This window comes from Sylvia atricapilla, chromosome 1 (genome assembly GCF_009819655.1).
Source record: "Sylvia atricapilla isolate bSylAtr1 chromosome 1, bSylAtr1.pri, whole genome shotgun sequence".
NCBI classification, from domain to species: domain Eukaryota; kingdom Metazoa; phylum Chordata; class Aves; order Passeriformes; family Sylviidae; genus Sylvia; species Sylvia atricapilla.
In genome coordinates, this window is record NC_089140.1 from 5,147,065 (window position 1) to 5,219,153 (window position 72,089).

A 72,089-nucleotide genomic window follows, 5' to 3' on the forward strand; every position below is an offset into this window, starting at 1 on the left:
CAAAAATGCCAATTAGCCACTTTATGCCATTTAAGACTTCGCTATCATGTGGGTCACAAAATGGCTCCAGCTATTCTTTTAAAGCAAAGTAGCAATGTGATATGTGATAAAAGCTATTCTAATCTCTGTGCAGTAAACAGCCTTCATAAATCACTAAAAGCTCTCTGCAGCAGCATTCCCTCAGTTTCACAGTGGGCCACAAATCCCACACGTGTTTGATACTCATCCCATAAACTGCAATTTATGAGGATTTCCCCTCTTGGCCAGGAGGTCTCAGTTTCTCTTGTGTTATAAAAAATCTCCAAACACTGAAAAGCTTCAACACACAGAGGTGGACATAACTCCTGAGCTGACAGGCAACATTTGGGAGGTGAGTTTTCACACCATAATTTCATTAACCAAATAAAATCAACAATACAGCCGCAAAAAATGGGAAATTTATTATATAAACCTCATCCTAGTAAGGGGGAGAAAAAAGGCATAAGGTGAGCATAAGATTCTTTATCTTATCTGTGTAAAACTATGTCAGCGAAGCAATTCTAAATTTACCATAACTTTTATACTGAAATGTTGCTTGCATCAAAGTTGCAAAATAATTTGTTCCAGTCTGTGCTGATTGGCATTAGAAATTACAATGCTTTCAGTTGAAAAGCTGTAATTTATTATTTGGGTTAGAGGGGTGCTTTTCAGAATGTGTAAGATTCCTTTTGATCAAGGACTATATAATTCTGCATTGCATATCCCAAACAGTCAACAGGGAAGGAAAGGCATCACAACACTGATCTTTTTCCTTTTTCAGATGAAGAATTCAGATCTGTTTTTACAAACTAGACACTTACACTTCCTATTTGCTTTTTGTCTCCTTTCTCCCACATCATGAATTTGAAATGGTTCTGATTAATGAATCCCTATGCCATGAAAAATGAGGATCAGTTACCAAACAAAACCCCACACTGTACCTTAAAAGAAGGGGAGAGTGAAATGCAAAAGGATTTTACAGCTGAGATATTTTAGATTATATCTAATTTCTCAGGGAAAGCCAGAACTTAATCTTTACCAAATCTGGGGATGTTGTGAGAGTTCAGAAATATATTGAAAAGGGATTGCACTCATGAAACTCATCCTCTTTCTCCCAATTAAAGCTGCCATTGTATTCACCATTGTTTCTGCTACTATAATGATCAAATCTATGCAGAAACCTGGAGAGATACTGATTGCTGCATTTCATATATAATTTTTCACAATCTACCTTCCATTCCTTACTTCCTAAAGGGCCACAAAATAGTGCCATTTATCATAACAGATGGGTCTGCACACACATATCAATTACAGCATCATCAGGAATCACAAAGAAAGAAGCTGGGCGCTATTTTTAAAAGAACCAAGGAATGAAATGATTTTGTATTTGTTTTAAATAAACCATTCCCTACCTCAAAGCTGTTGCTAAGTTGTGGAGGGTAAAACTGAAGGGCAATTTGACTCTTACTGAAAGCTGACCAGCTTTATTTTAGATTAAACAGCTTGATGAATATTCTTCTTTTCTAATAGCAAACATACATCACATAAATGTTTCACTTGTCTTTAAGTGTTAATTTTTCTTAAGTTCACATATCCATTACTATCAAATATTTGCCTTCTTCCATTAAGACATTTATGTATCATTTGTGAATGCAGATATCTCTCAGCTTTTTAAATACCTCTCCATATTTTCCCTCCAAACACCTTGAATTTTAGGGGCTATTTCCATATTTATTCTTTATAAATGGGGAATCCTTTTTGGTTTTCTTCTTCATTTAGCAAGGTTTAGATTTTGTGATGGCAGCATTTTACATTTCTACTTTTTAAAGTTTCTTTTAGCTTCAGGTTTATTTCCCTCCAGCTGCTCTCTGGACTTGAATTTGCTGGGGGTGGAGATCCCTTACTTTTCCTTCTGATGGGGTAGAAGGGACACAAACAGCTTTGCTCTGAGTCCAGTGGGAAAAAAATAAGGATTTAATTTTAGACAGGGAAGAGTGAGGAGCCTTTAGCATTGACTTTTCCTTCCCTGTCCAGCAGGGATTGTCCATTTTCTCCCCACACATTTTAAAAGAAGATGGGACACATTTAAATCCCAGTTTATTCCCAAGGGAGATTTCATCAGCACAGCCAGAGGAGCCCAGAACGCTGCTTCTTTCACCTTCAACTAAACTGTTTTCAGCTATTGCAATTCAACAGTTCTGCATTTTTCATGCATTTGCTGCCCCTTTGCAGGGAGCTGTGACCCAAAGCTACTTTGCCTCATGGAGAACACAAAACACCTGCTTTTTCAAGCAACCACTGGGATAAACCAGGCTGGCTGCCAGAAAGGATTTGGTGACCTCCTTCCCAGGAGCAGGCAGTGGGCTTGGGTGGCTCAGTGCACACGAGGATGTACCTGGAAAGAAAACTGTAGAAGAAAATTCCCTTTGGAAACACCCTGGGATGTTTTTAATGACTGAGAGCTCAGATGAGCTCTGATTCAGTCTGGGCCATCTCAAGGTTAGCACAGGGACCTGGGGAAGCCAGAGAGAACCATGGGATGCCTTCCTGCTTTCTTCATCCATGGGTGACAATAATTATAATTTCTTGCCTCTAGAAAGTGCAGCTCCTATTTCCCCCTTAAGTACAAGAGAATAACTCACAGGGAGGAGGCCAAAGACCAGCTGCTGCTTCCAGTCTGCTATTCATCTCTAACTCTGGACGAAATGTGAGGAACTTTGGGTGAAATCTCTAAATTTAGGTTAAATGAAACTTGAAATTAGCACTGGAGATGGATAGGGAAGCTGTCTATGTGACTGGTGCTAGAGACCATTATGGTGCTATTCTTAAGAGTGTTTAGGAGCTTAAGTCAAATTGATTGCAATGCCATTCTCACTGAAAATCCTATTTGACATCTATATATTTCTTTGGGGGGCATAATTATATTTAAAAATCTACCCTTATTATTTGTTTGTTCTTTTCCTGTGAATGCAAGGTGCAGATACTTGTACAAAGGAGGTGAACTTTACCCACCTTCATTGATATCTGAGTTTCAAATAGCTCACACTTCATAAAATTGATGGTTTAAAATCTGTATTGGACCTATGACAGATAGCTTGGAGGGAACAAGGGATGATATGAATTAAATTTGTTCTGTACCTGATATTACTTTGAAGTGGGATAGTGGTGACAATTCTGAAGTCGTAAGGATTAATAAATCTTAGATCTTTTTCACCTGCCATGAAATTCCCTAATTTCATTTGTGGATGAAATCAATCTTCCAATGAAATCAAACTTTCTGTGCAGTGCCCTGTCCAAAGCAGAGTTTAACTTTCTATGGCAACACTCATTAAATTTAGAGCCTAATGAAGCAAAGCTCTGGACAAAACCCAGCAATTTTCCACCAACACATCAAAGCCAGAGATCTGGTGCTCCACCATGAGTTCTTTCCCCCATTCCTCACAGCCCTGCATGTTTTGAAAGAAAGTAACTAAAGATAGGAGGAGATTGGCAGCAAACTGGAATTCAACAGAAAACAAAATAGAAATTTTCTCAGGATATTGCAGAACTACTTCCCCTGAAAGTTCCTCTTCTACCTCAACCTCTACTTCAAAGCTGCCAAGGATTGAATTGGAAAGGATTAACAAATTATTTCATTGATCCTGAGAATATTTGTTATAGGCAAGGTTCCAGCACCGTGATCTTCTTTGTCAAAACTGTGCTCACATTTTTAATTCATTCTCTTGCTGGAGAGGCACCATCTCAAATTCCACCCAGAGGTCAGCTGGCTTTCCTTGGATTCATCTCATTTTCTCTAGTGCTGACACCCTGAAAGCAAAGTATTATCTGTAATGATTGTATAATTTTTAGCTTCTCTCTTTAGTGTCTAATAATTAATCCTTTTTCTTGTGCAGCCAGTGCTTAATGCAAAGACGACATCTTCTTTCTGTCTTAAAAGTTCATCAGCCAGGGTAATTCAGAAATCCTCTGGACCAGACTAATCATAAGATCATACTTATAATCATAAGATCATACTCTCTGTCCCTAAGCAAACCACCTGGAGAAATGAGAAGAGAAATCTGTTTCCCCTCCAGGAGAGGAAGAATCCTCTAAAATTGCAGGAGCTCCTCTTCGAGAGGTGAGATCTTGCTTTCCCTCCCTATTTTTGAAGGATAAGAAAACTTAGTTTTATGAGCAGAAGCTGACCATGCTTTAGCTTCAGGCCAAGGAAATGAGCCCTGTCCCATTTTTCTAGACACAGTTGTAAAGACAAAGATCTCTCCCATCCTACCCAACAGTGGCTTCAGCCAGGGAGGAGCTGCAGGTCTCAGAGTGAGTGAATTCTCCCGGGCTTCTGACCTGCTTCTTGTTTATATCATCATCTGTATTAAATTAATATAAATCCCAGAATCACAGAATGGTTTGGGTTGGAAGGGAAAATACTCAATTTCAAGCTCCTGACATGGGCAGGGAGAGAGGGACACCTTTCACTGGACCAGGTTGCTCAGAGCTCCATCCAGCTGGCCTTGAACACTTCCAGGGATGGGGCAGCCACAGCGTCTCTGGATAATCTGTAATCCTTATCACCCTCACAGTAAAGAATTTCATCCTAATATCTCACCTAAACCTGCCCCTTCTCAGCGTGGAGCCATTTCCCCTTGTCCCATCTCTCCATGCCCTTGTCCCAAGTCCCTCTCCAGCCCTCTTTAGGCTCTGGGAGAGGCACTAAATCTCCTTGGAGTCTTCTCCAGGCTGAGCAACCCCAGAACAACCCCATAGACCCTGAGCAACCATATATATGAATCTTACCTATACACTGACATTTTATTTATATATATATATATATATGTGCATGTCCATGCACATTAATTTACAGACACACACACAGAGGTAAGAGCCACCGGTTTTCCAGTCTCTCATTCAGCTTCAGTCATAGTTTTTTAGTTCATTTTATAGATCCACTCTTGGTTTTTTGTTTTGTTTTGTTTTGTTTTGTTTTGTTTTGTTTTGGTCTGTACTAAAGCAAAGAACTGAAACTGAGATAATCAAAGAGAATATAAAGCCCGACACCTTTTATAGACAATCTGTTGGAGCACAGGCATCTCCCACTGTGATGTTGACACAAACACATTTTCCTCCGTGTTTCCCGGGCACTTTGTCCAGCCTCACCCCTGATTTTCTGCGAAAGACTCTCAGAAATCCAGGGATGAAACAAGATCAGGGAGAAATGCTCAGCTTGGAGCCTCCCCAGCTGAGGTTTCTGCCTCTCCCAGGAGAGGCTGTGTAATCACTTCAGCTCCTTCCATGGCTCACACAGACACCTCCCTCAACACCCCCAGGTACAAATAGCTCAGCTCCTGGAGGAACAGCATCTCCAGAGTGGTGAGGGATTGCTGGAAGGGGACACAGGGATGATAAAAGCAGTGAGGAGGTTTTTCCGACTATTTCTTGGGAGACAACTGGGCTGAGATAATGCTTCTCTTGCACAGAAAGAAGTGACTCCTTGAACCTTCACTTAGAGGGATGGAAAATAATGTAAGTCCTGTGGTTTACTGCACTTTCTCTGCTTAGGAAAAAAAAAATAAAAAAGGTGGTTTGTGGTAGACTCTTCTATAGGATTCAGTGACCTTTTATTTGCCTAAAAATCATTAAAATACCTGAGCAGCAGATTTTTTCTTCCTGAGTGGCATGAAAAAAAGTGGAAGTGGGGAGGAGTGAGTGTTTATTTATTCTTTTGCACAGAAGCTTCTCCAGTTTTTTTTGACTTGGTTTTTTTTTGCTGAAATAAGTTAACTAGGGCCAAAAAAAAAAAAAAAATCCTAGAGAAGTGAGTAGGCATAGAAAGAAGTTTTTTCTTTTTTTTCTGAGCATGAAAATTGCATATATATATATTATCTACAAACTTCAGGTTTTCTAGTTATAATATTTATTTCAAAGCAAAGACAGAAAAAACCTCAATAACCTTCAGTTTTATAAAACTACTCCCTCTTTCACAGGTTTATGCTTAGTGATATTGTTCTGATACAGACTAACATTTGGGTTTTGAGAAATAAGAATGGATCTTATTTTGAATAGATTTGTGTGTGTGTGGGAATAAGGGAGAATTGTTTTAATTGTGGAATGTGTTGTACTGTGGCTGGTGAATGCTTTTATCACGATAAACTGTGGGGCAAAATAAACTGAGACATGGGAAAACTCAATGCTCTGAAGGTTCTTCCTGTGGTACAGATGCTGCTCCTTTTCTATGTCTCAAATGTTTTAAATTTTTTGTTGTACTACATTTTGGGTTTCTTTGTAATTATGTGACTTGATCTGAGATTATTTTCCACATCCACAAAAAAAAAAAAGTATTTTGAAATTTGAGTTTTCAAAATTAGAAAAGGGCAAAAAGTGAATTTAATAAAGAAAAATGAGGAACCTTATGACATGATGTATGTCCTTATTAAGTGACACTATTAAATGACATACCTAAAGGAAATGGTTTGTTCAGAACTAATTTCTGATTAAATACATTTTCATGTATTTAGAAAACTGTGTCAGACAAAAGACCATGTAATTTGAAAATCTCATTCAATTATGGAACTACTAAAACTTAAAATCCAAGTTAAAATTGAGATTGTGCATTAAAGTTAATTTTTTTAAAAACGTATAGTTAAAAGGGTTTTTTTTTTTCCCACTGTGTTTTACTGACAAGTGAGGGGTTTTCTTTCAGGTTTTCTTTCATGGACCAGCTGAATTTTGTTACGGTTTTGGGAAAAATATTTCTCACATTTTGTCCTAAGTTTTTTCCTCTGTATATTAAGCTGCTGAGAGACCTTTCTGTATCAAAACATACACAATGAAAGGAACCTTCAGAATGACAAAATGTCAACTCTATGATACTTTTGGTGCATTTAGTACTTTCTGTTAATGGTAACAGTCCAAAATCCAAACCATGGATTTGGATTTCTACAGCTTTTGTTTGTTGTAATCAAGTCTTGTTAATATGAATTACAAGTTTATAGAACCACTGATTATATTAACCACTATTGAAACATTGCTTACATGTGCAAAGTCAAAAAAATTTGACATATTGTCAGTGTGACCTTTAAAAACCTAAATCTCAAATTAAAAAAAAGAAAACCAACAACAAGTTAACCACTGCAGCAATTCTTATATGAGTTTTTAAGCTCTTGGATATTAGAGGCAGTGAGAGTATAGTTCTCATTCCTTACTGGTGAAGAAAACTCAGATTCCCCTTGTTTGCTTCAAAGCCTGGGTATCCATAAAATGTGCAGGTGGTTCAGTACAGCACTGTAGGAAATATATATATATATATATATATATATATATATAAATCACAGCTTGTCCCTCTCCTGGCAGCCAAGTGTAACCTGAAACATGTCCTCCTTCCTTGTGCAGGACCCTGCCTGCCAAGCTTGGTGAGATGAATGAATTTCCCTTTCTCCTTCTTGTTTTCCTCCTCCTCTTCCCCACTTCAGAGTGATGAAAATGAGGGATTTACACTGTCTGGCCACATTTCTTAAATGTGCCCCCAGACCTGTGGATATTTCGTGGTATGGCACTGCTAAATCAAGATATGTTCCATTTCTTATTGAAGTTAGGAGAGGGCTGGGTCCTCACCTGTTTCTTCTCTTTGTTTGTAAAACAACAAATAAACCTCACACCTGAGGTTTATTTCCCTGTCATCTGACCAGCATCTGACCAGTTTCCTTGAAAACAGCAGAGCAAAGAGACCATAATCTCAATTCTTTGTGCAGTTGCCACCATATAAAGCCACAGTGTGGCGGATCAGTGGATTCAGATATTAACACACTTTAATCACAAATATATGCAATTTTATAAGTTGATTTTCCTGTAAGACAGCTCCAACCATAATCCTGAGCTGTGGAGGTTCCTTGGGGTCTTCTCCACGCCCTGGGCTGCTCAGAGGTTGGAGAGATAATTCCAGATCTTGTTGCTCCTCATGGACTTTCCAGCCAGTCTTTCCATGTCTTTTGGTTACACCCATTATCCTGAGGGACAAGGTCCTCCTGGAACAGGGATTGCCTGGATGATGATGACTCAGTTCAAACCACATTGTCACATTTGCTGGCAGCTTTTACAATCTTGCTCTGGTCACTTTCGGAGGCTTTTTTGTGCTTCTTGATGACCAACAGGTTGTTTCCACGCTTTGGCTATTTCTTTGGGGGACACCAAATTTTACCAGTTAAAAAAGTTCATGGGCTGATGTCAATGACCAGGAGATTACACCTAATTCATCCTAACTCCTGCAGCAATGGACTCATCCATGGTCATTCACAACTTTTCAACTCTTTTCCCTCAGGTTCATTCCTGTGCTGCCACAGAGTTTTCTGTGCTTCCTCAGTGCTTGCAACTGGCCACTTGACAACTTGTCAATTGGCTGCTCAAGCACTTACAGAAAGTGATCTCTGAGCAGATTTAAATTATTTATGATGACAAAGTAGCTGAAAATTAGTGCCCCCTTACCAAGCAAAAGAAAATGTGACTTAAGGCTTCACTAATTGCTGAGAAGGCTTGTGCTGGAAGTAGTCATTAAGGAGACAATTCAGTATTGGGCAATCACAGAATTTTTATGTGTTCACAGTCTGCTGGTGACTAATGATGTTTGCCCAGTCCCACCTCGGACTGCAGAATCACCAATCTTTGGAAGTTCAGCAGCTGTAGTAAGGGCAGTGAGAAGAGTAGATGTAATGCATGCAAAGATTTGAACTTATCTAGTCTCACTTGAAACATCTCAGGTCATCAATTGTAGTCAACTGGCATTTCTTTCCTGAAATAAATATGAAAAGGGGTCTCAAGCAGGCAGTGGGGGAGCTCGTGGAGGTGTAGCTGTGTAATTCCAACATGTCTGCACTGAGGTGCAATGAATCCCACCCCAGAGGAGCTTTCTGGATGAATGCTAACTGGCTTTATCAGGTGAATTATTTTGTGAATCTCCACACTGTTTGCTACCTTCATTTCCTAGCACTGAGTCATCTGTAAAGCCCAGTTTCAAGAGTGGGGATTTATCTCACTCTAGTGAGAAAAAATCTGTTGCCTTTTCAATTTTTTTTTCTGTACTCCGCATGTGTCTATGTTAATCTCTGTTTTTGGTCATCATTAACTGCTCTGAATGCACAGTTTTGGTGATTGCAAGGAGGGTGTAGGGTCTGCATCCCCTGGCAATCTCGGTGGAGCTGCACAGGGTGGTGGTAATCTGACCTGGGAGAAGTTCCTTGTAGCTGCAATAGAGGAGTAACTAAATGGGCTGCAAAAGGGATAAGATGTGCTCTCCTTATAGAGAGGCATTTTGGGGTTTGGGCTTTTACCTTTCAAATAAAAGACAGGCTGAAAGAGCTGAGGCTGTTCAGCCTGGAAAAGGCTCCGGGGAGAACTTCGAGCCCTTTCCAGTGCCTGAAGGGGCTCCAGGAGACCTGGAGAGGGACTTGGGACAAGAGAATGGAGTGACAGGACAATGGATTTAAACTGACAGAGGGGAGATTTAAACTGGATATTAGAGAGAAATCCTTTCCTATTGGGGTGGAGAGGCCCTGACACAGATTGCCCAGGGAAGCTGTGGCTGCCCCATCCCTGGAAGTGTCCCAGGCCAGACTGGACAGGGCTTGGAGCAACCTGGGATAGTGGAAGGTGACCCTGCCCATGGCAGGGAGATTGGAACTGGATGATCTTAAGGATCCCTTCCAACCCAACCCATTCCATTATTCTATGAATGCAGCATTTTCTTTCTTTTTTATTGTGACAGTCTTGTACAGGGGGAAGACAAGATGCATAAATTAAAACAAGGGGGATCCAAATGAGTTGAGACAGTCAAATTTTGGAACAGGTCACTCAGAGAGGTTGTAGCAGCTCTGTTCTTGGAGATTTGTCTGAAGAAAGCCCTGAGCTCATGACTTACCCATTCTGAGGAATCTCCAAAGTGTCCTTTATTATTCTCCGTACCTAAATTATTCTCTGATTAAAAAGTTGCACATGTTAATATACAAGTGTTATTTTAATATGTATCTTAAAGAGCCATTAAGAAAATGTCAGTTTGGTTTGATTAAATCATCTGCCTCAAAACACAGAAACTTTTTTTGGGGAAAGAGTAGAACAGTTCTACAGAAACTTTGATCTGCTATTACTTAACATCTTTTTTTTATTCGGTCCTAGAAAAATTTGACTTCTCCTCTGGAAATCCAGGTGTAGAAATATGCAACACAGCCCAAGTGAAGCATAGTAGCAATCTTCCTAGCTCAAGAAACAAACCAAAACAAAACAACAACAAAAAAATAGGGCTCTGGCCACTCCGATCATACTAATTACTTTGGTCATGCTGAACACAGGAATAGTCAACATTTTTCACCTCTCTTTATAACAGATGACAAAGCCATAAAAACAAATAATTAAGAACAGTTTTATTCATTAACTGGGATGGAATTGGGGTGATTGTTACGGCAATAAAAGCAGCGAAAATATCTTTAACAATAACCTTGTTTCCCGATGTTTTTGGAAGAAGGCATCCTTACTTTGGAAATATATCCAGCTACACGTTTTGGTATTTGAGAATTAATTCAGAGAAAGTATGCTTGACAGCTGATAGAACAACTCATAAATGATTTTTGTTTGTTTCTTTGTGGTTTTTTATTTAAATAATTATTCTTTGATCATGGTGATTTCATTATTGATGTTTGGTCTTCAGGAATTCTGAGGATAAGAAAAATTTTAATTTTTAAGACGTATTAAATATCACACTGTTTTGGAGGTATTTCAAGTCTGGAGAAAAGGCCAAAATGGTATTTTGTTTCTTCTGTGACATAAAGGGGAAAAGTGGTTTTGCATTAACATTTTTTCCTTCTTTAGGTCAAATTGCTCCATTGATGCCTGACCACCTGAAAACTAAATACATCTCAACTGTCTTTTTGTGTGCTACCCTCTCTGAGAGTAACAAATTATTTTGGGGATATTTTTAAAGACACTTGAATGAATCAAGGACATTTTTCCGCCAATTACTCAATTTCGAATAATTCTTAGATTTTATTCAGCATTAGGCTGATTAACTCAGAATTTCCCATGGATGAAAAGTGTAGTTTTAGCCTTTTGCTCCATGGCTTGCAGCAGTTTCAAAACGGAAATTTTGCTGCTGACATGTGAGACAACAAGCTCAAGGCTTGACTTCCTTCCCTTAATGTTTGAAAAATTAAATTTTTTTTCGTAATTGTTTGAAGCAATTTATAAAACCACCAGGAAAGATATTCCTTCCTACTCTCCAGCTCTGGCAAAGGGCTCCAGGCTCTCTGTGCCCTCATGCTTCCTTCTAATTCCACATCTTTGGCTTTAGCCAGAAACCTCGTGTTTTCCTAGAATCTCCTCTGCCCTGGAATAGTCTTGAGGGGAAATGGTGTGAGAATCAAAGTTTCTTTTCTGGAAGGTTACAAGATGGTTTCTTGGAAGGGAAGACATAAAACTGCAAAAGAATCTGCAAAAAACAGAATTTTAATGGTGAACTTTTGAGATCAGGTAAACTTTTATGGAAGTGGAGGGATGGGTATGTTTGGAAAATTTGGCACAAAGCCTAATAAAGTAATTATTGTATTCCCTCCGTGCATTGCAGAGAAATTGCATCTTTTCATGTATCATTCACAGCTCCCATTACCGATACCACAACATCTAAATTACTCTGAACATCAACAAAACAAACACCACTTTGTCCAGATGAAGACTTGAAATCTTGCAAGTGGGTGTTGTAGTTTTTACTGTAATACTACACACACAGCTTCCAGACTGTTACCCTGATATTGAAAAGTATAAAATAATGAGTATCCTTGCCTGACTGTCCTATTTCTTTTCCAGAAATGATGCTAATTTGTGCTGGGAGCAAGGGCTACTTCTCATATCTGTAATTTCATGTGCTGCTTTAATGGGAGAGGCAGGCAGACTGCAAAAATGGAGCAATTTCACTGCAGTTAGTTTGTCACTGGCCTCCAGCTGTTGTTCTCACAGCAATGGTTTCCTACAGCTCAGCAATGTGAGGTCAGCTGAAATCATGTTGTATCTGGGGAGAAATGAAAAGGCATTGTATGGCAGAGGAAGATACAGGCAGTCAGAACACACACACACACACAAAAAGTGTTAACAAAATAAAGCCTCTTGGTTCAGGCTGTGTCTTCCTGGGGTGTTCCATGCAGTGTCTGGAGAGGAAAGGTGGAAGAACAGGCTGTCAGGCAGCAGGACCTAAACTTCAGGATTAAGCTCTCATTGCTCCTTTTGGAGTCAAATTTGAAGCACACTTGAAGGGGTAGTGGCAGCTTCTGAATGAAAAAACCTGACTGTGTGCCTCTAAGGTGATTTTCTGTGCCTGCTCAGCCCTGATCCACCCCAGGGAAAGGCCTGGACCAAGTGGCATCATTGCACAGTTTGTGCAGATGGGGCTGCACTGGCTCAGGAGTTCCCTGACCCTTTACTGAATTAACAGTGTCTTCCCAGAGGTCATAATCAAAGGAAAAGTTTTAGAGAAATCTCCTTGCAGAGCATCCACTCAGGTTGTGTTTGGTGGATGGATTCTATCCAAAACCTGGCCAGATTTCTTAATTAAAAATGCAAAGTGCTTTTCTAGTCCATTCTCACTTTTTTTGTTTTTGTTTTTGTTTTTGTTTTTGTTTTTTTGTTCTGAGAGGAAGGCATGAAATACAAACTTTGTCAGATCAAGCATTTCTGTGCTCCATGTCAGCCAGTACTGACTCTGTGGGTCCCAAATGAAATCCTCTTGGATGCTGCTCACTCCTGTGCTGGTTCCACCAGGATGGACTTTCCATCTGAGTATTCCCATCTGCATTAGTTAATTCAATACTTGCTCCTTCTGTTGCTGACAGCTTCCACAGATTTGATGTTGCAGTTTGATGGGTTTTACTGTCCAATTTCCAAATATTGTCCTGAAGCAGAAGAGGAGGGTGGGTTTTTTTGTTTTGTTTTGGAGATTGGTTTGTTTTTTGGGTTGTTTTTTTTTTTTGAGGGGGAGTGTTTGTTGTTGGTTTTGTTGTTGTTGTTTTGGTGGGTTCTGTTTGCTTTAGTTTTGTTTTTTTGTTTGTTTGGCTGGTTTTTTTTTTCTTTTTTCTGAGCAGCTCAGGTGCATTTAGGATGATGTTCATCTTAAATGAGGTGCTCCAAATACACTCTTAAATTTATAGAGTTTTGCTCATATCCTATCTATGCATATAATTAGAAAAAATACTGAACAGACTGAACTCTGAAAAAGGTGTTGACCATATATTTTCTTCTTTTGTTTTCTTCTTTGCAGCAGCTGATGGCTTAGAAAGTTGATGTCCTTAGCCATGCAAGGGCAAACCGTTGTTTCATTTCCATAACTGTCCTGTTTTGCCTTCCTTTCTCCTTGTTTCTATTGTTTGGACAGAATTAGTGACAGGAAGAGAAGCATGAAAAATGGCTGAGTTCTTGCTGCCTGGTGCCAACAACTTCCGTCGCTTCACTCAGGAATCCTTGGCAGAGATCAAAAAGAGAATTGCTGCTGAAAAGATTCATCGAAAGAATGCCACAGAGGAGAAACCTGAGGAGAAACCACGTCCTCAGCTTGACCTAAAAGCTTTCCAGAAGTTGCCAGCTCTCTATGGAAACCCTCCTCCAGAGCTCATTGGGGAACCACTGGAGGATCTTGACCCGTACTATAAAGATCATAAGGTTCGAGCCAACTAAGATACTTGGATTTTATTTTTAATTAATTTAATTCAATTGATTGTGTATTGCCAAAATTTTCTGTGGGTGACCTATCAAAGAGTTTTGTTTACATCCCTTTATGCAAACTCTCATCCACTTCTAGGTTAAACAATGCATGCAGCTGGCACAGATGAGTGATGTGCTGTAATATTTTTTTAAAAAAAAGCTTAACTTTTAATTTTAAGAATGAAATATTCCGAAATCAATTAACATTTGATTCAGAATAGAAGCAGGAAAATAAACTGGATAAAGGAAGAAAGGGGGGGAGGTGGTTTGGGAAATAAATTATAATAATTAGAAGTTATAGTAATTTTGTACCTTTTGTTCATAATTTTGTACATTTTCATAAATTCCATAGTTTTGAACAATGTGTTTCACTCCACCTCAATGGGCTTGTTTCACTTACACATACAATAAATTATACTTAAGCATAAAAACTATTTTAAAACAATTGCTGATGAATCCTCACAACCTCCTGGCTCCATATTCCAGTTGTGACATACTGAAGAACATGATTTTCAATAACAAACAGAGAAAAGGAAACTAATCCATTGGGAATTATGCTTTTTGCTTGAGAGGAAGTTAAACATTGAACTAATTTCTACAAGAAAGAGCTAGGGGATCACTCAACAGTAGCAAATAATGAAAAAGGCTGCAGTTCTTCCTTGCACCTCTTGTATATCTTGACTCAGTGAGGGGTTCATTCTATTTTAAGAGAATAATCATAAGCAAGATCAGTTCTGTGCATGGCTCTTTGCAAATCACAAGGTTGAAAAAAGAAGTTTGTGCGAAGGAATATTTTGCAGCCTGAGAGTTCAAGTTTCTGATGAAAGGACAAAAAATTTATACAGCCTTTCCAGTTAACCAGGCTAAAGTGAAATTCAAGCTCTTGCTCATGACTGACACAACAGGGCATAGCACAAAAATGTGTTCTGTGTTCACCTTCCTGACAAATTCTTGTTTGTTTATTTTTAAAAGGTTTTCATAGTGCTAAACAAGCAGAAAACAATCTACAGATTTACTGCTACACGTGCCCTGTGGATCTTCAGTCCCTTCCATCCAATACGAAGAAGAGCAATTAAAATTTTAGTACATTCATATCCTTTTATTGGCTTTATTCACTCTTTTTGAATTTTAAACCTTACATAACCCTGTGCTTTTGTGTTTTAGAGCATTGAGTTAATCTGGTCTTTTCCTCACTACAGACAGATTCTAATTATGAATCACCTTAGGTATTATTAGTGTTGTGGTGCTCTTGTGATACTTAGAAATAAATTTTGTGAGTGTTTGGCTTATTTAGCTTGATTTTCTACAGATTTGTGTTTTCAGCTCTGATATTGATTTCCTGATGTGTCATAAACAAGTATCTCATTCTGAAGCTTTTCACAGCAAGAGATTGATGAAATCTCTATCTTCTTTTTCATCTTCTGCTTACCCAAATGTGGGAATTAAATTCAACTTGTGCACCAAAGCTGATCGACCATTGGCCAGTTTTGAGAGAAAAGGTTGAGACAGGCAAGTGTACACAGGAAAACACACAGAAAAAAAACCCACGTAAATTTAGTTTCTTTGGGAAATAAGATTCAAAAACTGTACATGGGGTTTATGAAAGTAAGTATTTCCAGAAATGCTGTTGCAGGGAATACCCTGGGAATACAAATGTGATAGAGATCCCCTCTCATATATCAAATTTAGAGGGTGAGAATCACAAGTGTATTGCTCCAGTTTGGCACTGGGGAAGGACACCTGAGCTGTTGCTTGGGGCTGAAGCAGACCCCGAGTGGAGCCTGTGATGTCCCTGGATTTCAGATTTCCAGTCATCTCCTGGCTCCCTGGTGTGAGGTGACGTCAGTGACTCGAGGTTGTCATTATAGCAGTGTGCAGACATCCCTGGAAGAGTGATACCTCTCACCTGGGGCGTTCCCTGGGCAGAGGTTGGCTGACACTGGCATTTCCACATCAGGGGCCCAGCTCCTCCTGACAGCTGGACCATGCCTGCAGCTAAAGCCAGGAATCTTTTTTGGTGGGGATGGAGAGGATGGATAAGGGCAAAGATAGATGTCTTTCCCATATTCTTCTACCCTACAACAAGGCATGAGATCCAGCTCCAGAGTCATGTCCTTGAGCTTAGCTCTCAACATATGAAGTGTCTGCCCAAGCTCCTGTTCTCTGGGCCAGCAGGTGCCAGATGGCACCTGGGAAGCACCTACAGTTGGCTGAATGTGGGCACCACGTTTTAAAAACCCCATTAATCTGTTAGAGAGCATCCAAAGGGAGGCCATGAAGATGGTGAATGGTCTGCAGGAGAAGCTGTGGGAGCAGTGGCTGAGGGCACTTGGTCTGTGCAGCCTGGAGGAGACTGAGGGGAGACTTCACTGCAGGTACAGCTTCTATGTGAGGGGAAGAGAAGGGGCAGGACTGGCCTCTTTGATCTGGTGACCAGTGACAGGACTCAAGGGAACAGCTGAAGCTAAGCCAAGGGAGGTTTAGGTTAAATATCAGGACAAGGCTTTTCACCCAGGGGTGGTTGGGCACTGAACAGAGTCCCCAAGAGAGTGGTCACAACACCAAACCTGGCAGAGTTCAAGAAACACTAAAACAATGCTCTCAAGCACACAATGTGACTCTTGGGATGTCCTGGAAAGGGCCAGGAGTTGGCCTTGATGATCCTGATGGGTCCCTTCAAACTCAGCATATCCTGTGATTCTGTGATCTAGGGTTGTTTGAGACTCCTGCAATCACCTTGTCAGGTTTCGTGTTGTCCTTTGGAAGAGAAGAGCTTTGCCAGGTCAGAGGCAGGTTTGGGCTCTAGCTGTGTGATTTGAGCAAGTGTTTAATTTGAATGCCTTAAAATGAAACTAAAATTGCATCCTTCCACCCAGTCCTAGAGTGGGTGAGGGTCCTTTTTCCAGGCTTGCAATGCTTAGAGCAGCAGATCTGTAGTCAATACAGAAGCAATGAATAACAACTGCAGTGTGTTGTCATCTAACATGGCTCAGAATCAGTGAATACCGGTGCATGCTGTTCTTACATGTGCTTTAAACAAAAAGCCAGCTAATATGCCAAAGCCTGATGCAATATTTAGTTACATTTCTGAATCTATGTCGTATTCTTTGCCTTCACTCCCATGCCTTACATTGTTCACCTGGTTTATCATGTGCACCATTTTAACTAATTGTGTATTCATGGCTCTGACTGAGTCATCTAAGTCTTCATCATCTTCATGGCACAAAAATGTTGAGTAAGTATCTGAGGATACGTTTATTTTGTATTTATGTAGTTGTATTTGGTTATTGAGGCTTGCCACTTTCACTGGAGGTAGTTTGTGGGAGATTTAAAAAGAAAGTTGCTCGTCTTAAGGGGATTTTTAAATTTAGATCTTATTTGAGGAAGTATTTTTGTCTTTAAACCTAAAGTATATGATAATTTTGGTGTTATAGGAGAGAGTAAGTGTAGATTAAGTTCCACTGTAGAACTGGCTTCATGTCTGTTCTGCTGCTCCAGTTTCCCCACTTTCTGAAGTTACTCAGTAATTATTTGCTCTCTATCAAGATGTATTTCCTGTTTTTACTGATGCAGGTTGAGCACGTGGGAGTTGCTGTCTTTCAAACTTCTGGCTAATTATATTGAAATGCTGAGTTTTTTCTCTAATAAAATGTTCTGTCAGAAGCACTTGGCTTGCAAGGTGCTGTTAGAATGTAAAGCTTTTATCTTCAGTGCTGCCAACACCTGCAATGTTAAATCACAATAAATCTATGATTTGTAGTCAGTCCTGAAATGTATAATGACAGGGTTTGTTTTTTAAGAGACTATTTCAGGTGTCACTTTTCCACTTTGGCAAAAATGCTAGAATCTGAATACTGGTAATTCTAACACCTAATACAAAGGAGAAGATTCCCAAATACTTAGTATTAAAAACAGGTTTAAAATTATTTTTTACTTATCATGTGAAATGACACTGAAACAGCTTAGAATGGCAAACTCTCATGCAAGCAGGAACAAAACTCTGCATGGTATTAAAATATACATCTCCAGAAGATGCTGAGGTGCTTCTCTGCCTATGAGAGAGTTAAAGGCTGGATCAGAGTTGTATCTGCTGTTGGCATCAACTACCATTCGAATGCATTTCAAGAATAATTTCAGAATACTGCTTTCCAAATCAAAAGGGAAGCACTGCATCCATATAATTTCTCAGTGCATTTGCTGACTACCAAATGAAAGCCTTTTGAATTCTGTAGGGATATCACTGCCTTCTTGAAATTATAAGTGCACTCAGTTAAGTCCAGAAGAGCTTTTACTGATAATTTTCCATTAATAAGAATAATTGCCATCTTAAATTGAAAACCCTCTACTCTTGTATTCCTCTAAGTGTTTTCAATATTCTGCACAGAATGGTTGCTGTGTGCCCAAAGGAAATAGCACAGCACATCACACTCTCACTTGGCCACTTGAAACTGGAGGAAGATACAAATTTGGATCTTTATTTTAGCTAATAACTGGTAATTTGGTGTTTCTGAAATTATGGGGACTCACATGAAAGAATTTGGAAAGAATGGTTGAATGCCAAGATGTGTGTCAGGGGTTGCACATTAACAGTCATATCCAGGTTGCAATCAGCTACTGCCTCCAGCTCCATGTGAACCAGATACTGGTGGAATACACTGAAACCCAACAGAAATCTGTTTGTTCTCTCCAGCATTGTCTCACTTTACTGGCCCAGACGTTAAATAGTCTGACTGTGCCTCTTCCATTGAGTGCTAACACTGCTCTCTCCCTTTGGCTCTTTTCTCCCCTCTTTAGATACACTTTCACTGGCATTTACACTTTTGAATCATTGATAAAAATACTGGCAACAGGATTCTGTCTCAATGAATTCACTTTCCTTCGGGATCCGTGGAACTGGCTGGATTTCACTGTTATCGTCATGGCGTGAGTGGGAACAAATAAGCTATAGATTACAAATAATAATTGAACAAATAAATTATGGATTTCTATGGAACATATAAAATATGCGCTGGGAGTTCTCATTGCTGGGGTGCAAAAGGCTGTCTGTGGTTTAAAAACCAGCCCATGGCTCCTAATTGCCCCTAAAACTATCTAGAACGTTGACTTTTCCCCTGGTTTAGCACTCACCCTATTACAATAATGTTTTAGTCTTTCAGAAAGGGAATAATAGAACTGTGCAGAGCAAGATATTCCCAGTGGTGGGTATATGTGAATGGATGTGTTTAGATTGGTGAAATGTAAGAGCTGGGCATAAATACAGACTTGCTGACCCCATGAATGAAAGCATAATTTTGCAGTTAGGGTGATGGACACCAGGATAGTGGATTAAATTATGGCTCTATCTCCAAAAATCATAGTTAAAGCCTAATTTCCTGGTAATTAGCAAGCTTCTATATACTGGTTAAAACCAGCTCAGCCAGAATTTGTAAATTCATAATTTTGAGTGATATCTTTGTACTTTAAATGAATGGTGTTTAAAGATGCTCACACAAAAGCAGATGTGCACAGGCCAGGAGCTGCCTCAAAAGGAAGCTCCAATAATGAAGAAATGCATTTCTATTTTATAAGTCTTCAGACAAATCCTTGTTATGTAGTTTTTTTAAAATACACTGGGAAAAATTGACAGCTGAGAATGACCACTGTAAATAACTGCCCTTTTAACTCTGTTCAACCACTTGGTATTTCACATCTGCTCTTTACAGGTATGTGGGAGCATTTAGTAAGCTGGGGAGTGTGTCAGTCCTCCGGACTTTCAGGGTTCTCAGAGCTTTAAAAACCATTTCAGTAGTCCCAGGTAAGAAATCTTACGTGTTGAGCATTTTCTCCTACTTAAAATTCATTCTTTGCTTCATTCAAAATGTTGGCTTTTGCCTTTTTTTCCCCACCCTGTATGTTTCACAAGTTGCAGGCACAGCTGAATTTGTGGACACAAAAATCTCAGCTCACCTGTTCCAGTCAGAATTAATCAAATGTTAGAAAGAATATTGAATGTATTTTATTTTCATTATGCTTTTAAAGGTACTGTTCACAGTTTATAGTTCTTTTGGCTGATGTGTGTGTTATGGTTCCACAGAAACAATTCTGGATATTGAAGGGATTTTGCCACTAATGATCTTACATCATCAATCCATGCCAAGAGAGGTTCAGACTGGATATTATCTTCACAAATTACCAATGTTGGAAGTATCATTTGAATCATGCATTTTACTTTTCATGGATAAATAAAACTAGACTCTCTCTGGTTCATCATTTTTGAGTGACTATTTTTCAGGGATTAAAGGAACATCTTAAAACTGTAGGGTCAAAGAAAGAAGGAAAAAAAAATTTCTCTCATATTAATCATCCTAAATATAATTGTATTGCATACATATTTGCCAGATATTATCCTGTAATTCTTATACTTTGGCTTTTATACACTGTTTTAACTCTAATCAAGTATGATATTTGAATCTCAGTTTTTCATCCTCTTTTTCCTTTTTATCTTGTCTTTTTAGGCCTCAAGATCATTGTAGGGGCACTTATCCAGTCTGTTAAGAAACTTGCTGATGTGATGATCCTGACTGTTTTCTGCCTGAGTGTTTTTGCCCTCATAGGCCTCCAGATTTTTAAGGGCAATCTCAGGCAAAAGTGCATCAGGAACACTACAGAGTCTTGTAATAGAACATGGGAAAGTTACGAAAAATTTCTTAATGATTCAGGTAATTTTTTTCTCCTCAATTCTTCTTTAGATGATGCTATAGACACCTGTGCACCCATGTACAATCAGTGCTGTGAATGATGTTGATGTTCTGACTGATATTTTGATAAGTAACTACCTGATAATGGCCTTCTGATTGCCAGAGCAGCTCGCAGGCATCCAGGAATGCACTCCTTCCCTTCATCATAAGAAATAGCACTCCCAAATTTCCCAGTAACATCCAGATCTGTTTCCCTGAATGATATGACAGTAATTGAAACATGCATTAGCTCGTTCTCTGTTGTAATTCCCCAAAGTTCACCTTTTACTACAGGTTGAAGAGCCCATGCATCTTCATTTTCCTGCTCAGTGAGAACTGCTCCTCAGCTTAAAACAGAAGGATTTGTTGAAAAGTCAAATTGCTTACTTCTTGACATCAAATATAACTTATTTTATATCTCGTATAAGATATATACAATATATATGTTTCATGTTCACACCTTGGCTGAGGCTGGAGATGGAACCATGGAGCAGAGATCTGAAAATGCATCAAAGCACTCTCAGAGGAACAACTGTAAGATGCAACTCAGAACAGCAAAGCAAAGCCTTGTGTTAAAGGAGAAGCCTCAATATATGTGAAAAAACCCAGACTTAAAATAATTGAAGTCTGTGCCAGAAACATGAAGAAAGCTTCATCACTGAAGAAAATCTCTCCCAGTCAGTTCAGACATAGCAGAGAATAATTTTCCCAGGGGAACTCTGAAAATACATGAAAATTCACCCAGAATTGCTGCTTGTCCACACTCTGTGTGGGAGATTTTTTCAGACAGGATTTCTTCAATAACTTCAAAGTCCAGGAGAAGAAAGTGTAGAAAAGATTTTTGAGGAAAATCTTTGGGTTTTTTTCTTGTTCCTATCAAAATACAACACATAAGAAGCTGGTAATTTACGTGTACAGAATGCTGTAAAAATCATATTTGAAAGCAAACTTGAAAAGGAACAAATCAGTGACTAGAACACTGTAGCAGAGACCATGGATGTGACAAAGTTGGGCTAAAAATACTGATTTTCTGTAGGCAAGGATTTATATCTTAGTGTATGCAGAACACTGAAGCTGTATAAAGACAGTGGTGTGGAGAAAACAGATCTCAAGAAATATAAAATCTGTGTTTCTTTGCAACCTTTGTGTTGTTCAAATCCTATGCCAAAAGGAAAATCCCCAGACAGGTTTAATACAAGGAAGATGACTTCCTTATAGGATTTAGGAAGTACAGCCCTACAAGCCTAGTTTTCTATAAAACTATTTATATATATATATTTTTGGACTGCCTTTATCCTGTTTTTGTGGGAATTTCCCATCTCCCACATGGAGAACTACGTTACTATGATTCTCTGAAGTTCAGTCACTGAATCTTCTTAAAAAAACCTTTTTTTTTTTCCCAGTTTGCAAGACTGGAGCTGAGCAAAATTTCAGGGGAAAGAAGCCCAGATAGGGATTAATTCCTTTATTGGTTATTTATATGGTATGGCAGAGCTGATATCAAAGGTTCCTGGTGGCTCTGAATCATGCTGACTGATCTGATGAGCACAGGAGAGGTTTGAGAAGCATCAGGGAGACATGAGACCTGCCTAACCTCTAGGATAATAAATCCAGATCTTAATGGAGATAATTAGCTATTAGCTAAAGCTTTTACTTTGATTCTGCTGATAACAGAGTAACTAATGCTAAGAGAAACAGGGGAGGACTTCAAAAAGGGCACAGCTCCAGCATCCTAATGGATAAATCTACATTTCTCAGCTGAGTGAGGTTAGGAGCTGCTGTTTGGCTCAGCAGTGGATATTCACACAACCAAATTTCTCTTCCTTCCCCCTATGAACCAGACTTTGTTCTTATTGCTCATTGATAACAGAATTGGTCTATTCTATTCCTAGAAATGTTTGCACACATTCTTGGAGAGGAGTGATTGCTACAGGCCAGAACTCTGCCAGTTTGTGCCAACATTTATCAAATACTGGATTGGTTTAACATTTAGATTAGATGTTAGGGAGAAATTCTTTATTCAGAGAGTGGTGAGGCCCTGGCACAGGGTACCCAGAGAAGCTGTGGCTGCTCCTGGATCCCTGGAGGTGCACCAGGCCAGGTTGGATGGGGCTTGGATAGTGGAAAGTGTCCGTGCCCATGGCAGGTGGTTGGAATGAGATGAGCTTTACAGTCCCTTCCAACCCAAACCACTCTGGGACTCTGTGACCGTGTTTGATGCCTTCCAATTCTTAATTTCCTTTATACAGACATAGCCAAAGTGATAATATCTTTAGAAATTCTGCATTAAAGGACTGCCTTCAGTTTGAAATTTGTGCATACACCACATGCATGCTTATAAATGAGGCCAGGGCATCCTGCAATCTGGTGCAGTCACTGTGAGCATGGGAAACCTGTGCACTGGCTCTTACAGGTCACTGGTTACTCATCACTATTCATATTAAATGATAGAGGATTCGGGCTAGAAAGTGCTCAGGGTTTAATTTTTCCCCCTCTTTTTTATTTTTTTTTTTTCTTCTTAATAGATGACTTTGCTAAGAAAAATGGTACTGTGGATATTTTGCTGTGTGGTCCTGATGCTGGGTGAGTGCACTTAAGACTATTTCTTCTTTGGAAGTTTTTTCTGCCCCAATGCTCCTATGTTTGCTCAGTCATGTGACACAAAAGCAGAAATTCCAAGCTTTCCTTGAATGCAGAAACAGGAACACAGAACACAAAGTATAGCAAACAGTCAGATAACTTAAGACTTGTAGGGAATGGAGTATGAACTTGCAGTTGGCTTATTCAGGTCTAATAAGTCTTTAAGACTTCCCTGAAGTGTTGTCTTCCTCTTTCCCATGGATGTATGAGACAACCAAAAATGTGAAAGATCTGGGATATAGCACAGGACAGACACTCCTCTCTGTGAAGGCTCATGAGAATTAACTGGAAAAACAAAATGGAAATTTTGGAGGGCAAGTTTGGGCAAGGAGGGAGATGTGGCTGCTTTGCAATGAGGGGCAGGGGATGAGGACTGCTGATGAGGGGGCAGTCCTGGGATGGTGGTCCACTCCAGTCTGTGTTCTCCCTTTGCTTCTGGATTGTGGGTGCTGCTTTTTCCATCCCTCCTTCCAACCAATACTACCTGGAGTAGAAAACTGTTTTGCAATCTGATGAACTATAGAGCTGAAACTTAACCAGAACTCTTACAGAAAGCTGAATATTCCTTGAAATCCGCATATTTATAAGGGCTACACTTTTTGTTATTAATTCTAGAGTTTGTCCTCCTGGCTATAAATGCTGTAAAATTGGGCCAAATCCTGATTATGGTTTCACCAGCTTTGACACATTTGGCTGGGCTTTTCTTTCCTTATTCCGCCTGATGACCCAGGACTACTGGGAGCGTCTGTACCAACAGGTACCACTTTTGTGCATGGTTCAGAACTGATCTTCATTTATTGAAGCAGAAAATGTGTAGAGAGGACAAGAAACCTCAAATGAAAACAATAGCTGCAAGTCATCAAGCCCACATCTTCCCTTCTGCATATGACTCCTAGAGAAGGGATGCTGAAGTGCCTCCCAGCCCTTTCCCCCTGCTCTTGGAAAAAAAGTCCTAAAAGGGCTCTGTCCTGTCCTTCCAAAATGTAAAAATGTCTCCTCGATTGTCTTCATGGGATGTACAATCAATGATTCACATGTGAGGGTATAGGGGGAGGAAGAAAGACAGGGAAGAACAGAAAAGAAATTTCTAATTCCATTTAAGCACTGGGTCTGGGAAGCTCAGCACTTTTCAAGAATTTCAGAGACACCTTGAAAGCTTACTTGGTACGTTTTGTGGTAATGTTTATCTCTGGGGTGTGTTGCTTGCAGACCCTCAGAGCTTCTGGGAAGGCGTATGTAGTCTTCTTCATGATGGTCATCTTTCTGGGCTCATTTTATCTAGTCAACTTGATTCTGGCTGTAGTAACAATGGCATATGAGGACCAGAACAAGGCCACCATTGCTGAAACCGAGGCAAAGGAAAGGATATTTCGGGAAGCCATGGAATTACTGCAGAAGGATCAAGAGGTACGTAAATGATTTGCTTGCCAGTGTTTGTCTCATCGTGATAGTCTTGGTCACGTAGCATTGTTTAGGTTGGAAGGGACCTTAAAGGTAAAGATCATCTCATTCCAAGCCCCTGCCATGGCCAGGGACATCTTCCACTAGACCAGGCCGCTTAGAGCCCCATCCAGACATAAGGAAAAGCATCACTCCCTGTGTACAGCTGTATATAAAAACCACTCCTGGAAACAGGGGCGAGTGATATTATTGGAATTAGTGTTTCCTGGAGTTGCAGAACAACTCCTTGTTCAGCTATGTATGTTTCCTGTGAAACAATGACTTATATTCGGGATAAAAAAGCATTAAATGTTGATGTTACTTTAAGAAAAGCTGTATTTTTAAAGCTGGAAAACATAAAATTCCATCAACCAGCAGCTTCCAAGAGAAAATGTAATTGTTTTCAAATTCTTTTTGATTCTATTTTGGGCTGCTGAGCAAAGAAACATACAATAATTCTGCTGGATTAACATCTGAGCCAAAACCTATTGTTGACTGAAAAGTCTCTTGGTAGCTTAAATAGCATAGAAGTTTCTGGAAAAAGATACACCTGTGTTTTTAAAATCCCACCCTACATTCAGCATGGGAAGGAAAATCATCCACACTGTGAAAATAGTTCCAAGGATCCCCAATGGAAAGAAAGAATTTTATTACGGTTTGAACATTTATTTTGGGGAAAGGATATATTCTACTGCATTATTTTCAAACTGAGCATTTTTATTTTACGCAAATTTGCCATATGGAGGAGTAAGAGCTATAATGTGATTATTTTGCCTCTGGCAGGCCCAGTACATGTGATCATATAACACTCTGCAAATAGCAAATTGTTCAGTGCTCCATATGTTGGGGAAACTCTCTCCTCTTTCTTTTAGCATTATCATATATTTGAACATTTCTAACGAGTTTTGTGAAACACAAATTGTTATCAGGAAATAATAACATAGAGCACAGAAGTGCTTTCTTTCTGCTTTTATTCAAAGCACCCAGAAAAATATCATGCATGTTTTTCTTTTAATTTCAGTTGCTGGGTATTAAAGAGATTGATATCCCATCACTTAGCTCCTCTGAAGCCCCTTCTCTGTCACCCAAAGAAGTCAAAGAAAGGAGCAACAGGAAAAAGAGAAATAAGTCATTGGGGAGAGAAGATAATGAAGAAGAAGAAGAACTCCCCAAGTCACAGCTCCCAGACAGTCAACGAAAGTTGGTAATCTATTATCTGAATCTGAGATCCTTATAGCTTTTCTAGCTTTAATTTAAAATTAATCGCTTGAAAGCATAAACAAAATGCCATTACAAATGCAGATAATTTTAAAGTCTTTAAAAGAAACAAATTCGGGGATAAAGAAGAATTAGATGGAGAAATTATTTTGAAAAGGAAGTATTATAAATGAAGGACGAAAGCAAAGTTAAAATAGTTAAATAAATTTTCTGTAACAACGAGCAATAAAAAGAAGTGAATGACTGTCAGAACTTAGCTTTTATACCATCATTCTCTGTGAAAAATTTCATACTTAAAATTTCGTACTTAAAAAGTTCATACATAAACTTTTATACTTCAGTATAAAGCTTATCTCAAAAATAGCTGGTACAGCTCATAAAGTTTTATTATCTGCCGGAGAGAATCTAAACATAATCCTTCCCCAAAAAATCTAAATCAAATAAGAGTTTTGGACTTGCGGTGGTTGACCGTAAACCTTATGAAGCTCTAATAATTTACAGCTTCCCCAGATTTTCTCTATGATATTTTGCTGTTCCCTCTGTTTTGTTTTCCCTGGGCTTCCAGTCTTTCCTGTACGGCCCCAGCGCCGGCCATGCCACGCGCCGGCTGAGCCACGGGAGCGTGTTCAACTTCCAAATCCCCGCCGTAGAGCCTGGCTCCAGAGGGGATTTTGGTGACAAGGACATCCGCAAACCCCGGTGCCGGTCCCTGTCGGGAGCACAGATGGGAAGAAGGCCCAGCCTGCAAAGCCAACGGGGCCACAGCTCCCATCCTGCCACCCCAAACTGCGCGCGGAGCGGAAAAGGCGACAACGCGGACCAACACCTCGGGGTGGGTTTGGGGGTGGCAGGAGGGAGCAGCAGGGTGCACAGCCAAGATACCATGTCCTCTGAAGGAGCCATGCTCCCACCAGTCATGGAAGGCTCGGGAAAGGGGGATCTGGTAAGGAAAAATGTAGTATTTTCAATATATGCTTTATGCTGTGGTTTGCAGATCAGTGGCAGGGTTGGGTTTTTTTGTTGTTTTGAGTTTCGCCTTAAAAGGTTCACATCACTGTTTGATGTGAACCTAAGCATACTGATGTGGGAATTTTTCAGTTGTCTGGAGAAACTGGTTTTTAATAGCCTGATACTCCCTGAAAATTAGATTTTGGCCTTCTTGTAAACCTTATGTTTCTGCTATTCATTAATTGCACTAAAATAGTTTGAAAGGTTCCTAGTGCTGAAATTACAAGTCACTCAATAGTCTTTTCATCCTAAATGCTGCCCAGGGGTGTAAATTTCAATAATATCTATGGGGATTTTTTTTTGTTTGTTTTAGTTTGGTTTTTTTTAATAGCCCCTTTAGCATCGTGCAGCAGTTTTACCTGTAAATTCTCCAATTTGCCCCATTTGGCCTTCACCTCTCTCCTATTCCATTATCTCTTGAATAATTCCTAGGCCTATTTCCCCTCATACATTCATTTCCAAGGCTGTGATTGCCCCATGTTACATGCCTGCAGCATTCACTCTCTGCAGCCCCATGACAGAGTAGGACCTTCAATCTCACCAACTATTACACCTTGTAAAAACATACATTTATTTGGCTGCATGTCATCGTTCCTATTAACTCTCACAGTTACCCATCATCACATCCTGGCTCATTTCACTCCCGTGATATCTCCCTAATCGTGTTTACTTCTCTGAGCAGCCAGCTGTGCATGATGAGAACAGCATGATGCATTTATCTCCTCATCTGTCAGTGGAGTACTTTAATGAGGCTCTTCAGAGAAAAAGGGCAGCAAGTGTAGTCAGCATAATTACCAGTGTCTTGGAGGGTAAGTGGTTCCTCATTAAGTTTATTTCAACCCTAAAGTAGTGCTACCATGAAAGAGCTAAACATATTTCTTAAAGGTTAGCAGAGATTTGTTGGCGTGTAGTTAGGAATCTCATTGTTAATTTGGACTTCTTTTAGAAAAAAAGGGGTTACGCATTCTCTACGTACTGGAACACATCCTTTGCCTATTGTAAAAGCTCATTTTGTTTTGTAGGACAGGGAGTGAAGGGGGTTGGGATGAGAGTGAGTGGAAGATATTTCTGATCATCTGACCTGCAGGACTGGGACAGTTTTCTCCTCCTGGTCCTCTGATTTCTGTTGTGTCAGTGGCAGAATTCAGAGGATTCTCAGGCATGCAGAATTCAACAATTAATAAGATTATGCAACTAAAATTAGTTGTGGCAATTCTTGGATATTGAATACTTAATGTCACATTTGTATTCCTTTAATTTACCTTCCCATGGGAATTTTTGGTGGGAGTTAATCAGTGACAGTTATTTTGATGACTGATAGCTAGCTTTGTTGCTGTTAGATCTTGCTGAAAAATTTCAGTCCAACTTATTCAGGATGATGAATTTTGGGGTTTTTTTTGGTCCTGTTAAGGAGCTCTACCACCAGTTCTTGGACCACAAGTATGGGATTGAACAGAGGGGTACCTGTGGCAGGAAAGTCCCTTTTCTTAATTTTTAAAAATATTTTTTTCCTGGGAGAATCACGGTTTCAACACATCCAGTTGAGCTTTGCCTTGCAGTGTAATTCTTCAGAGATCTGGGTTTTGTTGCACAGTTTCAGCTGTGAACTGGGTTGGACCAGGACCTGTGGCTCTAGTGGAAGACAAGAGCTAGACTTGGAATGAAAATTGAGTTAAAGTGATCACTGTGGAATAAGTGGTGTACAGTGCAGGTGTAGGTGTTGAGCCTGGGGGAGAAGAAATTGAAATTAAAAAGAGGGAAGAAATAAGGACAGGCCCAATTAAGAAAAGGATATGAGTCAGATCCAGCTCATCTCTTTTTGAAAAGCTTTCAGGTCCCTGAAAGCCAGATGAATAATTTCTACTGTGCTTGTACTTAAAGCTAGCTCCAGTTGGTCATTGAATTTGAACAGGACTTAAGCTGGGTCTAAAGTATTTTGAAAGGCTCATTAATATTAATGGTGAAAAAAGAAAATCTATGAGATTTAGATTTGATTAAAAAGATGAAAATGAGAAAGACAAAACGGCTTCTGTCCCAAGTTCTACTTGTGGAAAATGGAGATGGGTTGAACTTGCATCAGCTGGGAAATGATGGGTGTGACCTTTGCCGTAGTAAAGGCCAAAGGCCAAATTTCAAGCAATTTGGATTTGCCAGAGTAAGAATTCCCATGTCTACCATTGACTCCTTCAGCTGCCTTGAGAGTCAAGAGAGACAAAAACTCGTTGGGTGTGACACAGCCATTGTCCCAGACACCTTTGGGAGGACAAGGTGGGAAGGGCAGTAGCTGCTCTGTTGTCTGCAAGACCATGAGAAGCTGTGGTGGGGCCTCTGCATCACAAATATCTGCATAGTCAGATGATTGTAGTACTAGTCTGAGACGAATAAAACCCTTTCCAAAGGCTTTTGAAGGAAGTGCTCACGAAAGAATTTGGAATCCAATTTTCTCTGAATTTTTATTTTCACGTTTATCAGCTCATGTAAGAACCACATGAATGGTAAAAAGTGCAGGGAGGCTCTGTGAGAGATTTCCTTTATCATCCCTGGTCTTTTGAATGCTTGAAGTTGTTATTTCACCATCTTGTTCAGTGATAACCAATGACCGAAGGATTTTCTTTCTCATTTAGAACGTGAAGAAGCTCAGCAGAAATGCCCACCACGCCTGAAGAACTTTGCTTTAAAGTATCTAATTTGGAACTGTTGCCCACTTTGGTTGAGGATCAAGGAAAAAGTGTCTGCTTTCATAAAGGATCCTTTTTTCGATCTCACCATCACGGTTTGCATTGTGATGAACACTTTGTTCATGGCACTGGAGCACAATAATATGTCATCTGCTTTTAAATTCACGCTTAAAATAGGCAACCTGGTAAGCAAATTCTCAGCTACGTGGCTTTTTATGGGATTAATTAATTAGTTGATGTTTGTTTTGACTCGAAACATAAAAAGTAATAGGAAAAATCAAAAATTAGCACGCTTTGCATTTATAAACTTCATTTCTAACATAGAAGATTCCCAGATTTTTTTATACACTTTGGCATGCTCCTGAGAAGGCAGAAAACAATCTTCCTATTTTAATTGTGTATTGGGACTTCATAAACATGAGTTTTATTAACCTGTCTGTGAATTTGAGGGAACATGACCTAGAGGTAAGATAAATTCATGTCTGCTTTCAGCCTGATGCTACTGTTTCTTTGTCACAGGTTTTTACAGGAATCTTCACTGCAGAAATGATTTTAAAAATCATCGCACTAGATCCCTACTACTATTTTCAGCAGCCCTGGAATATTTTTGACAGTGTCATTGTCACACTGAGTTTAGTTGAGCTGGGTTTCCCCAGACGCAGAAGTGGGAAAGAAAAGGGAAAAGGAGGAACCCTGTCGGTTTTACGATCCTTCAGGCTGGTAATGCTTCATGCATGCTCAGTTGTATGAAACTTTATCTTGTGAATTTAACAGAGAATACTTCTGTAGTTAGGAGACAAAAAAAGATTTTTTTTTTACTCCAATTGTTTTTATTTCCTTATCCTGGCTTTAAGAAATGCACTCAAACTCCTTGTGATGTTAGAATCAGAGTTTAAGAAGTATGTTTCTTTTGAATTCGCTGAGAAATATTCAAAACAAAAAATATTGCAGAATAAACATGTTACAAAACTGATCCAAATAATTAAAAATTAGCATGCAAAATTAGGAAACAAGTGTCAGAGTGCAAACAGAAATAAACAATATTTAAAGAGAGATGTGAAATTATATTAAGGTATCTACTTCATATATTGAGGACTGATTCAAGTTGCTTTATTAAAATATAGACTCTTCTTGTGGTGTTACAGCAGCAGTCCTTTTGGTCCTTTGTTTTACATGTAAATAGGCACCATAATCAACATCAAGAGCATTGCATGGACACCTGCCTGTGTGGGCCAAGCATTTATCAGTCTCAATTAATTTGGTCCTTTACAAGGTGATTAGTTTATGTTGCCCAGTCAAAAGAAAAAAAAAAATCTATAAATACTTTAAAAATGTGCCACAAATGTTGCATTGCTGGAATAGTTGAGAATATCAGTAATTTGGTTGTTGTAAGTTTTGCATGGTGCAAAGATGAGTTATCTCTACCGATGTCTAACACTATGTTTTATGTTGCTACACAGCTGAGGGTCTTCAAACTGGCAAAGTCCTGGCCAACTTTAAACACTCTAATTAAAATAATTTGTAACTCCCTGGGAGCACTGAGTAATCTGACCCTCGTCCTGGCAATCATCATTTTCATTTTTGCTATAGTAGGGGTGCAACTTTTTGGGAGAAATTATGCGCATAACTGCACTAAACTAAGCAAAGGCTGCGGGGTACGCTGGCACATGAAGGACTTTTTCCATTCATTCCTCGTCGTTTTCCGAATTCTGTGTGGAGAATGGATTGAGACCATGTGGGACTGCATGGTGGTTGCTGAACCATCACTGTGCCTTGTTGTCTTTCTGCTGGTCATGGTGATTGGAAACTTAGTGGTAAGTTTCGCTATGTGTTCTTCTCTTCATCCTGTCTGCGGTGGACTCCAGTTAATGGCTGTTCTGACAACAAAAAAAACCTGTGCCCTAAAAACAGGTGCAAAAGTTACCTATGTGTGTTACAGTCCGCAAAATCCTCTTTTTCCTTTCACCTTTGAGCCACTGTCTGTATTTTCCCATTTTGTGAACTTTGCACACAGCATCACTTGACCTTTTCGTGTGGCAATGTGACAAGAAATACCTTTGTAGTAAATATGCTACAGGCAGCTATGTTTCTTCACATCTTGGGATTTGGATGCAAATAATCAGTGGGGCTTACGGCTTACCTGCTTGAATTAATTAGGCCAAGTGCTTAAGTCCCTCTCTAAATCAATTTTTTTTTTTTATGACCTCATGCAAGTACTGAATTCTTTAGCAGCAAATGGCTGAATCTACAGTGCTACCACAGAAATCCGGATTATTTTTAGCCATCTCAAAGTACATTTATATCCAAGAGCTAGGTTTTGCAATGGCATAACCTAAACAGCCTCAAGACCCTCTGCTGGGACATAAGAGACAGCTTGCCTTCCTTGGTCCTGCGCCATCCTTTCATGATGCCCAAATCATAAATATCTTCTTTAAGTAACTTTGTTCCTCATGTTCTTCATCTATATGCCAAGCTTCTCTTAACTATAAAAAAAAAATATCTGAACATACTTAACTCTAGACAGACTTTTATGGGAAATCTCTGCTCTGTGGTTGGATCCTAAATATGTATTTAATGTCCTGCCTGTTCCACAGTGCAAGAATTGATGTCAGTGATGAAATGCTGTGAGTGAATTTCATATCACACAATGTTAACCGTCAAGTAATGAAATGTTTAGCCCTCACTTTTTGTCCAGGCTTTCTTATGGTCCAAGAAAGCAGAGAGAGATATCTGGGACTGAGATTTATTCTAGCCTGAAGTCAATAACTAAAACAAAATGGGATGAATTGCTCTCTGGAGAGCTGATATTCTCCACTGCCTGTGGCCCATGGATGGCTCAGGGGTGTTATCTGCCCAGTTCTACCATGATAAAAGATACATGGATCCCATTAGAAACCAAAATACTAGTGAAAAATTTAAATTCTCACATTCCCTTAAAAGCAAACAAACCAAAAGCAAATGGAGGTTTAAAAATTGTTTGAAGGTTTCTCATTTTAAAAATGGGAAATTCGAGCTTCTCTTGCTTTTGATTTTTGTGATAATGTGGCAGATTTGAGGAAATTTCTGGGCCCTGAATCTGAGCTCACAGAATTTTGGAAGTAACTCCACAGAGGCCAGATTTAATTCTAATTTGAAAAATGAAGAGACAATTATTAAACTGACAGGATGTGAGTCTGTGTTACTACTTAAACCTTTGAAAAGTTGCTTTCACCAAATAATGCATTTGGCACACAGATCTGTTTCCTCTTGTAGTTTAAATTACAGTTTTTGAGAAGAGAGGAATGGGAACATTGAAATTTCTGATAGAGAAGTTGATTTAATCAACCACAATATGATCAGTCACTGTTATTTCCTTATCACCTTGTTTTGGTTTGCTCAGGAGAGACTGAACTTCGGTAGCACCTGTGCTCTTCCAAGTTAGAATTCAGATTTTCAAATGCCAGTCTCCAGACTTTAAATTTTTTTATTATTGTTATTTCAATTGCTTTCAGGTTCTCAACCTTTTCATTGCCCTGCTGCTGAGTTCTTTTAGTGCTGACAGTCTGCAGACAGCAGAGGATGATGGAGAGATGAACAATCTTCGGATTGCCGTCGCTCGGATACGCAAGGGATTCCACCTTGTCAAGAGTGTGACGTGGGATGCCTGCTGTAGGAAGCTCAGGCAGATAAAGAAAGTGCACAAGAAGAAAATCAAATTGACTGCACAGAACTCACTTGGGTTCAAGAGTGAAGAGACAAAAAGTTGTAAAGAGAATTACAATAATGAATGGGTTGAGAAAAACGGGGACAAACGCCGAGGTCTTGAAGATTTTGTTAGAAACCCCAATGTATTTGTTTGTGTCCCTATTGCTGAGGCAGAGAATACAAGTGAGGGTTTCGAAGATGATGATAAACTGAGCACATTTACTGACACAGAATGCAACAAACAGGTAATGGATTTCTTTATTTGTGTTGGAACAGTGGAACTGTGGAGAGAGATGAAGGAAGGGAGGGATGTGTGGAAGAAGATGGTCTCCAGCAGAACAGGGTGGGATATGTTGATCAATTTCCAGAGTGTTACAAAGTTCTGAGGTAGAACCAAAAGTAAAAATATTTTCATCAAGGGTAAAATAATCACTTGGAGCCTTTTAAAATCAAGATTCTTTCATTCATGGTTTTAAAAGAAAATTTTTGCAGGAATTCTGGCTGACATGCTGTGGTGCACACAGGTAAATGTGGCAGTCCTTGTTTTTTATGTAAATGCTTATAAATAATGCCAGCTGTTTTGGTATTATTTGCACAAAAGAGCAAAAATACATGTTCTGCATACAGAACATTATCATGGATTCAGAATATGAATTGATAACTCTGATCCTTTGTGTTTTTCCTTGCTGTGTGTACTATGGAGTAATTATTAGAAGTGGATGGGATTAAGTATGGAGTGGCTCTACTAAGGACATATTTTTGATATTACATCATATATTTACCCTATTTCTTTGTGTTCTATGTGTTTTTCAGTTCTGTTTCAATCACAATTGTCATTCATGTATCACAATTTCCCATCCTAAATTTCCCTCTTAATTCCTATGTAAGATTTCTCATTTAAGTTTTGAATAGATTACTAAAATGCCTTCATTTGTTGGTGTCTGTTGGGGAAAAGTTCTACCCTTAGGTAAAATCAGAGACTCAAAATTATCCTTTCTTATAACTCTTGTCTGGAGAGTCCCACTTTGAATAAAATTTATAGCTGATTGGTTTTTCCCCTCTGACTTGTACGCCCCCTAAAAAGGCAAAAGAAAGCCCCTCTAATCCGCAGATTAATTTCAGGATGAAAATCACCTGAGGCAAAGGGGAGACAGAGCAAAAAATTCAGGCAGCTGGAGTAAAGGATCAGGATTTTCTTCTGAAGAATTAAGTGTGCTCTATCTAGGGAAGGACAGGAGGGGTGAACTCTCATCATCAGAAGAAAAAGAAGTAAGTTTGGTTTTTTTTTTCAATGATGTTGACTTTCCAATTCTGGTCAAACACAAGCATATTCCTGTTCAGGGGTTTAAAAGAAGCAGCTCTGAACTTGCAATACCTGGTCTGGCAGGACAAGAGCCAATATTAGAACTGAAATTCTGGGAGCAAAATCAAAGAGTTTCTAGGTATTTATTTCAAAGAGAAATATAGGTACAGGAAAGAGAGCATGTAGAAATGGAAAAACTACTATATGATTTTGGTAGTAATTATGAATAATTTATAAAATAATCTCTGAAACCTTCCATTTATTAAATTCTGACTCCACAAAAAAGGAGGATTAAAAAAAAAAAAAAAAGAATTAAAGAGAGATAAGCTTCCATGGGGGAAATTCCATCAAGTCTGCCTGTGTCCTAAGTATCTTGGATTCAAGAAACATAACGCTTGAAATGAGTTTCTCTCTATGCCATTAAAGATCTTTGTAACCATTTTAAAATACTTTTTAAATAATTTTCGATGGATTTGTATTTAAATAATTTTGATTTTACATTCAAAGAAGTAAAAAAAACCAGCATTATGGAAACATGAAAGAACAAAAATATAGAGTAAGTAATTGCTAACAAACTGCTGACTCATAACACAGCCTTTGGTTTAATGGGCAAAAAGCTTTGTAACTGAAGAATACAGGGTATGATTCCAATTTCTGCTTCCTAAATACATGGGTGCTCAGTTCCTGGCCTGATAATGGATATATTTATCTGTGTGTCCTGTGTGAATGTATCTTCCCATGATTTCATGGTTTTAACCCAAGTAATTTCTCCTATTTTGAGAACTACATTCACTAATATACAATTTAAAAGCTCTTCAATTTCTCAGCTGATTAGGCAGTTACACCTGGTTTACATAGATAGATATTGGAATTATAGAGCTTTGGCCTCTATTTGAATGCACATATTGGTACCTCTAAGCTTACATCTTTTAAAATCAAAAAGTATATTCTATTACCAACAATACTTGTAATATCAGTACATTACAAAGCTTTAATTTTGAGTTTTATTTGTTCATGGATTAATTTATTCATTTGGACCTGAATTAGAAAGAATGAATAATTGATATTACTGTGCTGGGTAGTTGGACAGTGTCAGCTCTTCTGCAGTCAGCACAGTGGATCTGGCAAATCCCGAAGATGTTTTAAAACAGATTTCAGAATTTTCTGAAGACTTCAAGACTCCAGAACAATGTTTTCCAGAAGGTAAGACTCTCATGGTTTCACTATTATGGGAAGTGAGAAGAGTGAACATTCAACTTGTTTTTCTAGTAATGCTGAGTCAGTAGGATCAGATTATTTTCACTTAATTTTAGTTATCTGAAAAAAGGCTAAATAGTTGCCCCTATCTAGTCAACACAGAGACACCTGAAAAATAAAACCCTTTCCCCTAAAAGCCAATTGCTTCCAAATGGGACATGGGCAACGCCATTAACCCCATTCTGAAAAACAGGATTGTAAGGTGAGCTGAATTTCACTCAGTTCAACAGCAACCAAGTCACTCTGGGGGTTTAACATAAAAAAAGTGTGTGGAATCAAGTCTCACTTGATGGCAATGGTCACTTGGCACATCAGATTTATCAATACTTTGCGGCAGTAAAGGTATTCCTTGAATAACATTTCATGAATAATCTCAAACAAAGGAGTGAAATAAGCAAAAGAAGCTGCAAAGATTATTTGAATTTCTATAGAGTAATGGTGAGAGAATTGCAGAATGGCTTGGGTCAGAAAGGACCTTAAATATCATCCAGTAATATGAGGACTCTTTTCGAATCATCAGACAATATCTAGCTTTGCAAGTTGTTCTAGTATGTATTCAGTACTTTTATGATTTCTCCCTACCCTAATATGTAACAACTCTGGCTTTCATAATATCAATCCTGACAAATTTGGTGGCTTTCTATGCTGGGGTTACAGCATCTCATCTCTGCTTTCCAAAGAGTGGACAGAAATTGAGTATGGCTTTTGTAACATCAAGACTCTTCTTCCCGTGGCCTTGAAGTTTTTGTGCCCAAACAGCAGGTCAGTGAGAGCCTGTCCAGTGTCTCAGAGATATCTTGAAATAATGGAAAGTTGTCCAAAGGGGCACTTCACCTATTTATATGCACCTACTGTATATATAAATGGGAGCTACACCGGAAATTAAACTAGATGTATCCCAATTTTTTTTTTCTTGGTAAAACACAGAAAACCACCGCCAACGATGCAGTAACTGTGACCTTTGACTTTTTCTTATTCCCAGAAGTTTCCTGGCCATGCCTACACATCCATGTGCATTTCTTCCCTGCACTCACTGCTGTCTCTCACTTTCAGGATGTGCTCGGTACTTTCACTGTTGCCTGAGTAGTGCTGAAAAGTTTGGAGGAGAAATCTGGTGGAATCTGAGGAAAACCTGCTACCATATTGTTGAACATTCTTGGTTTGAATCCTTTATCGTGTTCATGATTCTTCTGAGCAGTGGAGCCCTGGTTGGTGTAGCACAGTTTCATGTATTCATGAAGGATTTTTGGCTGTAAATTGCACCCAGAGAAGTTCTTAGTAACAAAGTGACTATCTTTGAACTCACAATGAGGGAAAAGAAGAGTCTTCATATAGCAGTCTTTTATTCACCATTCTAATTATTGCAAATCTATTATTGATATTATTAAAAATTATAAGAGAGCATGAGCTAAGCTAAGAATATATGACTCACAGAAGCTGTTTCTCTTCTGGCTATATACTGGATTTTTCTCAGGAAGTTACGTCACAATTGTGAAATATTAAGGAGATTTTATGCCACTAAAATGAACAAGTTGGAAAAAAATTACTTAGTTCTCCTCAGTATATAAAATTTATGATACAAATTTCTAAAAATATATACAGTCCTCCTAGGATTTCATTGTGCAGGAAGGATGCATCCACAGGGCTATATTATATAGAGAAAAAGAAAGAGAAGGCACACGGAGAATAATACTTTTATCAGCTGGCACAGATTTGAGTAACAAACGGTGTTCAGATCTGTATTAAATCAAATTGAATGATAAAAGGGTCTCAGTGTTGCTTGACTTTAGTTGTACAAGGTTAATTTCTGATTTTTGCCATTTATCTATATCTTTTATGATTTCAGGCATTTGATGACATTCATCTAAATAGGAGAAAAAGAATCCGAGAAATACTGGGATTTCTTGATATAATGTTCACTTTCATCTTTGTTCTGGAGATGCTCCTGAAGTGGGTGGCTTATGGCTTCAAAAGATATTTCAGCAATGCCTGGTGCTGGCTGGACTTCCTCATTGTAGATGTGAGTTCTGCCTTTGCTGTTGCTACACAGCATTAGCAGCAGAATCCCCAATTATTTTCTGGATGTAAATTTCAGATAGTGCCCTTAACCCTGTAGCAGTGGTGTCAGGATACTGTACTCCAGGCACCTGTCTTGGTTTGGAAAGACAGGTGTTTGCCAGGGAAAGCTGGAGCTTCCCTTGGAATGGAAAATGTAAACCCCCTCCAACCAAATTATTAAAATTATTATAATTTTGCAATCAAGGGAGCTTTCAGGCAAAGATCCGGGAATAGGAATAACAGTTCTTTACTAGGGATATTAAAAAATACAAATGAAGTAGTACAAAAACCCAAGCAAACAAAAGATTCCTGGAAACACTGACAGAGACAGAACACGACCTGACACCCTGTTCGTCAGGGTGCTGGGAGCAGCCCAATTAAGTCCTCCTGGAGTGACAGATGTGGTTCTGTTGGAGCAGAGATGATCCTGCTGAAGGGAGTAGTTTTCCCCTGAAGGTCCAGTGGTGGTAAGATGGGTCCAGTCTTCCTCTGGGAATCCAGTGCAGACAGGCTGTGCTGGTGTTCTGAATCCCAGGTTTTATCCAGGTAGGAATGCTTGGCTCCTCCCCCTGGGTGGAGCCTCTCCCAATGGGATGATGTAATTGTCTCAGCTCTGCAGTGAGCCTGGATGGCCCATGAACAGCAGATATCCCCTGGAGGGAGGATGGGTGGTGGGAGAGATAAAGAACACTGCCCCAGCTGGTTTTATCAGCTGCCCATTAACAGAAGACACCCACCTCCTACCCCCAGAGTTATGAGGAATGGGTTATACAGGAGATAAAGAAAAACACCTTTCCGACCAGTTTCGACAGATGGCAAATAGAATACATATTTTTGGTTACAAATTGCAACTCAAGACAACACTGAAAGCATGATTTTGTTTGTTGGTTGAGTTTTGCTTTTTTAACAGAAATAAAGGAAACAGATGACAGGACATTGCTAATACTTTTCCTTTGTCTTCCCACTCAGATCTCTTTGATAAACCTCTTTGGCAGTAAGTTTGGGGCCATGAAATCTCTTAGGACTCTGCGCGCTCTGAGACCCTTGAGAGCACTGTCACGGTTTGAGGGAATGAGGGTAAGATTGCAAACTAAAGCTTGTCAGAGCTGATGAGCACATAACATGTGTGTGACTCATCACTGTGTCTTTATTGTTCATGAAAAACATGAGAACACGTTCAACCTGAGTTCAGTTTAGGAAATATAAAATGAATGTTTAAAGAAACCCTTGGTTGAGCTCTTCTGGACTTGGGTATTCCTCATAGACTTTCCAGGGATGATTGCTCCAAGTGCTGTTGAAACTAAAACTGGCCTAGGTGAAACTGTTCCATTGATGTTCAGACATACTTGTGTCCCCCTGACTGAGATAGGCAAAAATAAAGTAGAGAATAAGAACTGTGAGCACAATCATAATTTTTGAAATCTGATAGCAAGCTAACTCAGAGGAAAGAGTGAGTTCAATTTTGAAAGTATTTTACTGGATTGATTTGCAAAAACTGTAGCCTATTAAAAAGTACTTTGCTCAAATTATTGTTTCAAATAGAATTCTTTCAAAAGAACAAAAGTGTTGTCTGCAGAACATTAGATTTTCTTTTCCCATCAAAAGAGCACATTTATTTATTATTTTTTATTCTGATAGTAAGACTAAAAATTCTGTGGTTGGAGTCTTGACACTGTGAAGACAGAGAGAAATGTCATTAAATTAATTAGCAGAATGTAACAAAATTTCTGTGTCTGGAGTAAATTTTGATATTGAAACAGGTGACATCATACTTTCTGTCTTGCTATGAAGAATGTGTGTGGGACAGTCTCTAAAAATCCTTCACAAAGCCTTTCAATTTTTCTGTCCATCAAGTTTTTTCTTTGCTACCTCACCGATGAGTTCACTGCCTTCACTTTGAAACTCAAAGAAATGTTCCCACCATTCCCTTACCCAGTTTTTTAAGCAATCTGTTATGTCTTACCATACATTCAAAGTCTGCATAGACGCTTCTCTGTGGTGGTACAGCACCTAGCACAGAAAATGTGCCTGGCTTATGGTTATGTATCCCAAACACAGTCATAATCCACTAAAAATAAATAAAGAAAATTGTTAGTGGAGAATTATTACTGGTCCTTTTAGGAATTACTTTTGACAGTCTTAAAAATAGTCCTCTGCACTAGTGCTCATGGATGAATACTTCAGAAATCTTATGTTAATAAAGTCTAAAACAAAGAAACAAATGGACTATGTTCTATTCCAAAAAGAAGGGAAAGTAAAAAAAAAAAGTGTAGATTTACATTTTGTGATAGTAAGGTCTCACAGCAGACCAGGAAGTATCAGCTATTGCTTTCAAAGCCTAATAGATGCTTAAGATATTGTTCAAGGTCCCCCTGCCAGCTGTGATCAGTATTTACGTGGAAAACATTAGGGTTTTGTTTGCAGAGATGACCAAGTGATTGCTTGCAGATACCCAGGCTCATCCTTTTTATGGAGCATATTTTTCCTCTCCTTTTCCATCCAAGGTTGTGGTCAATGCCCTCCTGGGAGCCATCCCTTCCATCATGAACGTTCTGCTTGTCTGCCTCATCTTCTGGCTCATCTTCAGCATCATGGGAGTGAACCTCTTTGCTGGGAAGTTCGGGAAATGTGTCAATATGACAGATGAAAATTCCGGGATAACTGGCAATATCGAGAACAAAACAGACTGTGTGACGTATAACAGTACTGGAAAAATATTCTGGGTCAATGTTAAAGTCAATTTTGATAATGTTGGCTCTGGCTACCTGGCTCTTCTTCAGGTGGTAAGTACTGCTTGTCCTCAGTAGCCAGCACCTTGTCAGATGGGCTTGACCTTTTGTCAAGCCTAACTTGTCTCTGAGGGTGATGCAAGGAGTGAAATATCCTGCAGCTTGCTCTCCCCTTGTAGCTGGTTGTTCATGCACAGAAGTGGGAAAAGGGGGACAGATGAGACCCTGCCATGATTTTCCAGGTGTTAAAGGAACATTTGGTGGGCAAGTACTGTTGCAACCTCCACCACTCATCTCAGGTGATCCTGAGAGCTGGAGTCGATCTCAGAAGGAATTCTGGGGTAAATAGTGAACTCTTCTGTCAAAATGTGGATTTGTTCAGCCATGAGGGTTGCATGGCCTTTAGTGCCGTGCTGATGAAGGTTTGCTCTGTCAGAATTCTTGGATAAAGTGTTCTGTCTCCCCCTTGAGAGCTTTCAGATCCTAACGAGGCTGAGAATGCCACACCAGCAGCCGGAGCTCAGTGCTTTGTGCATCTGAACATAGAAAAGGCTCATGCTTCTGTCAGTGTTATTCAGATATGGCAAATGATGTGAAGACTTTTAAAGTCAAAGTTCAACACATTTTCCGTAATCTCTCATTCCAGGCAACATTCAAGGGTTGGATGGACATCATGTATGCAGCAGTAGATTCACGAGGGGTCAGTCATTGTAATCAAACTATATTTTTTATGAATGCTACTGCTTTCTGCAAATGCAGTATTTGTTTTGCATTTCTACATCTGCTGTTTGTCTGTGCTAAATATTACCAGTAATTATTTTTTGCCAGATGATGTAAACATTTAATCTGCAAATGACTCCTAGTATCCTAAAGCTCCTCAGTTGCAATGGAGAAAGGGTTTTAGCTTTAGATGCCCCCACTTACACAGAACAAAGTAGTATGACTTAGTAAGGAAAGAAACTGAAATATAGAGAATCTCTCAATTTCATCAGTAGTTCCAAAGAATAAAAGAATTAAAAAAAAGCTTTAATATTCTAATATCACTAATATTATATATGAAAAGATAAATACATAATACATAAAAAGATAATACATAAAATATGAAAATACTAATGATCGTATTTTCAGATATTGACATGGTTTTGTGCGTATTTTAATGTTTGTCCTCTTTGTTCTTCATTTTGAAAAGTTATTTTTCTTCTTCCAATTTTTTTTATTCGTAATTGCCATCACAGAAGTTTATTTGCTTATAAAAGCAAAAAGAACAACAGCATAGCTAGTCTAAGAATTTTAATGGCAAGAGCTTGGAATTTGACTTCTACATAGTTTGGTTGATTTTTCATGTACTGAAAAATTTATGGCTCCTGTTCTTATTGGAAAGAACTGAATTGGTGCTTCTGTAATGCTTGTGAAAATCATGTCAAGAATATTCAAACAAAATCTTGTGTTATGCTCTATTGGTAGTTTTAAACTGTATTACTTTTGTCATAATTAGCAGTAAGGCAGTAAATCTTAGTTCCTCCTGGAATCAACTTTTGAGAGGAGCTTCAATATGAAGATTATTCTGAATTGGGCTCATGTTGCTGTGTGTTATTTCTCAAGTTGCTTTTCATTCTTGCAGAAAGACGAGCAGCCAAAGATGGAGAGCAGTCTGTATATGTATCTCTACTTTGTGTTCTTCATCATCTTTGGATCTTTTTTCACCCTGAACCTCTTTGTTGGTGTAATCATTGACAACTTCAACCAGCAAAAGAAAAAGATAAGTGTATTGGTTGTGCTTTAGAGAACAAGGTCCTATAAATGGAACTTAAAACTTCTACTGGCATTTACCAGAGCATTAATAATTAAGTGACAAGAAATTCTCCTTTAAAGTTACAACCTTCTCCTTTCTCTTCTCCTGTAACCTGAACACCTAGATCTTCCCCAGACATTTCAAAGCCACTTAAAATTTCACTCCTTTCAGGGAAATCAACATGACAGGAGACTTCTTATTTAGAAAGTTGTCTACTACAGATACTCTGATGAGTGATTTAGATATTCAGCAAGCCCAAAGCATGGGAAGCCAGGGAAAGATTTGATCCTGTCCATGATTTTTTTGCTTGCATGGCTTTTGAGTGAGCTGAGTTTCACACCAAGACTTCTACTCCATGAATGGCTGGTTTGTGCCACTAATTTTTTGGACACAGTTACATGATATGAAAAGAACCAGTAACAGCAAGGTATAAAAAAGGAAGGAATGCCAGTTTCCAGAATTTTAGGTATTTTAAGTAGAATAGTTTTGCTTCTCACCAAAAAACAGTGACATTTCTTTGTATACTTAGGTGGGCAAGATATCTTTATGACAGAAGAACAGAAAAAATACTACAATGCAATGAAAAAGTTGGGATCCAAGAAACCTCAAAAACCCATTCCAAGACCCTTGGTAAACTGAAAAATGCATTGGGAAAAACACATTGCAAAAATGCATTTTAATTCACTGAAAAGTGCATATATTTATATATTGCATATAAATTATTCATATTGTCCTAATATTGATACTCACACAATGCCCTAAAGTCAGTTCCACACCAAAAAGTTGACTGAATTATTTTACGTGTTAAATGTTTATTAAGTTCTCTGCATAAATATTACTGGGGTTTATATTCACCTTGTTACTGATAAAACTTCAGTAACTCTGAAGTTTTATCCAATTTCTCTGATGTCTTTGTAGCTGAGTGGCTTTGTGACGTAAAAATTGGAAATGTTGGAAACATGTATGGATGGGTACTCCTTATTTTCATAACTGATATCAGATTTTTTTTTTCTCCCTTTAGAACAGATACCAAGGTTTTCTTTTTGACATTTTAACATCCCAAATGTTTGATGTTATCATCATGGGTCTCATCTGCCTCAACATGATCACAATGATGGTGGAAACCTATGAGCAAAGTGAAACGAAGACAAACATCCTTGGCAAAATCAATATAATGTTTGTTACCATCTTTACTGCAGAATGTGTGCTGAAATTGCTGGCTCTGAGGCAGTACTATTTCTCAAATGCCTGGAACATATTTGATTTAGTTGTTGTGATTATGTCACTTGTTGGTAAGTAAAATTGTCTTGAAAATTATTTACTATATCAATTATTTTTTTTTAGAAAGAAAAAGAAGTAGTTAACATTTATTAACTGCAAATACTCATTAAAATGTAAGTTGTAGTACTGCAAAGTTTTAAGGGGGGAAAAAGCCATCTCTCTCAAGATTATATTAAATGAGATTTAAAACAATTCCTTTAGTAAAAGTGTGTATATATTTATAATGGTTCTTTAGGGTTTCTTTTTTTTCTCATCTGAAATACAGAATAAAAACCCCATCATAGCAGTATCACATTACATGACAATTTCTATTGCCACAGATTTAAATTTTAGATTCTACAACTAAGAAACATTCAATCAGATAAATTATTGGGTTTTGTTATCTGTGTTTTTGACAGATGACTCAAATATACAGAAAAATAGAAATACTTGTATAGGTATAGAATAGGAAGACCGGAATTAGATTGTAACCTCCAGAATATGGCTTCTGTAAATTCAGGCATTGCTGACTGAAAATAAGGGTTCACACTTTGTAACATGATAGAAAAGATCACCAAAAATGTATTAGTTTTTATTTGAAGGGATTGCAATGGACGCTTGCAAATTTGAGCTTCCTGCCAATTTAACTATTCCCAGGGCTAGTGCTGCCCTAGCAACAGGCATTTAGGGGAAGAAGGATATTTCATTTCTTTGCTATGACTCGTGTCTTGGGTAAGATTCCAGTAAGACTATTGCTTTTAAGTTTCTGGATTGTAAATACAAAATCTATATCCAAAACAGCTACAATTAGAAAAGACAGGCCTCTTGTAGTGTTATTAGATGTCATTTATTTCATTCAAACAGAGAAAAAAATAACATCCATGTGTAGCTCTGGGCCTGAGTGAAGCAAAAGCCATTGTGGAGTGAAACACACATCTATGCTTATTACTCTCTTTGCTTCTACATATCATGCCTATATTATCTAAATGATAACCATGACATTGCATTGTATCTTGCTTTCATAGTTTAGCTTAGTGTCAGTATATGAAGACAAATGTAGAAGGCAACTTGAATCTGCTGAATTATTCAAGCAACCAGAGCCAAAGAAAACTATCAGTCATCAAGTGTCAACTGATACACATACTTGAAGTTGTGCACAGAAAGTTCCTTGTCATCTTTAGTGCAACAGGGACTGTCCTCTGATGGCTGAATAATTTAGTTCATAATTGCTGATTTCAACAACTATAATTTCAATTCAACTTCTCCTCAAAGATTTTCTGGCAGGGCTTAGCAAACACACATCAGATATATTTGAGCCATAAATATATTATCATTCCAGCCTCTTGACTAGGAAAAATATTACATTCTAATGAGTTGTTATCCTCCTTTTCAGCTTTACTGCTTTCCAGCATTGGCAGAGCCTTTGAACATTTCTTACCACCCACACTCTTCAGGGTCATTCGCTTGGCCCGGATTGGCCGGATCCTGAGACTCATCCGGGGAGCCAAAGGAATTCGAACTCTGCTCTTCGCCTTAATGATGTCCCTACCTGCTCTGTTCAACATTGGCCTCTTGCTGTTTCTGGTCATGTTCATTTATGCCATTTTTGGCATGGCTAACTTTGCCTATGTGAAGATGGAAGATGGCATTGACGATATGTTCAACTTCCAAACCTTTGCTAACAGCATTCTCTGTCTCTTCCAAATCACCACGTCAGCTGGCTGGGATGGTCTTCTCAGTCCTGTTTTAAACACTGGGCCACCATTCTGTGATCCAAACATACGTAATGAGATAGGTGAATGTGGAAAACCTGCCATAGGTATTATTTATTTTGTAAGTTACATCATTATATCATTTCTCATTGTCGTAAACATGTATATAGCCGTAATTCTGGAGAACTTCAATGCTGCCACTGAGGAAAGTACAGAGCCTTTAGGGGAAGATGACTTTGATCTCTTTTATGAAATCTGGGAGAAGTTTGATCCTGAGGCAACTCAGTTTATAACCTTCTCTGCACTTTCAGACTTCGCAGATGCTCTGCCTAAGCCTTTGCGTGTACCAAAACCAAACAAAGTCGAACTCACAGCAATGGACCTGCCCGTGGTCAGTGGGGACAAGATACACTGCTTGGATATCCTGTTTGCTTTCACTAAGAGGGTGTTGGGAGACTCTGGGGATCTGGATGCTCTGAAACTACAAATGGAGGAGAAATTCATGGCTGCCAACCCGTCAAAGCAATCCTATGAGCCAATATCGACCACGCTCAGCCACAGGCAAAAGGAAGCATCGGCCACGGTGATCCAGCGTGCCTACAGGAGCCACCTGCTCCAGCGCTCCCTCAGGCAGGCCTCCTACCTGTACCAGCGCAGAACTTGCAGCTCTGACAGTCTGGGAGAGAATGCTCCAGAAAACGAAGGACTCATTGCATCTATGCTGCGTGCAAATTATTGTAGGAGTCCCAACAGGTCTGAAACTTTGTCCTCAGTGTCCATCCCTCCATCGTACGACAGTGTCACAAGAGAGAGCAGTGGCAATCTCGTGGTTGAGAATGGAGAAATAATGGGCTGCCAACAATCTCCAGACATTAAGTAGTTTATTGGTGACAAAGCTGTTAACAATATTTTCTAAATTTTCATTTTCAGAAGATGATATTGTAAATACTTGTCAGAGGAGGCAGCCTCCCTATGCAACCAGGTATGTGGATGGTGATCAGTTAATTATGGCAGCTGAGAATCATGGCCTTTGGCTCTGCTGTGTTCAGCTTTCTTCAATATTTACCTATTCAGAGAAAGGTTTTGGATCTGTTTGATCAATGGCATCTCACTGCAAAGCAGGTCCCACAGTACCTGGGTGCTGTGACATGTTCACAGCAGTGATAGGCAACCTCAGCTGATATTTCCCCTGTACAGGACGCAGAGAAAAGTCCAAGTACCAGTGGATCTACTGGAGATCAGAAAATGAATGTCACTATGAATATAAATTGAGGAATGGAAAGGAGCTAAACTTTATTCCATTCCTAATTGATACTATCATTATAAACCTGTTTAGCAAATCACTGATGATTTTTAAAATCTCTTTTTTTTAATGTATGAGGACAGATGTGCCACAAACATAGACCCTGCATGATCCACAGATACTCCACAGTGTAGTGGACTTCTTCCCATATGATCAATTTACAGAATAAACCATGGCATGTATGTTATCATAGCTGTGTTACTGGAGTTTAATGAAATAAAAAATACAAGTGTTAGTATTACAGAAGTCATACTGAACAGAGCAAAACCTTGCTTTATGTTTTGCCTGTGAGGATTTTTTTTTTACATGGTTTCCTCTGGCAGTGAGGTGAAGGCAGCTGTACCATCAGTCACCCCCATAAAAATTTGTGTTTATTGCATACTTTGCTCAAACTTCTCCTGATGGTTGTGTTTTGTGTTCAAAATGTGGTAGAGAAGAGAAACACAAATAACACTGGCTGGAAATTGGTAATATCACTTCAGCTACTCCCTTAGACACTGGAAACCAAGGTTGGGGAGCTCCACACAAGACCCATCAGAGGTTTCCTTGGTCGTGGTGATGAACATCATCCACGGCCATGGATGTGTCCCTTTGCAGGTAGGAGCCTTTCTTCCTCCTGCCTTCCTGTGTTTCTCTGAGGGGAAAACCAGCCTTCTCTCTCCTGCAAAAGTTAGAAGAAACCAAATTATGAGTAATGTAGGTAATTAGGAAATCTATGTTGAAGTACTTAGGTCTGGGGTTACCGCAATCACAAATTCTGCTTCTCATGGAACTACGTGTGCAGATGGTCTCTCATGGTTTCTCATCTCACCACATTTTCTTTATGAAGTCCTTTATCTTCATGTCCTTATGACTCAGACTTCTCAGAAAAAGTACATGCCCAAACACTACTTTTGTCCTTTCTATATTTACTTTGGAGATATGTCCACTGATGCACTTTGCTGTCTAAGGACTGTTGTTTCCCTTTGTCATGTACTAGATGTAGTGACAAATTACCCCTGACATTTTAATTTCTTACATACGCTAATGTCTTTAAGGTTTAAGATACTTTTTATTTTTCTTAGTTGCAAGGTTGCAGCTCTGTGATCACTGTTGAGTTTGGCAGGTTCTGGCTTTTCTGAGCTTTTCCCTGCACACTGATTTCAGCCAGAAATCAGAACCCAGTGATTGAGTGGGACCTGCTGTACACTTGTTTGCAACCTGCAGCAAGTTTTCTTCTCTCCTGAATGCCCCTTCTCTCTGGTAACAGTTATGTTCTTATGTCTTGTGTTGCGTTCTTCTCCTGTCTTTTCCACCTCTTCAGATTGTGAGCTTTTTGGACAGAAATTCTCTTTTATTATGGATGGTAAATTAGACCTAATAATGAGACTCTGTTTTCAGTTAATATTGTCTGAAGATGATGCAAATAAATAATATTTATAGTACCTTTTAGTTTCCTCTGTGGTATTCCTTTAGCTTCTCCCTAGCCAATCCTGTAATGGTAGCTCGTTTAATTAGTTTTGACTAATACCCCCTCAGATTTTAAGGTAGGTGCACAGTGAATCCATGTTATACCAGCAAACTCAACAGCTCTGTGCCTTTTGAACCCAGAGGCTCTATTCCTTCAAATAAAAAATAAATCTGACAACTATAAAAGAATTAATGAAATTAAATGGTTTATTTGGCTAAAATTTTTTAGCCACTTTCAGCATATGAACAACCACAGCTGAGGAGCCGACTTCATGGCACTGATGGGATGGTGTTTCCCAGCTCCAGCCTGTTCAATGTCAGCTTCCCAAGATGTGCAGGATATATCGAGGAGCAGTAATGAGCCCCATGGATCATTCTCAAGGATTTGGGGGTGCACTCAACAGCCCTGGTATCACACCCTCCCAGGAGATTGTACTAAACCCATCCATACCTAAATGTGGTGCAACCTAAATGTAGTGTGACTCATCTTTGCCAGTTTGTGTGCCAGGAAGAAGTATTTTTTTTTATTGTAAGAGCAGTCAACTTGGTCAGATATACACAAGCATCACTGATGTCCTTCTCTTTGGAAAGGCCACCCTGAAACAGAGCCAGGACTCCACCAAGGTAGATCAGATGCCAAAGTTCATTTGGTACCCTAAGTGAATTGTTGGTGTAAGAAATGATAAATACCCTCTAAGGTGAACTTTACCTTCTGCAGAAACTCTGAGTAAAGGTGATACTATTTTAGGGAAGATAGTTCCCCTGCCATGTTATTTAATCACAGAATAAAGAATTGGTTGTATTGGAAGGGATCTTAAACACCAGGTTCAGGGACACCTCCCACTATCCCAGGTTTCTCCAAACCCATCCAACCTGGCCTGGGACACTTCCAGGGATGGGGCAGCCACAGCTTCTCTGGGCAACCTGTGCATCACCATCCTTATAGCAAAAATATCATATTCAAAGATGAATCTACTTTCTTTCAGTCTAAAACCCTGATCAAAAGTCTCCCTCCATCTTTCTTATAAACCCTGTTTATGTAATGAAGGGCCACAAGAAAATCTTCCCAGCCACAAGGAAGTCCGAAAAACTTGGGAGACAAAATTATGAATATAAGCACACTAGTAAGAAAATGTGCCCTTAGAAATAAATAATCTTCCAAATCCTTCTGGTTCTCCTCTGGGTCCCTTAATTTTTGGAACCTACTGATGTCCTTACAAACATCATGCTTTCCTGTGATGACTATGTGACATATAGTCTTGTTTCCAGATGGATTGCTTTCCTTTTTTGGTCATTCAGAGCAATATTTCATGTGATTTTAGTCATTATATAATCCAGGCTGCATTAACAGCCTGGTCTCTTCAATAGTTACATCTTCTATAAACTATATATCACTTAAAATTTCACCCTAAATTATTTCAATTTTAAGAAGTTATTAACACAGACAAAAAAAAAAAAAATTATATATATATATATATAGGCCTGAGAACTTTTCCCTTTGACAGCCCATGAGAAACACAAGTTTAACAACATGATGTATGAATGTATGATGTATCAGTTTGTTTATTTGATAGTGATGTGGAACAATAAATATATGAAGGAATAACATGAGAATTCCAGCACATCTGTACCTCTCTGTAGTGAGCCTCATTTCACCACCTAAAGGACACATATTTTTCATAGGAAATCAAAGTAATGGAAAATCCTGGGATAATTGCAAACCAGTCAAAATCATTGAAGGGGAATGGGAAAAAAATGCATAAAAAGCTATTTTCTTCAGCAATATTTTCATCAGGACCTGTAGCAAAAACTAAACTGACTTTACCATTGAGACTATTATTAATTGAACCACGTGAATAATTTAGTTGTGTTTCTCAGCTCTTGAGCAGATTGAAGGAGCTGCATGAAAGCCCCCTTGTGCTTGAAAGAAAGGCGACATTTTTTTCCTCCCGTTCACCAGAGATCTTTGCAATTCAACAGTTGTGAATTAAAACTGGATCATGTGCTGGGAAGCAATGCTAGGATAAATAATAATGTGTGATATGAGAGGCGATTCAAGTTTAGCGTTTTCAGCCTAGAAATAACAGCTGAGAGGATGCATCATGACTCTCGGTAAACAAAGCAGGTGGGAAAATATGAGAAAGGGGAAAAAATGTTTAAAAGACAATTAGAATAGTCAGGGAGAAATTAACTTGTAAATTAGAGGTGGGTTCTGTCTTCAGAGGATGGAGTCATGAAACTGTTTTCAGCAGGAGCAGAGAAGCCAGTTTGACTGGAAGGTAAATAGTCACACATGTTTTCATAGGATTAAGTGCCACAGCACTTTTGAGGGGATCTGTGATCCTCTTAGTTCCTGGTCAAAACTATTTGAATTCCATAAAATTAAGACTGAGATCTACATCTGGATAGGGAAACTTGTTGAATGCTTCCTCCTAGTGGTTTTCGAACAAAATGACATTTTCAACGTGGGAGAAAAAAATCAAAAAATTGGAGCCTCTGTCTCAAGTATAGAGAATGTGACCTGAACTGATAAATAACTGTTAAAAATGTTTAAAAAAAGTTAAAAAACCTGTTAAGTACTGAAAAAGTATTAGCAGAAAGTAGAGATCTTAGAGGGAGGGGGATTATGGTAAAAGAAAGCTGCAGCTTAAAGGTCAGAAAACAAAATGAGCGAGAATTTCCAGTGTAAAAGAGAATTAGACCATGAATAGGAAGCTGAAACAGTAATAAGTAAATCATTTGCTACATAAGAAAGAAAAATAAGAAGAAAAAGTAAAGAAGATGTGAGTTTGGTTTAAAATGGGGCAGGGATGAGGGTTTGGATAGCTTTAAAGTTTATCTATCTATCTATCTATCTATCTGTCTGTCTGTCTGTCTGTCTATCTTCTAATTACCAGGTAAATGATCTCCTTAAATTTTGGTGATGACTATTGTCAATAAAGGATCGTATTTTCCTTGGCACACAAGAAGTGTTTGAATGAAAATGTGAGTAAATCCATGGATGGACACAGAAGGGAATTAAAACAATGGAGCTGGAGTCCAGAATAACCCCGTTGCAAAAATCCTGTTGAGAACTGGCACATGAACCTGCAGATCTCTCTCTAAGATTTTGTGAGAACTTGTCAAATCAGAAAAGGTTGCAGGAGGAAAAAAAATCCACAAATTCCAGCCTAAATGTAATACTTGCATTAGAAAAGGAGGTAACAAGCAGCTCAAGCAGAGACTTGCTGATCTGAATTCATACTGCAGGGCTGTGGGACACAATTTTGGAGGGGAGATAATCAAAGATTGGAAGGAAAGTGGAAAATTGAGTTTAAAAGGTTTGAAATATATTTACTAAGAAATAAGAATGTGGCAAATCTCATCCCCTGGTATTGTGAGAAAATGTCTCAGGGCAGAGCATGAAGTGCTCTACTGGGGGCCAAATGGGGACATGTGCTTTCAGGGGATGGAAACAGCAGATCCATGTGAATCAGCGACAGAAACAGAAGGGTTGAGGTGTGTAACGTGGTGCAATCCTGAAACAGAGGAATGGAAGTGAAGATCTGTCAGCTCAGACACAGCCCATGGGGGGCAGGTGGTGCTGAGGCAAAGAGGAGGCACTGGTGAGGCTGCACCTCTGCACACGTTGGCACGAGATGCTCAAGGAAGATTCATATGGGCCAAACAAGATTTAAAGGGTTTCTGCAACAGACAGGAAATTAGAAAATTTGAATCCTGGTTTCTTCAATCCTGCAAAACAAAAGTCAAGAAATGTGACTGTTCCTGAGAGGGGAATAAATGTAAATGAGGATTAAACCAGAGTATTGAGTAAGGTTTATTTTGAACAGTCTGCATCAACCACCTTCCCTCCAAAGCCTATAAGTGGGTGCAGTTTGCAGCTTTCCTGTGGTGAGTTTTCCCTGTGGAAGCTCGTCCCATGGCAATGGACCAGGCCTCTTGCACACAGGAAATCTGGAAGATTCACATGGAAAATTCATTATTTGTACCCTATTGTAAAGCACAAGTTTCCCCACAACAGCAAGATCCAACACTCCAATATGCGTTTGCTTATCCCATCAAGAAGATTGAGATGGTCTCTAACCGAGACTTCATGTGTTTATATGTTTTGGGACAGCAACACCAGAAAGTTGAAAGGTATTTTCCATGTTTTCACTGAAAGGACCTGGAGAGGCAGATCAGTGCTGACAAATATCTTAAAGGTGGGCTTGGCTTTATTTGACTAAAGTCATTCGTTCTGCTGGGGTTACAGCCCTTGACCTGAGGACATCAAGGAGAATCAGCTTAATTGGATGTGAGGAGGAAAGGGTTAACATATTTATCAATCAGGCAACATCTGAAAGGGATAAACAATTAGCAAACAAACTATTTATAAGGCAGGAGAAGAGTGGAAGCCTCAGAGAGCATTTGAGTGGTGGTTTTTTGTTTTTTTGGTTTTTTTTTTTGGTTGTTTTTTTTTTTTGGGGGGGGGGGGATTTGGGGGTGCTTGTTTTTGGAGGGATTTTTTGAGGTATGGGGTTTTTTGTTGTTTTGCTTTTGGGGTGTTTTTTTTTTTTTAGCTTTTTTTTGTTGTTTGTTTATTAATTTTTTGTGGGGGGGAGAGGTTTGGTGTGTTTTATTTGGTTGTTGTTTTTGGAGTAAGGGTTATGGTTTGTTGGTACCTGTGCTCTAAACCAGTAGTGACATTCATATCTAACAAGACAGTAATGCAGATATAGGTATATTTCTCTATTTTTTAGAGACGTTTTTGCTGTGATTGTTGTTCCAGCCAGAGTTTCTATTTATGTGGACTTGGAGAGTTTATCCTTTAATTTTTATTTTTTTTTGTCCTAAAGAAATGACTGCATTTGTTTGCCTGTCTGTTTTGTTGGGGTTTGTTGTACTTTTCTTTGTCTTTTGTGTTCTGTTTGAGGTGTGAAAGGAGACTACATTTAAAGTTGTGATGTGTTTTTGGGGTGGGATGGACAGGAGTGATGTACTTGTTTCCATTTTTACTAGGAAAATAGTTAAATAGTTACTCCACATGAAAAAAAAAAATGGGGCCTGTTGTCGTTGCATTCAGATGTTCCTGCCTGTGTTTACCAATGTTTGCTCTTCAACTTTTCTTTTACTTTAAACAATGTGGAAATCAGCTTTTGGTTGTCCTTTTTGTTTTTTTCTACATGAACATGAGTACAGAAAGGATGAAGGAGTGAAAATCAGTTAGAAAAAGCAGTATGTGAGAATTAAAAAGTGGTGGGAAGTTATTTTCCAGCTTCTATTCTTGCTGTTGGGGTTCACAATGCCCTGAAAATAGGGGATTGTTGCAGTCTCCCAACACTTTTAGAGGCCAAAGTTAAGTATTGGGATTTTGTGTTATTTTCTGTGGATGGCTGTGTTTGTGTTGAGTAGAACAATTCCCTCCAAAATCAGACAGAAGCTCCAGTCCACTCCTGTTTGAAGCCACTCCCAAATCAATGCTTGAAAGTATTTGAAAGAGTAAATAAAATAAAGTCTCTCTGAGGGAACACTCAAATACTGCAGAGGAGGAAAAAAAAAATCAGGCTTTGCTCAATGCTGAGGAGCATATTCAATACCCATCTGGGGGGGTTTGACCCTGCACTCAGAGGGATCACCTTGGAAAAGCAATATGTGGTGGTTCAGTATGAGCTTTAATGGGACATTTCCAGTCAAGGGCAGCTGGTTCTTAAGGGCTCTGTTTGTCAGAGGAAGGATATTGTACTAAAGATGAAATGATTATGCCCTTGAGTAGTTATTGGCTTGTATAAAATCTTCTCCAAAGAGGTAAACCAGAAATATTTGGAAAAAAACCTCCATTTTTAACAGGTTGAATTTCTGGATGTTTGGAGAACCTGGTGATTTCAATGTAATTTTTTCTCAGGAAGTAACTGGGCCTGCTGCATTAGCTGCCAGATCCAGCCTAGTCTAAAACTACTTTCTGCATATATAGGGATGAGGGGGAAATAGGTGGTGGGATGTGATGGAAATATAAAAGCAGCATTTGGGAGTAAGCAGGAAAGGGTGAGAAGTTTGCAGTCTGCTGGCAAACACACCAAAGAGAGAAGCAGAAAGCCCAAAGATGTGATGGTTAATGCTTTACTCTTCACATCTCAGACAGAAAAGGCAGTTGGTGAATTGTGCTGATTTTTTTTCTGGAGAGAGTTAATTTTCTCTACAGTAACTAATGTGGGACTAAGTTTTAGATTTGTGCTGATCACAGAGTGGGTAATCCAGAGATGTTTTGGATATTGCTGAGCAGCACTTGCATGAGAGGTCTGGGGGTGCCTGAGAAGTTGGGAGGAGACACAGCTGGGACATCTGACCCCAAAGAGATATTCTACACCACATGATATTATGCTCACTAAATAAAATGAGGGGAGGAGGGGTGTTTGGGCTGATGGCATTTGTCTTCCCAAGTCACCACTGTGTGTGATAGGGCCCTGCTCTTCTGAAGATGGTTGAACACCTTCTTGCCTGTGGAAGAATTGAATTAATTCCTTGTTTTGCTTTGTTTATGTGTGTGGCTTTTGCTTCGTCTTTTAAACTGTCTGAATCTCCACCTGTGAGTTTTCTCACTTATTCTCTGCCTGGTCCTGCTGGTGGGGGAGTGGCTGCCTGAGATTAAACCACAACAGACCTTTTGTCACGCTCAGTGCAGCTCAAAGAGTTAGAGACAATGACAGATTGGATTGAAATGTGCTAGATTGATTTAATAGCTGTTATTGCCATTTAGCTATTAATTGGCAGGCTCCTGTGCTTGCCATGGGGCTCACTTGCCTGGCTGTGTATTAGAGCCTCGTTAATGGCTCGGTTTTTTTGCAATTGCTGCTCTCTGTAGTGCTGATCAAGGTACTCTGCTGTGCCTGGGCACATATTGATAACAGCCCTGGCGATGTCCCTGGGCTGGCAGATGGCCAGGACATCGCTGCTGTTCCTGTGCTGCTGAACTGAACAGGCTGGGACTCCAGGTGTGAACTCCAGTCAAAGGAACTGTGAACTCTGGGTGAGCCCATGGTGGAGCAGGCATCCCCTGGAGGAGCTCATGCTGGAGCAGGTTCATGCCTCAAGGAGGCTGTGATCCTGTGAGGACTGTCATGTTTGTGAAGGACTGCAGCCTGTGGCAAGGACCTGTGTTGGAGAAGTTTGTGGGGGACTGTTTCCCATGGGTGGAACACTACTCTGGAGGAGGGGAAGCAGAGATGCCCCTGAAACCTGTGGTGGAGATGATGGTGAGGAGCAGTTCCCTGCAGCCATGGAGGATGAGGATGTGGACCATAGCAGGACCCCCATGTGACAGCCAGGCTGGGGATGACATCCAAGAAATTTTTATGGATGCACCTTTAAATGCTGTAAGCCATTACTTGAGTTGCATGTCACAGGAATCACTTTACCAGGAGCCACATGGACCAGTGGAGTAAAAGCATTAAAAGAAGCAGTGAAAGAGCTGAGTGAGCTGGCCTGAGTTGTATTTGGTGCCCAGTAACTCAGTGCAACACACAATTCCTCCTGTCCTGAGTGGCCATTGTGCCTGATGGAGCCCAAAGTCGTGGAATAAATGAACACAAAGAAGCTGGTGGTACAAACCTTGTTAAGAAAACTGCTCTGACAATTGATGAGACTCTCTGGCCACATTCCCACCACCAGCTGCTTTCACTGCTGGGACTGAAGGCTCTTCACAGCAGAGGGCTGATGAAAGAGGTATGACTGACACCAAAGAAGGCTTCAAGCATCAGCACTTTATTCTTCAGTACAACCTGTTATACTATTCATCTTACGTACGTTACCCCTGTGTGGCCACTCTACCCATCTGGAATTGGTCAGTACACCTCAGCACTCCATGTTTCATTGCCTTCACTACTGCTCACCTGTCCTACACAGCTGTAAGCCTATTGGGAGTGAGGCTCTGCCACAGCCCCATTCCCAATCACCACAAACTGTGCCTACAGAGGGCTTGAGATGATGGGAGCTCTGCTTGGCTCCCTACACACCCCTCTCACATGCATTCAGACCAGGTTTCATGCCCTTTGTGTGACGGACTGGAAGTTCATGGCCTCTAGTCTTGGGCTCTGGTCACTCAGATACCTCATCTGTCTATTGTTGTGAAGGATGGGAAGGGAGGTCATGGTTAATGTTGGGGTTTTTATCATCTGACCATGATGTAAATTATATGGAACAAGGGGTGGAGTGTGCTGTGTTTGCCTGGGGTGAATTTTCTTCCTAGTAACTAGTATTATCGGGACTATTTGGATCTGTGCTGGACACGGGTTTTGTAATGTGGAGGTGTTTTTGTATGGCTGAGCAGGGCTTGCACAGAGCCTTTTCGGTTTCTCTCAGTGCCTTGCTGGTGAAGGCAGTGGGAGGGTGTGGAAAACTGGGAGCTGACACAGCCAGGACAGTTGACCCTAACTGACCAAGGGATTCCAGATCATGAGACATCATGCTCAAGTGGGAGGGAATAAATAATAATGGGGCGGATAGTGAGCAGGATGGTTTTTGTCTTCCCAAGTGGCCATTATGTGTGATGGAACCCTACTTTCCTGGGGATGACAGAACACCTGCCTGCCCATGGGGAGTGTAGAATTAATTCCTTGTTTTGCTCTGCTTGTGTGTGTGCTTCTTGCCTTTTCTATTAATCTATTAAATTTCAACCCATGAACTTTCACGCTTTTATTTTTCCAATCCTCTCTTGATGCCACTGGTAGGGGGGTGAGCAAGTGACTGTGTGTTGCTGAATTACTGTCTGGGCTTAAACCATGACACGTATATTGTTGCAGTGCACCTCCACACCCAAGCAGGTGTTCTCATATTAAGAAAAGTGTTTCAGTTTCACCCCTGAACTTATAAGGAAATGAAGCAGAAATTTCTATGTTTTTCTCACTGTAATTGGCCCAGTGCCAGGACAAAAGCAACTGTTGGTCCCTTTAGCTGTTCTTTAAAGAATGTAGTTATTTGCTATTGGGCAGCTTGCCAAAAAATCCCTCCTGGATCGTTGGATACTTGAGAGAGCACAGATATTCTTGGGGCATTTTGGGGGGTCTTAGCAGTTACAAGGAGCCTCCCTGCACTCTGCATGGCTTTTGTTCTCTACAGTTTATTATTTTCTCTTTCATTAAAACCTTTTTGCTTTTTCAAAACACACCCAATCATGCTGTCTTGCTGATTATTTTTAAGCCATATCTGGTAGATTGCTGGGCACCCTCAGAGTGTGTAGAACCCTCATAGGGCTAAAAACAGAGTAATGAACTTCACACAGAAGTTCAACAGCATATATTAGATAATATTTTTTTGATTGTGTAGCCTTCACTCAAAGGTAGAGGGTGGAGCTCTGTTCAAGACTGGGTCTCTTGGCATTACCAAGAAGAGCTGGTCCATCTTCAACATCTCCCTTCAGATACTGATACACATGGGTGAGATCCCCTCTCACCCACCTCTTCTCAAGGCAGAACAGGCCCAGGTCCCTCAGCCTTGTGAGAGAGATGCTTCAGCCCCTTAATCAACTTTGTAGCCTCCACTGGCTCCACTCCAGGAGCTCCTGTCCTGAGGAACCCAGAACTGGACACAGCACTCCAGATATGCCTCACTGGGGCTGGGTAGAGGGGCAGATCCTCTACTCAACCTGCTGTCAGTGCTCTGCCTTAAAGGAAGTTGTAGAGAGGTGGGGGCTGGTCTCCTCTCCCTGATAACAAGTGAGATAACAGAAAATGGTCTCAACTTGCCCCAGGGTAGGTTTAGATTGGATGTTAGGAAAAATTCTGTCACAAAAGGGGCATTCAGACATTGGGACAGATTGCCCAAAGTGGTGAGTTCACCATCATTTGGAAGGGTTTGAAAGATATGTGGATATGGTATGTAGGGACAGGGTTTAGTGGTGGTCCTGGCAGTATTAGGTTAATGCCTGGGCTTGATGATCCTGGAGGTCTTTTCCTACCTAAATGATTCTTTGCAGTATCAGGCTAAGAGTTTCAGAACTAAAAGAGATTTTGGGCAGGTCTCATGTCCACCTGGGGCTCCTTAGGCTGATCAGCTCGAAGATGCTGAAAAAATAATAATGATAATTCCAAATTCAGTCATAGTTCTTTGATGCTATTGACGTTGGAAAAGCCCTCTAAGATCATGGAGTCCAACTATTAACCCAGCATGGTCACCTCCCTGGCTGTCCTCACACTGTCCTCTTTTCAGAAAAAAATATTGCCACATCTTCATGCTCCATGGGCACTTTTGCAAATAAAATATAACACGGATAGTCAGAACTCAGTAGACTACAAATCCTGGATTTAAAACTTAATTTCAGGATGAAAAGATCAATGAGAAGCACCAGAGAAATGTTTCTACATCATGTTTGTCCTTCAGTGCCCTTACAGGAAACCCTACAAGAAAAGGAACAAGAGAAGAGCTCAGTTTAATTTGCCACAGATTGGTCAGGCTTTTATCAGAAATTCTGAGTCTCTTAACCACTTGTGACCACAATTTGCCCAAGATCTGACCTATTTGGAGCATCAACAGGCCTAGAGCAGTCCCAATGAAGTCCCCAGGACTGTTTCTGTGCTGAAAAACATTGTGGTTATTATTGCTTAGGTCTTTCTACCCCAAGTGCTTCCCAGAAGCTGAAATGGTAGAATTTGAATACAAACTAATAGGCATTGCAATTAATAAAGAGATTCAAATTAAAGAATAAAAAGGAAATGGTTCATGACTCATGTAAAATATTAAGTAAATGTAGTGGAAGGAAGTTTGCCTTTAATTAGTGTTAAAATGGAGCAGAGAGGGCATGATGGACTGCAGCGGGGAAAAAAAAGAGAGTTCAAGATACTAAATGCAGAAAATTATCACTTGGAATTTCCCTGCAGTCCTTGTGGGGATTTTCTTGTTAGCTGTGCCTCAAAGATGCTTCTCAAGGCTTGTTTCTAATGACAGGTTGCAGGTAGTGTTTGAAACCAATCAACCAACCAACTCACTCTGACTCTCTGAGATGTTTTTCTGATGTTCTGTTAGAAACATGGCAGGTGTAAAAAGATTTTTGTGTCTTGAATTCATGCTTTTGGCACAAAAAAGGGGGAATAAATTTTGACTTTACACCTTGCAGAGGCTCAGAGTGTGACCATCCCCTTTTAGGAGGCTTTACCTGACGTAGGGAAATGGGGTGCTTGGATATCTTTGTTTCCTCCGAAAAGCACAGAAAGATTTTCTGAAAACTCTTGTTCTGCCTTTCTGACTCTGCTAATCACTAAACCCCATGAAAGTGCTTTTCCCCCCTCTTAGTGAAGCTGTGTTTCTCTGCTCTCTGAACTGCCTAATCACCAAATATTTGTGCTGGCCGCAGGTGGCAAAAGCATGGTAATAGGTCATAATTCAGTCCAGCCCAGCATAACCTTCTTTCCCTTATAAATTAAAATGCAGCTGTCTTCTGGTTAGACATAAAGTGGCCTAATTTTGGAGGGATTAAGAGGTGAGCCATTTCAGGGAGAGGAAAATTAATTTTACTTTAATGATGTGAGCTGTTATGTCTATCAGAGCACTGAATGCTTTCTTTACACTTGGACACAGTCGTTGACAGAGGCACTGCCTGCCTGTAATTTTTTTTTCCTCCATTAAATTAGATTAGCTCACTTTAGGGTTATATCTTTGAGTCTGATTGAACAAATGTAGCAATTTATCCAGGCGTTACAGGATTTCCCCGTGGATGCTTGAGGAGAGCTGCTCCATGAGGATGATACACTTAATTAAAAGACAGAAGCTGAAGACTGATACAGATGTATCCTGACACAGCAGCTGGGTTTGTGTCAGGGTCTCTTTGCTTATTGGAAGTGAAGTGGGGGGGATGAGGAGGGATCAGGGCTCTCATTATAAAGGGAGGAATAAACCCAGATCCCAGACTGTGTTATGCAATGAAGTTCTAACATCATCCCTGATGTGATTCAGGGTGGGATCCACACGGGGCGTTTGGCATCATGGGTTGACCTTGTTTCTTCCTTAGCATGGTCTGAAGGGGTTGTGGGGAGGTCCCAGCCCTGCTGGTTTATTTATTCCCTCTCAGTGGGTCTGGGAAACCACCAGGGAAGGGAATTTGTGGGCGTCCTCCTTGAAGGGGAATCAATATGGGGTGCCCAGACCTCTTTCGTCTGGTTAATAAAAGAGCAACGTATTGATGATTGCCCTTTCTTCATCCCACGTGCTCCCAAATCTCCCACCTTTGGGCAGGAAAACCCCTTGGTACCCTGGTGTCCCCCTTAATTTCAAAGGCAATTAAAACAAATGACAGTATCTTTCTTTTCCAGTAGAGGGAAGTGTTGGCTAAACTGAATTTTGCGTGAGAGAGCCTCACGGCACTTCGTGCTAAAAGAGTTTCTCACAGCACTTAACCCAGGTAGTAAAAGGGTTTATAAAAAGTGGAGGTCTGTGAAAAGCAAAAGCCAAAAGCACTCCACTGAGTGTTAGCAAGGTGGGAGGGCATGGAGAAACATTTCAAATTGTGAAGGGAAATACTTCTTTCTTTTTTTGCCAAATCGAGTTTTGCAAGAAAAAAGCACTTCTAAATCTCTTGTTTGTTTGTTTGTTTTAAGAAAAAAAATACAAAATTTGTTTTAAACTAAAACTTTTTCTCATTCTCAGGCCTTCAGGAACTGCATATTTTTCAGGGCCTTTAAAAAGGAGTAACAAATGTGTCAGGATATGAACTAAAAGAAAGGTTTTATGGGCATCTTTGGGAGACTAAATTGATCTTTGCAACCAGCACTGCTGTCTATAACCCCTTCAAGAATGCAGTGCTCACCTTGTGGGGAAAAAGGTATTTTTTGGAGAGAAGTGAAGAGAAAGATGATACTGACTGATCTCCCACAGAATTTTTTTTTTTTTGCTACTGGTTCTTACTCCCACCTGACATGCACATTTATCAGGTTCCAGCTGACTAGCCCAAACTTTTTCAGACATTCAGTAAGCCAGCATTACCTGACTGCTTCTTGCAGAGAGGAGGAATTTGGCAAGGCAGCACGGCTTTAATCAATTTTTTTCTCTCTCTGATCAGCCTGCCTATAGGGTTCCAATTACCATGGCTACTTCGTGATTAGTGTTTGCATTAGGAGGTCTCCTGTGCCAAGGGTGTTCCCCACTTGCAGTGGGATTTGGAGATGCTGCTTTCATTGTGTACCCCTGGGTTACATTTCTGTGTGTTCTGAAGGGAGGCAATCTAAAAAGAAGAACCCAAACAGCAGATAAATGCTTGAAAAGTGGGGAAAAAGGTTTTTTTGGAGGGGTTAGAATATGGGAGAATCGTATCAGTCCTGCTCCTGGCATGAAAAAAAATTTAAAGGTAGTTTTCCTTCTCTTGTACTTCTTCCTACCTTTTATTAATCTGATTTATTTCCTTTGTAAATATTGCTGTTTTTTTCTATAAGCCGAGTTCAGACTGAGCTGATTTCATTACCACAGGATTGAGGATTTTATAGTATTATGAATAATTTCTGTATTTGTAAAGACACATGTAACAGATGGGTCATCCTGGTGCTTCGACAAGGTTTTAACAGTGTTTCCTCCCTCTGTGAAAAAAGTAGTAGAGTTAAAAATTTACAGAAGAAATCACTTATGGACTGCAAAAGAAAGCCAAGAAATTATTCAGGCTCAGTGGATGGGACAATAAGTGAAATTTTGTGGCTTTTCCCTCCTTTCCCTGGCTGTGCTACTAAATCTGTGACACTGAGATGCTGCTGGCTCTTCACCTTGAGATCACTGCTGTTGTGGTTCTGAAGGAAGAAGAGAGGACCTTCATTCATAAACGGAGTGGAGTAAGAATGAGATGGAAGAGAATAGAAAAAAAATTTAATATATAATGATATACATTATATATATTAAAAAAAAATAAATCCCTCAAACACGCTATTCAGCCCTAAACCACACATCAACACCTGTTGTGTCATCACCACAGAGCATTGTGCTGCAGTGTGTGAATCAGAGAATCACCGAGGCTGGAAAAGACTTCCAAGATCATTGAGTCCAACCACTGAATTTACTCGTCCTTCATACGAAGAAGCAGTGGGTTCACATGTCTTCTCTCTGCATAAGCCTAACTACCATGTGATGGTATTTTCTGTGATAGTGTTTGGGGCAAGAAATGCCATTTTTGATGTCATGGCTCCATGATAGGAGTTTCTAAAGGTCTGAGTACCCCCACCAGGGATGTTGGTTCTGCTGCCCAAGACCTGGGAATGTTTCTGGATGCAGAGAGCACTGATAGAGTGGGACCAGACTGTGACCATCCCAGTGTGGAGGATTTCCAGCACAGCTCTACTGCTGGGATGAGCAGTTGTCCTTGCACAGATTTTTCACTCCGGTGTGAATTCTTTTTTTGATTGAATTTAAAAATTATGTTGGAAACCCACTAAATATCACTAAAAAGATGTTGTTGCTCTTGTTTTTTAGAGATGTCCTGCAGAGATGTGTCAGCACTGTGGCTGAAGGACTCACCATTTGCCTTTATGGGGTTGAAGATGTGCCCACCCCATAATCTCTTTGGGTCCTCATGAGAACCAGCTTCCCTTTGAGCAGCCACTCTTCTGCCTTATGTTAAAAAGGTTAACATTTGTAGAATTTATCTTCCTTTGTCTTCTGCCTCACACATCTTTCTGTGCTGCTCTAAACTTTCACAGGCTCTGTTCCCCAGGTCCATCTTTTTCTGCTTTTATTGGTCTTCATTCTCTTCCCTCTCTCTTAGTTTGTAATCTTTTGCCTCTCTGACCTCCACTCCCTTTTCTCAGTTCCTTCTCTCTGCTTCCTCATCCAGCTCATCCCTATGATACACTCCATAATTTCCTGCATTTCCAGATTCTTTGCACATTGAGTTCTTCAGTTGATAATTCCCTTGGGGCCAGGGTTTAGTGGTGGACATGGCTATGCTGGTTTAACAGTTGGACTTGATGACCTTGGCCGTATTTTCCAAACTGAACGAGTCCATAACAATACTGCTCCCTCACTGTGCTTCCTGCTGCCAAACTAAACAAGTCGGGAATTCTAGCAGTCCACCATCCCGTTCCATGGTGCCTCCTCTTCCCCGTCCTTCCCTTCTTCTCAGCCCTTCTCACCCTTAACTCTCTCCCCACCATTTCTCTGCCATCATTTCTCCTTCCCCGCCACCTCCCCCTGCCCTGTCCCTCTGCCTTATCCCCTGTTTCCCGGCCGTGTCCTGCTCTGTTCTCCACTTCTCATCATTCCTCTGCCATCATTTCTCCCTCCCCACCGCCTCCCCCTGGCCTGTCCCTCTGCCTTGCTCCCCGTGTCCCGCTCTGTTCCCCGCTCCCCACTCTCCCTTCTCACCATTTCTCTGCCATCATTTCTCCCTCCCCGCTGCCTTCCCCTGGCCTGTCCCTCTGCCTTGTCCCCCGTGTCCCGCTCTGTTCTCCACTTCTCATCATTTCTCTGTCACCATTTCTCCCTCCCCACCGCCTCCCCCTGCCCGGTCCCTCTGCCTTGCTCCCCGTTTCCCGGCCGTGTCCCGCTCTGTTCTTCACTCTCTCTTCCCACCATTTCTCTGCCATCATTTCTCCTTCCCGTGCCCTGTCCCTCTGCCTCGTTCCCCGTGTCCCGGCCGTGTCCCGCTCTGTTCTCCACTTCTCATCATTTCTCTGCCATCATTTCTCCTTCCCCTGCCCTGTCCCTCTGCCTCGTTCCCCGTGTCCCGGCCGTGTCCCGCTCTGTTCTCTACTTCTCATCATTTCTCTGCCATCATTTCTCCCTCCCCGCGGCTTTCCCCTGCCTCGTTCCCCGTGTCCCGGCCGTGTCCCGCTCTGTTCCCACCTCTCCCCCCGCCGTTTCCCCTCGGTCCGTGTCCCCACCGGCGGCAGGGGGCGCTGCGGGGCCGGCCCGGCTGCGCTCGGCGGGGCGGGCGGTGCCTGCCCTCCTTCCATCCCTCCCTCTCTCCCTCCTTCCCTCCCTGCAGCCCTCCCCGCTCCCCCCCGCCGCCCGCCCGCCCGGCCGGGGCTGCGCTGGCTCCGCTCGGCTCCCGCGGCAGCCGCACAGACGGCGCGGCGGCTCCGAGCCATGCGCGCTCGGCGGCGGGCGGGCAGCGCGCTCCGCGCACGGCAGCCGGGCCCTTGCTCCCCGCGGGACGGGACCGCTCGCGGACTAAAACTCTGTGGATACAATGAAGTGGCTCTGGGACTCTTGGTTTAGCAGAAAAATTTAAATAAACCAATGTAAGTTTCTCTCTCTCTCTTTTTTTTTTTTTTTTCTTTTTACAAAATTCTGTTGGGTTGTTTGCTTGTTAATAAAATGATATAAAAGAAATAAAAAAACAAAAAAGGGGGAAGAAAGAAACGGAGAGGATGCTCGGTTCAGAGCGTGTCGCGGAGGAGGAATGAGTAGTGCCGGGGTTTTCCCTTCCCCGAAGTTTCCCTCGAGGCGGGAGGAGCGGCGGCAGCGGCACCGCGACCGTCCCGTCCGGGCAGAGAGGGACCGGGGCTGGAGCAGAGGGAACTTGGCGCAGCAAAGCTTGAGCTGGGCTGTGGAAGCAGAGGATATAAAATCATATAGATGTAGATGCATAGGGCTGTTTAAAGGTAATTCTGGCAGACAGTCGGTTTAGTTCCCATTTTGCTTCCGTACCCAGAAGTGCCGGGAAGAACAAACAACACAGAAAATACTCAGCAATTGTTCAGTTGATGTTACGTGGTGTTAGATGTGTCGGAGTGGAAATCTAGTGGCAGGTGTTGAAGGGAAGAAATGAGCTGGAATGGTTATTTCTGTGGTGGCAGGGAAAATGTATCGTTCTTTTGTATGGCGAGGGTGTTACTGGTATTACTTGTTACAAGAACTGACATATTTTAAGTGTGTTTCTTAATGGCACCAAGCACCTCAAAGGCGATCTTGAACACCTTTGCTTGAAAAATTTGGAGTTTTTACCGGCACAAATTAAAAACTTGACTTGGCTCATGTAAATAAAAGCAAATCAGGGAGAACTCTGCTGCACTCTAGCAAGGTGATCATGATTTTATCAAGGCAGCCCTGAGGGGATCAGTGACATACTGGAAGCACTATGAGAGAGAACGAAAGCTAAATTAAAGCAAAACTTATGCAACCAAAGTGTGGCTGCAATGGGAATAAATCAGACCTTTCAACTTTATTTTTCTTGGAGATTTGGGCGAGGAGGTGAAGATGAGCTTCTAAAAAGCAAAGAAACACACGAGCCAGGCACATCTATGGCAACAGGTCTTGTTTTGCCATGCAAAGGGTGAGCTGAGCCTTGTGAGTGCTTGAGCCAAGCTTTTCCAGTCACAACTGGGGCAGTGGCTGCTCCTGGAGAGGAGCCTTGGATGCAGAGTTGGTGGCCCTGATTTCTCCCACTGCTGGGCTGGCGAGCAGCTCTTCCCAAAACACAGGGCGGATGGTGGAATAAACACGGTGATTCAAAGAGGATTTGTCAATACTAAAAATAAACAGGCCCGCAGATGTGTCCTAGAGGGTCATGTCCAGGCACAGCATTTTCGGGGCCAATGAGCCGATTTCGGCGATTTTCTGTCTGTGTGTCCTGTCCAAGGTGCTGAAGTTCATTTTGCTGCAATTTCCCAGGATTTCGGGGTCTGGCAGAAGTGCTCTTGGAGGCTTCCTGTCATCTTAAACCAGCGAGGGGGTTCCCCCCCTGGGTGGCATGAAGAAAAAGCAGGGATGTGTTTTCAGACACGTATGTTTGATCCGTCCTTTTGGCGTGGGGAAGCAGACCAGGTGGAGACGCAGATGGATCCGGCAGATCCTATAAGCTCGTGGTGGCAGAGAATTGGAAAGGTCAGAGCTGTGAGGCAGTGAGCAGTGAAACCCTCTTATTCTAATGGACCAAGGAAGTGGTGGTTTTGGAAGTGTCACTTCTGCTGGTTTGGGGAGCCTTGCCTTGATGAGACATCTGGTTCTGAAAAAGTTGAGGGGAGCCGAGCATCAGGACGGGATTGGAAGGATACAGCTGGAATCGGAGTGATGTCCACTGGTTTTGTTAATATTATTTTATTCTGGTGCAGCCTTTTCAAGTAGCAAATGTGGTTGACAGAGAGCTTCAGAGACAGAGGGTCCTTAATAAAAAATGTCTTGTCTTTTTTGGGGACAAATGTCTCAACACGTAAGCAACAGAAGTTGTGGTATTTTTAAATTAATGTACCAAAAGACCTCAGCCCTGAGTAGTGGAGTTTATGTAACTTTGGTAGGGGGCAGATCACAGTATTGCCAGAAATAATCACAGATTATTATTTTACTGAACTTACTCATGATTGGAGTTGGATGTTGTAACATGGTTTTTTTCCAGTTCTTGCCAGTCACTCTGAATCATCCACAGCGCAGCTTTGCTCTTCTGTCTGAGGCTCTGAGGGTTTTACAAGCATGAAGGGTCAGCTTCTAAAGCCAGAGTTCTCACACAGAAGTGGTTTGTGCTGCAAGGAGCCCTGCAGATTTAAAGCATGCCAGGGCTCTGTACAGTGTGGCAGGGAACAGATCCTGTTTCATGCCCTCAATCATTCGTCAGAGGTCACAAAGGTATTCAGTTGCATCATTGGGTATGTAGCCTAAATACCTTGACCATGAAGGGGGTATGTAGACCACGAGACTTTGTGACTCTGAATGATAGCTCATGGGTACAGACTTTAAAACTGCAACAGAGTTGAGAGCATTTTATTCCTGGCTTGAACCAGAAAGTGGCCTCGGTTCTCACTGTGATGGACTAACACCTGTGGCACCAGCTACCACCTCCCAGGACCTTTACATGTTACAGGAGAAGGTTGAGTAGTTGCTGTGTTCTTGATTTAAATGCGTTGTCAAAATTATGTTTAAAAAAATTACTGATAGGAAATGTCATCCTGCCTGGGAGATTAATGAAACTTTTCAGTTTCATTAAAAGTTACTTTTAATTTCTTTAAATATCCTATTTATGATGTTAGATAGGGATTGGTTTAACTTCTCATTACCTTTTTCTGTTTAGTGTCTTGAAAGAATCCTTTGTTCATGTACGGGAGTAAAGAACATTTTGGGTTGCATATTAAAACATGTTGGTGAGCATTTGGAAATCCTAGTCCTGCTTTTCAGAAGGAACTTGTTAGCATCTGTTACCACCATTAGTGCCTTAGTTTTTGAAAGCTCAGCTTGAAAAACATAGAAAGGACCTGTTGTTTTCAGAGGGTGGGTGCTCAGCTCTTCCTGAAAATTGCTGTCTCGAAAGTTGTCTCTGATGGTGCTCAAGATTTACTCTGGAAAATTATAGCCCTGATTCTTAAAAGGTGACAACAACTGATTTCTCAGTTCTCTTAAACAGAACTTTGGTAACATGGAAGTAGCATCACTCTTACATATCCACTTGAATTTCTGCTTTGTGTTTACACATTGTCTTGAGGTAGGGCCTTAATCATGGTATAAAACAATTTATAGTTGGAGTTCTGTCATCGCTTCTCCCTTTCACCATCTAACCTGGAGCAAAACACATGAAGTCTGTTGGGTATATTTGTTTGCTTGCAGTGATTATCTCTTCCATGGTGTCACAGATGATTGCAATCAGTTCAGATAAACATGTGTTTATTTATCCTTTAAATAGGATCATCCTTATGAACATCTACCAAAAGGAAACCCTGGTTATATTTCTATTGATCTTGGTTTATTATTTACTCTGCAGACCAAACTGAGGAGCCTACTTTGACCTGGCTCTGTCTTTTTGAGTTTCTCTTGCAAAGTGACAGTTTCTAAATCAGGAAGGAAATCAGGTCACATTTCTGGCTCTACAGGATTTATCTCATTGCTCTTCTTTCAAAGTAATTAGAGTTACTAATAATGAGGAAAAGAAAAACTTTTCCAGAACTGGAATGTCCCTAACTCCTCTCTCCTTCTGGCAGTTTTTGTGTCACTGAAGAGATCCAGGTAGTTCAGAAACTTGGTTGTGTAGGATCCTTTCACTCTATTATGTACACAGTGTCTTCCTTTCAGTGCAGGTGATCTGCTCACCTTTACAAATGTATGTTCTTTCCCTTAGAATTGTGTTTCCTTACTTATTTCCCAATAACTCTGGAAGTGGTGTTACTAGCTCCATTTGTAGTGAATGTGATCCCAGATTTCAGCTTGGGAGAAGGGTAAAAGCACATTTATTAAAGTTATCCCCTATCCCAGTCCCTCAGCTGGCTCAGGACAGAGTGATTTTCTTAAATTCATGAAGTACCAGCTGTCACAATCACTGTTTGTACCCCTCCTTTTCAGGTTTCTAGTCAGTCTGAGGCAAATTCCCATGAAAGATGGTAAAAGGACCACAAAAATTCCCTGTCTTCTCACACTCCCAGCTGTGAGGAGGTGTAGCTTGGCCTCCCACCAGGGGGTCACCTTGTGAATCATTAAAGTGCAAAATTTTCATCGGTGTCAAAAGATCCCTTATCTTTCATGGCAAAAACATGCCTCACTGCTCTTTGTATAGAACAAAGCCTCTGTTAATCACTGTTCTGCATAACAAGAATGGCCTGAGTTTTATTTTTATCATCATATTGCAAGAGCTTTTTGAATTTAGAGATTTGACACATCAAATAATACTGTTGTACCAAAACATGCAGAAAAAAATTTTTAATTCTGTTAAGCTCCAAGTTTTCTCTTTACCCTTTTTCATTTAGTGATAAAATTAGAGATTTTCTTTTATGTCATGGAAAAAATAAGCCCATACTTTTTACTGAATTGTTTATTTCATCTCTCAGCTTGAATTGAGTTTTCACAGTTTGCTAAACTTTTGTTTTTTAGTCCAATGCTCTGCCAACAGGTTGTAGATTCTTTTTAAAGCCTGGCAGATTCCTAAGGTACTAAAACTACTCTGCATTCAAGTTATTGTTTGTAAGATATATGCACTTGTACTTTATTAACTTGTACTTTACTTACTAAGTTGTACTTTATTAATTTTAATCCAACTCTAGTATTGAATATCTGAAAAAAGTTTTTCTGATTTTTTTTGCAAGTGTATAAAAGTTAGGTGACTGAATGCAGACCATGGGCACAATTAAGGTGTGTTGGAAGAAATTAGTATTTTTCAATATTCATGGGACTTAAAGGCTGATTGTGAACATTACGCCAACTTTTAGGGTTTTCAAGGAGTCTTGGGGAGTGGGAGTTGTGCCTGAGGTTTTTTCCCCTGTTGATTTTAAGTCTTTAAAGAAAACAAAAGAATCTGTGTGATACAAAGATACAGAAGAACTTGTTAATGGGCAATTTTTAAAGATCCATTAGCTGAAGGTAGAATAAAGACTAACTTTTTAAGCCAAAGTCCATTCTTAAAGAGTGTATTAGTTCTAAAGTGATTTTTCTACGTTTCTTTTCCTCATCATAATGAAATGGTCACTTTTACGAGCAGTTTTGTTAGAGGCTGAATACACCACTGGGGACTCCCGGCTAGCTTGCGGCATGTTGGGTCCAACAAAGCTTTGCTTCAGGGTTTAACAGAGCCTCGGTCCTGGAAAACCAAAACAGGACAGCACAGAGGGATCACTTCTGGTTATTTCCAGTGAATAAAAAATTCCCCCTGTAGAAGCCAGCTTAGATTTTGTGCCCCACTGCTGGCCCATTCCCGTCCTCCGAGGAGCGTCCCTGCTGCAAGGTCGGACACTGCCCCCAGGAAATGAACTTTAAAGAAAGTGATGATAAAGAAGAAAAAAAAAGCCTCCTCCTCATGGTGTAAAGCTCATAAAGAGGTGCAACTCTGTCATGAAGTTTTTGTTTTCACCTGTGATGCAGCCGCCAGAAGTGGGCAGAGGTTTAGGGAGAGCAATGCTAGCGGGAGCCTTTTGGGGAGAGGAGAAAGCAGCATCATTAAAGTGTTACAGCCTGACCTGTAGACAGGCACTTTGTGTTGTCTGAGGCCTGACACGCTGGTAGCACGTTACATAATGCACAATTATAAAATCACGCTAAAGCCTCTTTAAAATACCTGCCTGATTATAACAGGGTAATTATGCCGCGTTTAATAGGGCTGAGTGCTGTGGGGAAGGAACCCCCCTGCACCAAACCCGTTCCTGCTCCTGCCATCCCACATGCAGCCGGCGGTGCCATCCCTTCGGAAGCCCTAAACCCTCCCAAAGCCCCTGGGGTGTGTGCCTGCTCCCCGTTTGGCTCTCGTGTTACAGGGGTTGTCCTTTCCTTCCGGACGCATTGCTGGCTGTCGCTGCTCCCCATATTAGTCCAGCCAGCGCGACGTGACGCTGCCGCCCTCTCTTCCCTCCCCGGGGCCGAGCACATCGCCTCCGCCGCGTCCCCAGCCCTGTCCCCAGCCTCCGACACCGCACATCGTCCCCAGTCCGGTCCCCAGCCCGGTCCCCAGCCTCCGAACACCGCACACCGCCTCCGGGGCGTCCGCAGCCGCGTCCCCAGCCTCCGACACCGCGCTGTGCCCCGCCGCTCCCGTGCTGCCGGAGGGGCAAAGGCGCTGCCAGCCGTGTCCGCAAAGCACTGCAAGTATCTAAACAATTGCTTAATTTTTTAAATTTTTTTTTCCCCTCCGTCTTTATCTCTTTTCGACAGTGTCTGACGTCGAGAGGTCTAATCTGGCTCGGTGCGCGCGTGTAGTTCCCATTCAGCAGCTCCGCGGTGAGCTCCGGGTCCCTCGGGAAATCACCCCTTCGGCAAAGTTCCCCGGGTTTGCCGAGGTCCTCGCAGCTCTTCCCTTCCCCATCAGGCGGAGGGATGAGTCCTCTCCTCGGCTCTGCCGGCGTAAATCCAGATCGATTTGTTCGACTTCAGCAGAGCTAATCCAGATTTACGCAGCCCTTTCCCCCGAGGACTTCCCCCGTTTTTCGCTCTAGGTGACCGTTTGTGGGCCAATGTCAAAATGCATCTGATCCAGGCAGATTCCCTGTCTCCAGATATTAATTATTCCCTGGCAAAAGTTTCTGAGGAAGAGCAGTTGGATTTGAAAACAATATACAAATTCTGTTGCTAATTTTAGAAAGTAAGGGGGATTTTTTTCCCCTCCTGTTGAAACTAAATATAATTTGAAAGATAATGTACAAAGACTTAAATATAGCCTGCAATTATACATGGCATATGAATAGTTTCTCTTGGTTTAACATGTTTGGTTTATTTTTCCATCTTTCTCAGCAGACAGCTGTTAGATAAAGGGAGAAAAGTAAATAGTTGTTATGAAACCATACGTCATAGCTACAAGGAATAGTTTAAAAAAAAGGAATTATCATATGAATAAGGGAAGATAAAGACAAAATAAATCCTTTCTGTGCTTTTTTCCCTTTCCCCATCATTTTATGACACTTCTGTAGTAGTACTTTAGCAAAGAAGTACTTGAGTGCTTCTAGAACAAATTTCCTCTAGGTCCATCATGCTCCTGTTCCTGCTGGATTCAGGTAGTTTTGAACTGAGGCTCTGCATCCTTCACGGGAGGATGAAATTGCAGTAGAAACTTTCCTAGGAAAATCCCTGGGTTCTTGGGTTCCCTTAAGCTCGGTGGAAATGTTGCTTGAGTTATACTGAGTTGGCTTTTTTATGAAACTGCTCAACTTGACAACCCCCAAAAGTTCTGTTGTGTCCTCGCAGTGTCTGAGCAAGCACCTGTGAGGTGTACAGATGTCCTGGCTTGAACAACTTGCTTTTTCTGGCAGTTGTGAAACACAGTTCTGCTCCTCAAGTGCTGTTACATCTGGGAAAAATGGTTCTTTTGGTTAAAAGTTTCTTGGAGTTTGCACTTTGTCTGGTGAAACCTGAGCAGTGCTGAGTCTTGCTCTGAGTGTTGTGCGCTCAATGGTCAGGACCCAGTAAAGCTTTTTGGCTGCTTCTTAAGACAGGCCAGACCTGGGAACACTGCACTGGGTCACACACCACTCTTTTTTTACACAGGTATGGAGAATGGCGTAAAAGATCATCAAAGTAATAGAAACAATACTAAAAAAATGCCCCAAAATGATGGTTGTAGACTCCTGGGAACAAGGCAAGTGATTGTGTATGAGGCTGTGATCCAAAAACATTGAAATATTCTGGGCTGTGGTTTTCTTTTATTAATTAGTCTAAGTGATGTTCAGGACCTGAAACCAAGGCTTTTAGACACATCTCTGGTGCCTAATTCTGCTCAGTGTCTCATAACAGGGTGAATCAGGAGACTGTTTATTGAAGTCAGTGATGCAGTGT

At 40.5% G+C, this 72,089-nt stretch overlaps 1 protein-coding gene across 1 annotated transcript; it reads left to right on the plus strand.

Moving 5' to 3' along the window:
- Positions 1-5,386: 5,386 nt before the first annotated feature.
- On the plus strand, positions 5,387-46,491 carry LOC136360313 (sodium channel protein type 5 subunit alpha-like). The gene is made up of 26 exons (XM_066317471.1): positions 5,387-5,532; positions 13,409-13,692; positions 14,707-14,825; positions 16,865-16,969; positions 18,529-18,657; positions 19,437-19,528; positions 20,229-20,432; positions 22,976-23,033; positions 23,706-23,847; positions 24,300-24,497; positions 25,552-25,734; positions 26,314-26,691; positions 27,439-27,565; positions 29,381-29,619; positions 29,954-30,154; positions 30,895-31,248; positions 35,504-35,624; positions 36,732-36,886; positions 37,525-37,707; positions 38,706-38,813; positions 40,241-40,519; positions 41,112-41,165; positions 42,087-42,228; positions 42,787-42,887; positions 43,279-43,549; positions 44,911-46,491. The coding sequence occupies exons 2-26, from the start codon at positions 13,438-13,440 to the stop codon at positions 46,107-46,109; spliced, it is 5,397 nt and encodes a 1,798-aa protein (XP_066173568.1). The 5' UTR covers positions 5,387-5,532; positions 13,409-13,437; the 3' UTR covers positions 46,110-46,491.
- The last annotated feature ends 25,598 nt before the right edge of the window (positions 46,492-72,089 follow it).

What these genes read in the sequence shown, in the direction of transcription:
- LOC136360313 (XM_066317471.1), top strand. Translation starts at nt 13,438, where the DNA reads ATGGCTGAGTTCTTGCTGCCTGGTGCCAACAACTTCCGTCGCTTCACT. An exon ending in AAAATTTCTTAATGATTCAG is followed by an intron (nt 20,433 to 22,975) that starts GTAATTTTTTTC and finishes TCTTCTTAATAG; the next exon opens with ATGACTTTGCTAAGAAAAAT. An exon ending in TCATTGTAGATGTGAGTTCT is followed by an intron (nt 37,708 to 38,705) that starts GCCTTTGCTGTT and finishes CTTCCCACTCAG; the next exon opens with ATCTCTTTGATAAACCTCTT.